At 41.4% G+C, this 63248-nt stretch overlaps 2 long non-coding RNA genes across 2 annotated transcripts; both read right to left on the bottom strand.

The window, feature by feature from the left end:
- Positions 1–5462: 5462 nt before the first annotated feature.
- Positions 5463–9601, bottom strand: LOC135579054 (uncharacterized). The gene is made up of 2 exons (XR_010471362.1): positions 9471–9601; positions 5463–5733 (listed from the first exon to the last, which is right to left on the bottom strand). It is a non-coding gene; the product is annotated as an uncharacterized LOC135579054 (long non-coding RNA).
- Positions 9602–20382: 10781 nt separating this feature from the next.
- Positions 20383–29731, bottom strand: LOC135579053 (uncharacterized). Its single transcript, XR_010471361.1, has 3 exons — positions 29593–29731; positions 25590–25673; positions 20383–23829 (listed from the first exon to the last, which is right to left on the bottom strand). It is a non-coding gene; the product is annotated as an uncharacterized LOC135579053 (long non-coding RNA).
- Between the last annotated feature and the right edge of the window lie 33517 nt (positions 29732–63248).

The following is a 63248-nucleotide window of genomic DNA, read 5'->3' as shown; positions in this document are numbered from 1 at the left end:
GCTTTGAACAAGATCAAGAGTAGCTTCTGAAAAATATGGCCATGAAAAGAATGCACACAAATAGTAATTATTACTCTGTAGCTGCTCAAGCTATAATACCCTCCGTGGCCAGAAGCAAGCAGGTAGGCAGGGGACAGGGTGGGGCTGGGAGTAGGTGGAGGCTGAACTTTGTTGTCTGTGCATCATAGCAGAGCATTGCAGATTGCCCTCCTGATCAGCATAACAAGGGAGGTCCATCATGCCTGCTCTTCTCTGAGGTATTATGGGCCAGATCCACAAAAGCATTCAGGACTGCAAAGCTCCAGGCAAACTACTTGCTGGGGTGGACACCCACAGAGAGCTTGAACATAGACTTCTCCACCTGAACTGGCCACACTTTAGAGTCAGTTGGAAGAGACTACTTCATCCTTGTGTTCACCTCCGACATTGGTCTGTTGAAGTACACCTTACAAGTGCTTATTTCTTGCCACTACTAGTAGGGAGCAGAATAACCAGCCCAGGAGCGAACACTATAGCCATCTATCTAAAGTTTAGAAAGACGAATCCCACTTATGTACTTCAGTGCTTGTGTGGATCTGGAGTTCCAGGTTCTGCTGTCCTCCTGGGCCTTGTAGCTAAAAGCTATTTTTTTTTCTGGATATATAGCATAGAAAAGTCATGAAGTCCTTACTAATTCTTTTCTTTTTTTTTTTTTTTTTTTTTTTAAGCTTCCTAGTGCCTCCAAGCTACAGAGAAGGCAGTCATTCTTTCCATGTTAGGGTGAAAAATGAATAAAATAATCTGTCTGTCATAACAACATGAAAGCATTTCCTGAATTACAGCCTTGGCTTCTGAATGATGGTGCTTGGCTGAAATGAGTCAGTGCAAGTGGGAAAGCACCTTGCCAAAAAAACAAGGAGGAACCTGGCAGTCTAGAGCAGTTGCTAGATAAGAGCTGTTTCCCCTGTATTCAGATCACCTTAGTATTGAAAGAAGTTGAGCAAATGCTCGCCCAGAGTCAGTCAGTGAAAAAGAGTCTGTGTCCTGCACGAATGTGCTACCTTATTCTGCTCCTGAGACTGAATGAGGTGGGCTTTGACTAAGGCTTTCAGCAGAAGGCATTGGAAATGAACTAGGGTTGTCAGGAAAGCTCATTGATTTTGCAGCACCCATCCAAGTTGTACATTATAGTTTGGAGGAAGAGCACTCACTTTTCAGAAAATAATTTTTCAATGTACTGCCCATGTTTGTGCTTTTGTGCAAGTGATAATGGTTTCATGAACACCTTATGTGATCAGCATTTAGCAATACCTGGGAAGCTGGCAATTCTGACTAGATTTTACAGATACCAACTTTTTTTTTTTTCCATTAATACTTTTTTTCCTTTTTGTTTATGTTCCTAGATTGATTTCCAATAGTTAAAGTTTAAACAATAAAGGCAACCTTAGTTTTCAAGTCTGCAAATAGGACAGACAATGTATGCAACCTCCTCATTGATTGACTCTTCTGTTTTTATAGATTCACCCTCTTGAAAGAATCATTAAACACCAGAGAAAATGATTTGTTGCCATTGATTACATGACATACTGCTCTGACATACACAATTTTTATATCTAAGTTATTAATTATGTTGTTAATGTAATTTGCAGACCACAAGATAAATCATTCAGCTTCTGACTGGGTATTACTGGATACGTTGCATATATAAATACATCTTTGGGTGGGAAGAGAACTGTTACCAAGAATAATAGATTAGAAGGCTACTAGTTTGCCTTATAAATCATTATGAGCTAAGGAAAACTTCCTCTGCTCATTTATTTTATTATGCCGAGTTTCTCAATGTCTCTGTTGTTTATGTACTATAGTGATACTCATAATCACTTCATTTCAATACAGAAGAAAGTCTTGCAATTTTTCTGTTCATACTCTATCCTCATTCTCTGAAGAATTTCACAGTTTAGGGTTAATAAGCTATAGGACATAGAAAGCCAAGCTTAATTTGTGTCTTCCCAAAGGCTTCACTAAACATTTTTTTCCCCTCTTCTGGTGGTAGATGCATTGCCCTAGCTTAATTCTCTGTAACTTTCTTTTCCCGGCAATGATTGCCAAGAAATTAATTATGACAGCCGCTGTTGTGAATGCATGCAGTGGTAGTCTGCTGCCACTAGTGACAGACTCATGAGCTTCAAAGTGGAGGTCTCTGCATTTGTACCAACAAATCGTTTTTAAAAGTTCCTCCTGTTTTGTACTTCATTTCAACAGGTCTAGCTCTTTCCTTAGTTTCAGAAGGATTTAGCAGCAACTATTCAGCAGTTACCCTGGGAGCACACTGGAGATTATGCATGCTTGCCTGACATTTGACAGATGCCCTTAGAAGGCTGAGTTTCCTTTTCATAGAGGCCAGGGGGTTGAGGAGGGTGGAGGGCTATACACATTTTTGAAGTGAGTGACATATGTTTAAATGTCAAGGTGGTCTTACTGAATCGCTAAGCACAACCCTTGTACATTGAAATAGAGACTAGGTGGGAAATGTCCTTTTTAGTTAGAGCTAAGAATTCACATCTTTTAATATTCTTGAACCCAGAGATGACATAGTCCTTCATTTGGAAGAGGAGCTGAATGCTGAAGATTAAATTTTGTTGCTAGTATATGCTAAGATTCCTTTGAAAGTCTCTCCACACATGAATAGTGAATAAAACATGTATTTTAACAGGTACTGCCAAAAGTGTGGAACTCAAGGAAGTAAACTTTCTCCCCTCCTTGCTCAGCCCCGTCCACACGGTGGTTGACATTGAGTGTTGGCACAGGAATGATGAGCAGATCCACAACTACAGCTAGGTTATGGGTTGAGTGTAAAGAAGATGAGTACTCAACGCTTAAAAGAATGGAAAATTCTACAGCCTGAGGTGAGTCCAAACCCTTTGGTTGTTTGCTTTGGCACCTTTCTTGGTTTAGGAAACATTCAGCATCTCAATAACAGGTCTTGAAACAAAGGACTTCAACATCATGTTTGGAATTTTTTAGGGCACCACAGTCATTCCCAAATTGAAAGAGTGAGGTGGCCTCAAAGAAGGGAGGTGCTTCAGATTTTGGAGCTGGCCATACGTCCTGCAGGAGTCCTGCCTGCAGAAGGAGCCACACACACTCACCTCTTCCCTTTCCTTCGCCCTGGGGCTTAGCAAAAGGAAAGTCCTGTTCTCAAACTGCATGCAAGTCTATCTTCAAGCATGTCTTCAAATCCCTGGGGCAGATGACCAGGGAACTGAAGTCAGAAATATGCTCCTACTCATTTCAGCAGGTAAAAATTGGAGGCCCTGAAAGTTAGCAAGTCGTTTTGGAGAATAACTGGCTTAAATGTAACCATTACTGGGTCTCCAATCCCTTTTAAAAACAACATAAAAATTCCTGTCATCAGTGTGGATGCAGGTTTGAACCTTTACAGGAGACATTACATCTGTTTTTAATTGATTCCTTATTTTGAGGTATTGTATATTAATTTCAGGCTCCTGTGGAGCTATCAGTAACAGTCAGAGTAAGGAATGGTGCAGGCAGCCCTGGTTCAAAGTTCAGCGCCCAGCAGTCTCTATCAATCTCAGACTTTATTTGTCCCGAGAAGATATCGCCAATTATGTCACGGTAGCTGGAGACAGATAGATATCTCCTTGGGAGGAAAATAAATAAACCCACCATCATTTTGACTTGTCATCTAAATTGAATTTGAACTCACCTCTCTAGAGAAACACGTCCACTGCATTAAACAACTAGAGGAATTAATGCTCTCATTGATCCTGCTCGTCATTACAGATGTGTATGCATCTGCATCCGACTTCTCCATCGGAGGGAGTCGAGCCCTGGTCCTGGAGGGGCAGAGTGTGCTGGTCCCTCCAGCTGTGCAAAACGAGGCCAGCCCTGCTGGTGGGCTCCCAGAGCCTCTGGGTTCATACTGACGTAAATAAGGAGAAGCAGAGGCTGGGGCACGGATGAGATGCAGAGGCAATTTCCCCTTATTAGTCTCAAAGTCTCCTCTTAAACACAAGCAGAAAGACGAAAATGAAAACAGTGTCAGCTAATGTTGATGAACGAGTTTAAAATTTATGTTATAAAATATATATAAGCAAGCTTACGGTTCACTATACATTTGTATGACACAAAGTTTCTAAGAAGAGTATCTATAATACGGAAGCAGTCCCTCTCTATCAGATCATAACTGCATGTCTCACAGAGGCTACAGCCATAGCATAGTGAAAGCTACAGTCACATATTCATTGGTTGCATCTGGACTGCCCTACTCAGACATTCTGAAATTAAGGACCTTAATTGACACACATTGTATCTACTGCCAGAAGAGGTTGTGTAGTTTTTGTTTTGTTTTGTGGGGTTTTTGTCAGTTTGGGTTTGGGTTTTGTGTGTTTGGTTGTTTGTTTTTTTTTCCTGGAAATTTTGTTTAAAAATCATTTGAAGATAGAGGATGAAGCACACAAAACTTGAAGGAGATCACATTTTTATTGTTGATGCTTCAAAATGTTAGAAGATTTTTTAAAAGTCTTTATGATTAGCTGACTAATCATATATATAGACATATAAAAGACTTAGCTCCTGAAGACTACTTTTTGCTGTTTTGTTTTGTTCCCGTTATATAGAATACCAGATTTTTTAAAGAGGATTAAAATAGACATTGATTAAAATGTATGAAAAAATTTGTTCCAGAACACTGAGAGCAACCTTTTTACTATATCAGTTTATACACACAAATTGACTTTCTGACTGATAAGGAGGGCAGGAGGTAGACGAGCAGGGAGGAAGGAACAGCATCCTAGGAGTGATGACAAAAGGTGCTGGAAGGATCCCAGATTATCAGCACAATGTAGGGAGGGGGTAGAGGACAGCATGCAAATGTCCTTTCCTGTGTGCAGCTTGTGTGAGGGCCCTGATGGATGTGGGGAATGAGGCTAAGCAAACACAATACTGACAAGCTGTAAAAGGGGGAGGTAGGTCATCAAAAAAACCCAGGAGACTGAGGAAGACAGACTCTAGTTTAAGTCCATCTTAATACTGGTTAAATTGTTTATTCCTGCTCTTTCTCCTTATTAGACTATTTCAGATCTTCACTCTGAGGCTGGAAAACTTACTTTGAAAGTTCAGGGGAAATCTATTCACAGGCTATTTTCTAATCCACCTTGAATTATAGCTAAGAAATTAAATCAGCCTCCAAACCTCCTACAGCCACCTCTTCTTCCCTCACCATGCACTTCTCATCGAGGAAGTGGCAAGGCAAATATGGTGTTGTCTGTTAATAAAATGCACATAGATAAAAGACATAAAATTAACATAACGCAAGCTTAGAAAATCACAAATTCTATTCAGTCTTCTGTTCTAGCAGCCTCCCTGCCAGTTATTAATTTGACCTTTACAAATGTTCTTTGTAGTATGTCACATGGTTGTAAATCAGCAATGCCTTCAAAACTTCACACAAATCTCAAAAATATAGTGTAAATTCTTTTAATGTAAAGTCAAGCATTCAAAAGCTGGTGATGCAGTTTATAACGTATTGGTCTCCATAGCATAGTTTTGCCTAAGGTTGAGTAGCAAGCATGGAGTGAAGCTGAAGGAGGACCCAGTTTACATGACCTGTAAGTTCCTTGGCTCCAGAGACACCTCTTTCTTCTTGCCACATGTTGCAAGGCTCACTTTCATTCCTGATTTCTAACCTCAAGCTTGTCTGAAGTAACATTTCTAAATTTCAGGTCTTCAAAACTGCAAGTAAAAAGACAAGAAGGAGAGGGTACTTCGAAGAATTGTGTAGCCCACGGTTTCTAGACTTTCCCATCCACAAGATGGACTATTAATATTTTAGCTAACAGAGTAACTGGTAGAAGTAATGTCTTCTTCTTTATCACCCATGCAGACATACAGAAATAATAGAAGAAAAACACTGGTTGATAGTATAATGGTTTATGCCATCTACTATCTGCTAGGCCGTAGATGAGCCCTGCAGACACTATCTGTGAGTGCTATTCATGGCTTGGTGGGTGAGTTCAGTCTAGGGGATACAGGCAAAACTGATGCTCATTTGGCACGTTCGTGCTGAAAAGCAGTGATATAGACCAGCTGACCCTTGGGTGTGACAAAACAGAGAAAAAAATGTAGTTTCTGTTCCTTGTAGTCTGATGTTAACTAGGACACGAACACGAACAACTTACCGCAGTTTAATCACTTGCTGCCTCTCAAGTGAGCCACGGTAAATAGGATGGCACGTACTCTCAGCCTGCAGCAGGGCTGAAGTAGGGTATTCCTGGGAAAACCTCAGCAAAAGCAGGACACCTAAAATCAGTCTGGGTCCTTAGTGCTGCCCTCAGACAACCCTTTTTAGCACAAGGAAAGACTCTGCTGAGTCCCCAGGATCCACACAACAAATGCAGCTTCTCTTTTCACCTTGCAAAACACTCCTGGCATGTGCGTTGTCCTCTTTGTGCTTTTTTTTTTTTGTGCCTAAATCTAATGATCCAGAGTATTTATGCACCTAAAGTTGTAGATAAGCATCAACATGCCTCTCTAAATCTGCCCAGATACTGTCACCAGTTTTCTGAACCGCAGACACCTTTGCCAATGCATTATCCCATTCGTCTTCCTTTAAAAAATGTTACAAAGCAGTTAACAGCTCCATGAGGAACTGTTGACATTGCTAATGTTTACGGATTAGAAAATGTTAATTCTCTGCAAATTATACTTAATTACTGTTGTCGGATAATAATTATTTTTTGTTAATAGAGCCTTAAATCTTTGAAAGCCTTAAATACTATATATCTCATTATGTTACACAGTACAAAACCAGTGAAACCCTTTCATTAATTCATTAATGATTAGTTGGAAAAGCAATGTGACAGATTATTATACATGCTACCAAGTACTATTAGTACACTGATATACACAGCTTAATTTAGAACTTCTATATTAGAGTTTTAGTTCTTCAACCATGGAAATTGAGTAGAAAATTACTATGAAGATAAATTTTCATTTGATATTTTTCCTTCAACCACATTTTCTACCATGTGCTCATTCTTTTTTACAATTCAAACAATAGGAAAAAAAAAATTAATGTCTAAAGATGGAGAACTACTTTTGTTTTTAAAGCTAGGTATGATTTAGTTAATGGACTTCCAGTCAGGCACTACATCAAAATCAGCAGTGCTGTACCTTTTGAAACTGGGAAACCCTCTCTCAACCCCATTGAGAGACTAGGCAGAACCGCTTAAGCAACTAAATCAAGCCTTTACTTCTGGACTTCTGCACTTTCCCAGTGCACAAATGCCACGAAAATCAGGCTAAAATGTTCATGAAAGGACTAAAAGGTTCATGAAAGGAAGCTGATGAACATCATCTTATTAGAGAGAGAAAGAAAGAACCAGAGAGACAATATGAGTCCTGTTGTCTACGCACTCTTGTCTCAAGTGGAGACAAGGGGTACACCCAGTATGTAACTTGTGCTAATACAGCAGTCTGGGATATGTTGGGCAAGTAGCACACTAAAAGCTCCTTGATCACCCCAAAAGCTCCTTTAACACCCCAGTGGCTCTGCTCTGCAGATCTACACCTCAGGCATAGACAGCAGCTTGTTTGGGTAGGAAAGCTGGGACCACGCAATGGGTGGTGAGCACTCGCTGAGCCAGGCTCTGTTCTGGTACCCCCATGCAAACAACCAGTCCATTCAGGTCATTGAGTCTAACTGAACTGATATTATCACTATGTATGAACAGCAGGTGACTGCAGAAAAAGATGCACGTATTTCTGCCTGAATGCACTCTTGAAGCAAAACCGAGCCAAGACTAAAGTCACATGCATTGATGCTTCATTTTTCTGAACTCTGAAAAAAAAAAAAAAGAGTCCAACTATACGAGAAATTGTCTTTAAATGAAGGCTCTGGAAATGTCTGTTGGTAAAGAAGATGTTTTGCAGAAGATCCTGCAGTAACTTCTGTTTTGTGGACAAGACTCTTTTTCTTCTCCTAAGGTGGAAGGAGAAATGCAGACCTCAACTCCTCTGCTTAAACAGAATATTATAGGAAAACCCATTGGGGCAACCCTTGGAGGATACCTGTCAGCGATCAGGCATTTTCTTCCTTTCCTATCCCTGCGTAGTGTTGGGCGGTCTTCCGTGGCTGCAGGACTCAGTTGTACCTACACTAAATAGAGAGCTCGAACTTTCCAGAAAATCTTTGTCAAAATACAGGCTTTCTGTTCCACTAGAAAGTCCAACCTCTTGAAATGTGCTTTGATCACATTGCAATATCAAGTCACGGAGCTATTATTACACTTGGGCCAATTAAAATTTGAAAAATTAAAACTTCACAACAATTTATTCAAATATTTTCTAATGTTGCATTCAACTTTTTAATGTTAAGTTTTAGTACAGAAAAGATGAAATCAGAACTCGGTAGTTTAAACAAGTTGAAGTCAAAGTTTCAACACTTTCACATAGGAAACACTGTTGATATTGAATGCCTGCAAAAATGTTGCAATTTCCTTGAGTCTACTGCCCAGCAGAAAGGTCTCCCATCAGAAATGTTTTGCATTCATGAAGTTATTCACAGCAAACAGTTTCACATGCTCTAATGAGCTGTATGTGAAGACAGAAGACATGCACTTAACCAACAATGTGTTTTCTCCACCCCGTACTCAATAGAATGCAAAACAAATTCCATTATTAGCTTCATTTACATCTTTTGGGGACAGTAATATACAGTAAACATTATTAGTGCTTTACATTGACATCTGTCTGTGGAAGAGGGACTCAGAAGTTAGTCTTACCACAGGGTATAAATTATCACCCAGATTGCGGCTGGGAACACCAGGAGTGGGGATGTCCCTGCAGGCCAGCCAGTCTTTGAGAATCTTTTCTAATGCTCATTGTAAATCCTGAAGATGTACAGAAAACTTCAGTTTCTGTGATGCTTTATAAACCACAGCAATACATTTAACACATTAGTAAAGGAGAAAAAAAGCCAAACAAACCCTAGGAACAATCCAGTTCCTGTCATCTCTCTTGATTTTTCACTTAGTATACTTCTTTATGGATTAAAAAACTTTTTTCTTCTTCTTCTTGTAAAGAGTGTTCATTGAAGCTTGGCCAATAGATGGTATCACTCTTTCCAAAGTCTATGCTATGGGAGGCCTATGGAAGCATATCTGCTCAAGGCATTCATGCAAATTATTACTTACTGCCCTATATGCTCATAAATTAATAGCTTCTCTGTGGATGAAAAACAGAAATTAGACAACCATTAAGGTTGAACAATGTATAAAGAATATTAAATATTAATATACGAAATGAAAAAATATTGCAAGAGATATGAATAGATACGCCAGGAGCATAACAAGCCAAACCTAGGAATGTAAATAATAAAAACATGTTTTCAGCTAGATATTCTGGATGGTTTAGTATTCAAATTAAAGTTTGTTTTCCCATTCAACAAAAACAAAACAAAAAGTATTTACCGTTGTTGCCTTATTTGCATGAGAGTTCATTTTCCTCCTGTGAACAGAAACAGATCTTTAAGCAGAGGCGAAGCAGGATGGAAAGGCCACTTTCTCATCAGTGTGTTTTTCAAGGAGCATTTCAGTGAGGTGTGGATGGCAGCTCTGCGAGTTCAAGAGCAAGAATACCCCTTACAATTTTAAGTGTTATTTGAATGAATAATTGCGAAGCTAGCTTGTGCATTTTAATGACTTGTGTCAGCAGCAACTATAAAATTGAAATGGAAATTGGATGAAGAGTTTACTTAATAGTAGGATAAGGTTGCCTGTTGCTAAAGCACTGCGGCTGACTGCGTGTGTCACTTGTCTCTGGCAGTGATGACTCTTGTCAGAGCCCCATCAGAGCTACAGAACCTATTATTTCACATGGTGCAGCAGCTGTAAAAAAATCGTGTTAAAAGGACCTGATGTGCGGATCCAAGTTCATTTTTGAAAACCATTACACTTCAGCCAGCTTCAGCTCAATTCTACTAATTCTGAACTAAATACTACCGTTTTGTGTCACCGTGAGAATTATTGTAAAAGCATTCTCTGTGGATTTTGACCTTGATCATAGATTGCTTCAACCAGATCAGTCCTTGATTCAGCTTCCTGTTAGGTCCTTTGGAGTGACAAGTGCACCCGTTATAAATACACATTTAGAGAAACATTGGGTGGAGCATGCCCTTGCGCCCATAGACTCAATTTTATACAATTTCATTTAGCCATTATGATGTTCATTTCCAAGAGGTCAGGCTGGACTATACGACAGGGTACTTTCCAAGAACTCTAGATCCACTCATCCCCATGCCCTCAGTGCGAATCCTACCAAGATACAACAGTACCCCACTTTAAATTCTGTAAACATAATAGTATGGCCTTCGCTTTAGTTAGAGTACTGAATCTGGGCTGTTCCCATGCTGTGGGCTGTTTTGTGGGATTCACAGGAATGAGAAACCAGTAAGAAAGGAATCTGGTATATTTGGAGGAGGCAGAAATTGTTCCTCGGGCTAGTCCCAAAACAGTCTAATGAACACAGATATCCGAGAGTTTCAGATGCAGATACTTGGTTTAATCAATACATGCACACTCTCTCACTTGTTCAAACGGAGCTTACCTGATAGGACACCCTGGCTCAGAAAATGATTAATTGCTAAAGCTTTTGATTAATATCTATCATGGAAAAAATCCCAACGTACATCTTAGGAAGGCAAGCTCTCAGTTCTGCTTGCAGTTTGAAAAAATCTGCAGCCTGACTACATTTTAATGCTGGTAGGGAAAATGTTTCAAATTGACTGCTATATTTTTATAAAACACAGTAAGTGCACAAGGCAAAGTACCAAACCTTCTGAAGGCACATGAGAGTAAAGTCTAGGTGTCATAGTGCGTGGGGCTGTGTCCAATTTAGAGAAAATCCAAAATAACATTGCGCAAGTGTACTATCAGTGATAAGGTCAATCAGGTTCAGCTCTAAAGGAGGTGGCATCTGTTACCTACCTCATGTTTTAGTAAATAGTCTGTTTTTTATGTGACAAGTGCAAACACAGATACAAATTAATGGAAAAAGAAAAGCCCCAATTGTCCATTTGTGTCACATTGCAAACTGCTGGGTGAAAAACAGCCCAGCATTATTTAATCATCCTGTTTTCCCGTTCCTTTTTCACTCATTACATTCATTACTGGTCACAAAAGACTGCTCACAAAACAGCTAGTGATTTTAATTTAATGCATCCTTTCTAAAACCTGCAGGGAAATTAAAGGAGGGAGCAACCTGGAGAGGGCTGGGGAGCAGGAGGGGGAAATGGGGTTTGGCACATCTGAAGCTTTAAATGCTAATAGTCAAATATTTCCCAAATAGATCTGAGCTGACCCTAGACACATTGGGAGGGCTTAACTCATTAGTTTGCAAATTGAGTCAAATTGACACCAGGAGTTTCCTTGCAGTGCCTTTAAATCTCTGATGGAGGCTGGTTAGTGACCTCTCAATCTGACAGGCCAACAGTTGCCAAACCATCTCAGTATCACAAAATCCAATAAAACAAACTACCCAGGCAGATCACCAGGGGCTGATGCAGGGGTTTTTTTTCACCACATTATGCAAAATGTTGTTGTTGCCACCTCCACCTAAATTTACAGGCACCATTGGTTTACAAAGAGATAACTAAATAAGAGAGCAGTAACCAACAAATCTAATCAGGACTGGGTGTAATATTTGGGAAGCATGACAATATTTGGCTGAGGTCATAGAAAGCTCATGGAGCACAGCTCACCTGGGGGGCATTGCTCCAGGAAACGGCAGCCTTCCTAATTGTTCCATGCTGGCCAGTACAGGGGCTTTCTTGGTAGATTTTGCTCTTTCAAGTCCTGTTTCTCCATCTGCTTAAATCAATAGAAAGGCTCCCACCGACTCTAGCAGGGTGAGAAGAGACAAAAATGCACTGTGAGGAAGGCTGAAAGGGGCAGCGCTGGCATGACCATGACAGAATCACAGAACAGTTGGGGTTGGAAGGGACCTCTGGAGACCACCTAGTCCAACCCACCTGCTAAAGCAGGTTCACCCAGACCAGATCACACAGGCATGTGTCCCAGTGGGTTTTGAATGTCTCCAGAGAACGAAACTCCACAACCTCTCTGGGCAGCCTGTTCCAGTGCTCTGGCACCCTCACAATAAAGAAGTTTCTCCTCATGTTTAGGTGGAACCTCCTGTGCTTCAGTCTGTGCCCGTTGCCCCTCATCCTGTTGTTGAGCACCACTGAAAGGAGTCTGGTCCCATCCCCTTGACACCCACCCTTGAGATATTTATAAGCATAAATGTCAGGACAGGGTGCAGCTCTGCAGCCAGAGGAGCAGGCTTATCTCCCAATCAAGGTGTTCACACCGAGGTCTCTGTCTGGGAGATGGGTGCCGATGCTGGCAGAACCTGGGAAGCTATTGCTCTGCCCAGACAGAGGTGCCCACTTTCCCCTGAGCTCCCTCCACCCAGGTCTCCGGCAGCTGACACGGGAGCCTCGGCGCCCAGCTCACCCCAGGCTCCCGCATGCTCCGCTGTCTGAACCCAGACATGCAAGGTGGCAGCACGCAGCTTTCAGCTTCACCAGCCCTTTCTGACAACTATTTGCTTCCTCTTCTAGCAGCAGCTGCCTGCTTCTGCCTAGAAATGATGCAGGAAGAAAAGCCTTGCTCTCACAGAAGAGCTCCAAAAGACCTTGATGGCTCTGCTGTTGAACAGCGGGGAAAAGTCTTGGTGACTCACTTCTACAGAAAGTTGTCAAGGATGCATCACAACAACAGTGCAAGATTTCTAGTTAGTTTTCAGAAATAATAGCACAGCAACATGGGAAAAAAAATATTACAAAAGTTTGAAAGGGCTGTTTAAATATGAGTTTAATAAGGCAGATTTGTCTAAAGCACACAGAGTAAAAGTCCTCCAGCACACTACTGTATATTACTTTCCTTAAGATGCAGTCCAAAGTCTATTGGTCTTGACTTCCAAGTGACTTGGCTTGGAAATCAGTCTCAGTGCTTATTTTTCTTTTTTTTTTTCATATTCAAAGTGTGGTTCTGGTGTTTTACTCAAGGCTGTCCAAAAGATTTCATCTGTATTCTCACACCTTCTACTCCCTTCTGCCAGAAACGTGTCTGCTTTGATGCCCTAGTCAAGTAACTCATGAGTTACCAGTTAAATGCTCACTTGTAACCATAATCAAGGAATGAAGGCAAACAGCCTTGGGACATCAATGAAGCCATGCAGTTCTTTTGACAGACCATATCCTAAAGTACAGCCTGTTGAACACAAAAGAGAAAAATATGTCCTTCAGAAATATTCCTCTGCATCCTAGTGCTGAGGATATGGATTCAGGAACTAATTACTGCTGGCTAGCTAAAGTGTCAATGTGCCTCACAGCTGGCTTGTTTTAGTTGCTCCTCACAGCAAATTCTCTCTCTCTAGGCTGGTTGTTTGACCCTTGTTTACTTGCTGAGGAGGAAACTCTCCCGTGTGTATCCCACAGTAAGAAATGGTGTACAAGCAGTTACTGCACGGCAGCTGGTTTTACGCTAAGTTTACACCTTCTCCACCCTCCTAGTAACTTGTTTGTGTGACTATCCCATCAACTTAGAAAATCGATTTAGCAGCAAAGACAGGGATAGTGAGCTAGGCCTAATAAAGGACTTCAGCACTTCTATACCTAAGTGTCTGGCCAATGTGGAGACTAAAGCCCAGTCCAAAATCTCTGCTCAGTGTCTCCATCACATCCAAAGCGGGTACCATGGTTTGTCCTGGTGGTAGCTCGGTATTGCCTTGTGGGTGACTGCAAATCATTCCTCCAGTGCTGTAGCATGAACTGTGTCACCTTTAGCTTGATTGTTTACCCAGCAAAATAATTCTGCAATGCAATCTGGTTTTGTTATCCTGGTTGGAGTTCCTGTTTTCCTGTAAAATTGTATTTCTATAAATAACTGGACACAATTTGCCTTTGGGGTTGTGGGGGGAGGGAGAAGGGAGAGAAGGCCGTAGGAAAGAGATGTTGAACACTTCAGTCTGCTCTGCATCATCGCTTACTTGCTCTCCTTTGTCTTTTGCTGATGGGTGTTATATTATTCTCCTTTTATTTCTCTTGTGTTGAAGAACCTTTTTTGCTTGCCTCTAATGTCCCTTGCTAATTGAAATGTATTTTGTGACTTAGCTTTTTTGATTCTATCTCTGTCATATAACTCTCAGTTTGGTGGGAGAATTTTAACAAGGGGGTTTCCAAGAGGCTTTGCAGCTTCTCTGCCAATGCAGCAAACCATTGTGTTGTAAACACATCCAGGGCTGCCTGACGATTGCGGGTTATTGTGTTCCTCATACTAATTACCCTCTATAGGGAGAAGAGTGTGCAGAAATATTGTGAAAACCTTGTCTTCCTCCAGCTTTTTGTTCCATTCTCACATCCTCAGTGTCTAGCTTTTTGCCACTCCTCAGCATCTCACACATTGCATGGTCCTTTTTGTCTGCCTCCTCTTTTGCAATGAATGTGGCGTCTGTTTTCTTAACCTCCCGTCCCCGCTGAAACACCTGAGGCATCCTCTCATACTTGTTGCTCTTTTCTGCTTTGCTTCGATTGCTCCGATGCCTGTCTTGTAAAACAACACCTGGTATAAACACACCATTTCAGGTGTGGTCTTATGCTTTTCCAGCCGCTGCATGGCAAGAACTTTATTTCCAAGTTCAAAACTGCTCAGCTCTCAACTTGGATCATGTTCAAAAGTGCAGCAGCTCCGTCAGGATCCTCATCCTGGTCATCCAAGAAAAGTCCTCCTGTCCATGCAAACACTCTCAGTCTCCATTTGCTGCAGCAAGGTACCTTTTGTGCACGCTTATTTCTGTTTGCTTCTTTAGACTCTAGGCATTTTTTAGATAAGAACTATTCACTTGATCTTTCTGCAATAGCATCCCTCACATTATGGCTGCTGCTGTAAGATGTAATAATAATTGTTAATCTGCTGAGTGCCTCAGATAGAAGAGCTGCCTTGCATGGCTGAGAGAAGCTCTCTCGGTGTTTGAAAACCCACATCTCCACATGGATAAAATGAAACCTGCAGGAATAAGCTTTTGTAAGAGCATTTAAAATGTTAGACCTCTGAGATAAATCAAGGCCCCGGCCTCTCTTTTTGACATAACCCCCTGTTAATTTGACAAAAGAGTAACCCATATCAAGGACACCAAATTAAACCCCATCTAGTTTAAAAAATAAATGGGGCTCCTTCAGGCCCTGGGAGCATCCCCCAGCCCACAGGTACATCAACATGCCTGACTCATGGCTAGATGTCATGCCAGGTGAGACCTGGTCATTTCTCCCCATTTTACTCTCCTCCTTTCCCTTTTCCCAGCGCCACAAAAAGCCAGTGCAGCCAGGGTGAGTTGATGTCTGGAGCCTTCATTTAAAGCAAGATGAACATGAACGCCCCCACTGTGGAGGACATTTTTGACTCTCTGGCCCAGATCGTGGGGTTTGGGAGCCTATGGGTTTGCTTTCTGCTTTGCTGGAGAGAGGAAAAGTTGTCAAGAGTTTGAATGGTGAAGTTTGGTTCACAGCCATTATTATCTTCACCAGGTGAAATGTCCCACTGAGGTAAAACATCCCGCTGAATGATGAGAGGGGTACCTGATTTTTAATTGGTTTTACATGCAGAAGAATGGAAAGTGTGAATATAACATGCAGGAACAGCTTCTGTATTTCATTATTTGTGGCAGGTATTTTAAAATCAAGAAAACTTTAAAAAAAAATCTGCACACAGTTAACATCTGTTATCCCTTTTCTAATCCTTTAAATCCCTTAATTTACTCCCAAGTTGCTTAAACTATTATCAACCTCTTTTTAGGGCCCTACATCTTAATCACAAGTATATGACAAATATTTGATGATATAGTATGTATTTGGCAAATACTTAGGACTCAAATGATAATACTAAAATAGAGGTTTCATATGATTACAGAGACTAAGGGATTAGGAATTAGATTTAAATGGGTCCAAGGGGCAAATTCAAAGACTTCAAACATCTTTTTTAAAAACAAGATGCCATGGTTTGAAAAAAAAGATTTCTAAAATGAATTTGCTGATGATCTCTCCTCCAGAAAAATTCTATCACTTCATCAAGCTTATTTATTTATTTAAGCTGCCTTTGAAGCTCTTTTATTTCAAGGGGGGAAAAAAAATTAGTTCAACTGCATACATTACACAAGGGGAAAAATGTAAACCCATGTAAAACCTCAGTGGGAACTTTCTCTTTTTCTGTTTCATGAGGGTTAGACATTTCCCCAGAGCTGTTTTTGAGTTTTGTGGTTAATTGAGCCTCCAGGTAAATCCTTGTGAGAGGGACTGAAGTGCTGAGAAATGACAAATAATGACAAGGTGGGGGGTTGCTATCCAGACTGAGGCTTCGGGAGCATCCAGTGGAGTATCCACATTGAGGATCCTCTTGGCAGTGATCAGTGTTGATGGAGGTCCCATGCTCAGTGTGGTTGTCCACACATGGGTGGGCAGTGCCATCCAAAGTGTCTGGCATGTCTAACATGTGCCGACAACACTGGCAAGTGCGTGGGACCTCAGGCAGAGCTGTGACCTGGTACAGCTTTGGTTGGCCAGCTGGTGCCAGGCTAGAGTGATGGACTTGACCTCCCCTTGGCAGGCCTCACCAGGCTGCAGCACCGTGCTGATGTGGCCATATCACCACCATTTCCAGAGCTGCCCTTCATGGAGCTGGCTTCAGCACCCCTGCACCTTGCTGAAGGGTGCACTATGGGCTCACCAAAAGAGGGAATCACTGTTCCAGGCCAGAATAACTCCTTCTTATCTCCCTTTTGCCTAGGATGAGATACGGTTGGGTCTGAATTTGTGGGATGCTCATTATCTCTGAGAGCTGCTGACCACTTTTAAGATCAGGTTCTTTGACAGTTTTAAGCTTCCATTCAATTTTTTTTTCAATCTTAAATTAGATTTTGGCTAGTTTTGCACCTGAAGTTGGCTTGCTGGAGGTTCAGATGAACAATTGTGCCAAAAAAAAGGAGGGGAAAGGAATGTATAGCCCAGGATGGGGAGGGAGGGTGGATCACCTCATCCTGAGCCACCTTGCAGCAGCACTCCCTGAGAATGAGAGATGCAAAACATCCTTCATAGAGTCTTTAGCATAATGGATGCTGGAGACTGAAAGCATGAATTCTACTCTTCCCTGGTGAGACCACATCTGGAATATTGTGTCCAGTTCTGGACCCCTCAGTTCCAGAAGGACAGAGAACTGCTGGAGAGGGTCCAGCGTAGAGCAACAAAGATGATGAAGGGAGTGGAACATCTCCCTTATGAGGAAAGGCTGAGGGAGCTGGGGCTCTTTAGCTTGGAGAAGAGGAGACTGAGGGGTGACCTTATTAACGTTTACAAATACATAAAGGGTGAGTGTCACGAGGATGGAGCCAGGCTCTTCTCGGTGACAAACAATGATAGGACAAGGGGTAATGGGTTCAAACTGGAACACAGGAGGTTCCACTTGAATATGAGAAGAAACTTCTTCCCAGTGAGGGTGCCAGAGCACTGGAACAGGCTGCCCAGGGGGGTTGTGGAGTCTCCTACTCTGGAGACATTCAAAATCCTCCTGGACACATTTCTGTGCAGCCTCATCTAGGTGTTCCTGCTCCAGCAGGAGGATTGGACTAGATGATCTTTTGAGGTCCTTTCCAATCCCTAATAATCTGTGATTCTGTGAATTTTTCTTCTGTTTGTTTTGTTTATGACCCTGGTGCTCAAAGTAAGCCCTTAACCCAACACACCAAGCTGTGGTGTAAGGTCCGCTGTTCCTCTCCTATAAAAGACACCAATTAAGAAGAATGTGCTAGGAAAACCTGCTGGGACACAGGGCAGAGAGCACCACTGCTTTATTCCTTCGGAAGGATGGTTAATGGCTGAACAGGAGCAAACCCCATGTCTTCAGGGACCTGTGCACAGGTTGGAATGGGAGGCAGGAGGCCAAAAGTGGAGGACTCACACTGGAGATGCTAAGCATGCAGGTGGTGTGCTGGGCCTCAGCACCAATGCCTACTCTTCCTCCCAGCTGTGTGTTTCGCTGTGTGTTTCACTCTGTCACCAGTAGCTCCAAAGCAGTATCAGCGAGTGGTCCTCATGGATCCCAGGCTCGTGGGAAATCCTGCAGGAAGGGCAGGCGGGTCCAAGGAGAGGGATTAGCACATCACGCAGTACAGTACATTTCCAGGTGGATTTCTGCTTGGACAGGGGACTAGAGGGGGTATGGTCGGTGCCCTTGACCCAGCTCTTCCTACAATTCTATTTTCCATGCCAAAAGCCTGGAAATGTAGTCCTCACTTGAAGGGATTTATGTACTGGGTGGCTACTGCTCATCAGGACTTTTAGTTTTGTTGTTTTTTTTTTTTCCAATCCTTTTCTGCTTTGATCTCCTTGCACAAAACCTTGAAATGAAGAGTTGTCACATAATACTGAGAACACAAGAAATACCACTGTCTGTAGTTGAAATAGCACTTAGTACAACAGTCATCTGAAAGAGTATATTTAAATTACATTTTTTCAGCTTTGAAACTTCTGTCTTACAAAAGGGGAAAAACAGTCTTTGCTGGTTGTATGATCTGAGTGGGAAAGCTAGGAACCTATGGATTCAAGAGGCTCTTTTGTTAATGCTTTGGCTGATGCTTAGAATAATATAAAACAAGAAAGATCTCACAAGCAAAAGACAGGCTTCGGCTTTCATTCCTGCTCACGCATCTTCCATCGTCTCCAAACAAACTCAGCTGAGGTGTCTTGGGCTACTATAAACTTCAGAGGCAAAGTTTAAGAAACAAGCTGAATTCAAAAGAGTTTGTGTTGTCAGCTAAAAGAGTAAAAAAAAATGTTATCATCTGTTTAAGCACTGCTGACTAATGTATATTCAAAAGCAAATCAACACAGTTGCACCCACTCTTCAAGCATCAAGGAAACCAGATGAGACCAGTGTCTCAGAGATACGGTGTCAAAAGATTTTTATTTTTTTTAGACAGTGGATGGAAGGGAAGAATTGCATTAAAATGTAATGTTTGTCAATGGCAGTGATAAAAAAAGAAAACTTCCCCAGTCATTGCTGGCTGCCGCATGCAGCAATCTGAATACATTGGTAATGTGAGGGACTGATTAGTCCTGTAAGGCTGCCTACAGGTTAGCAGGCCTCATTTCAAATCTCTGACAGCAATATGTGTCGTTTCATGCTTCATCCTCATTCCCCATGTTCAACACAAACCGGGGTCACTCTATATATGGAAATCACTGTCTTCAGGGCAAAAAAATTAAAAAAGGTGAGATTGCCGCTTTAACCTCACTGGCCTCAGAAAATATGTTTTAGTCTGATACATTATACTAGTAGGAATTATTTATCAAGAAGATACAAGCTCGATATTTCAGAAATAATGAGATGTTCTGGTTTTGCAGCTGAAATTTTATGGTCCAGAGAGCATCAGCTATGAATCCAGAGAATAAAGTAAACTCGCAATGAATGATACACAGTATGCAGCTGAAGTAAAATGGCTGTGCGAAGGGTAATATGGAAGTTATAACACAGCGCAATGCTCACTATGTCTAAAGCGTCTTTGTTGCCAGAGACAGATGTTTGGAAGACAGTTCAAGCACAAGATGCTCGCAGCATTTATTGAGGGAAGTTTTGCCCAGGAAAGGAATTGCCCCATGAGAAACTTTAGTTGGTAACCCTCAAATCCTGTAGCTTATACAACATACTGAAGAACTCACAACAAGGTAATTTGATAGCAATGTTCAAGCACTTGGTGTGGAGAAATTACTTAGGCTAGAGGTTCTCTCCCAGTATGGGGGTGGATTTTCACTCATACCTTCATTTTGCTAGAGCAAAAGCAGGTGTATAAAGCTGTGTCATTTTACACCATGTTTTCCTGGCAAATATCCATGATTTGATTTGGTGAGGGATCTATGTCTGAGCTCAATATACTTTTGTCTGACTTTGTTTAGTTTGCTTTCTTGGCTGGTCAAACAAGCTGAGCAAGGAACTTCCATTTTATCTTTCATTAGTCTTAGGTTAGGGTTCAGCAGAAAAATTTAAATGTCTGACACAGAATTGGTTACTGCATTAATACTGTTGTCCAAAGTAATTAATGCATTTGACAATGCTTGTGGGGATTATAAACTCCGCATAATCTAATGTGCACAGGAGCACAGCCATGAGGAGCCATAGTCAGTCCTTGTATCTGCTCACATCCCCACAAGGCCAAATTGCAGGTGCTTTGTAGCTACCACAGGTAGCTGGGCTCAGACGCTCTAGTAGTGCCAGAGTCCTGTCCTTTCACCCAGCCCTCTCACACACCTGCTTCCCTTTCTACAGGCTGGGTGGCAGTTTATAATATCTTTTTTAGTGTTTTACAACCTGTAATAAATAATTTTTTTTTAAAAAAAAGGACAGTTAAGTTTCATAGGATGAGACCTACCACTGTTCAAGTAATTTTTTATCAGACAGTGCCAGGAAGCTTACTTGAAAAATGAGAAGGGGTATCGCCACAGGTATCATACCAAAAGCTAAGATCATTGCAATCTGCAGCCTTAGAAACAGTGAGTGACTCCTCTGTTCCTTTTCCCATTTCAGGCGGTTCAATATAATTTCCAAGCAGCTCTTGGATGCACCAAAAGGCTGTTACTTCCCGTGGAGATGGGAGAATGCGAGTCTGTAAGCACCTGGGACCATCTCAACCCCCATCAATTTTGGACTACTGAGTCCACACTGTGTGCTGGTGAATACCCGGGAGTAGTGCTACCCATGCAGCATGTCCCATTCCCCACAGCAGGGTTTGCCTCATGGACCTCGGGTGAGATTCACCACTGGCATCTGGAGAGAGGATAGTGAGGAGAGGATGGTGACCATCAATGCTGCATAAAACTCTGGCTTTATCTAGATTGTTATCATCAGCTACCAAAATGATAAAGTTTAGTAAGGGGGAACTAACTAAGAAAGGAACAGTAAACCAAACACTCTATGTTGTTTGTGCTGCAAAATATGTCCAGCCTCTCCATTTTAACTAGTCTTATCCCCCAAGAAAGCAGGGTCATGGTACAGCACTGACAAGGAGCTGGCACTCAGTCATGTAGAAGCAATGGTGTCACTTTGGGCACTGTGAAGTGTCCCACTTGGCCTCCAGCTGTGTCTCCAGAAGAGCGTGGGTCTCTCTTTAGTCCTGTGCTGTCTCCTCCAGCCCATGCAGAAATGTGGGATATCCAATGTATTTCATTGCCACTGAAACTATCACCAGAGAGTGCGTGTCTGGTATGCCTAACCCTCTTTTATTTTCAGGCCTTTTCATTCAACATAAATATTTAGGGGCTCTTAAGTCTATGCAAAGTTCATCAGACTGCACACAACAGACCCAGGCCAATGTAAATGTGACATGGTATTGTAACTGTCTATTTACAGCCCATGTCCTGCACAGATCTGTGCTAGTGCTACAGCTGCCCACATCCAGACTGTTCCTGTGTGTGTTCCCAGCCTGTGGAAGACCTGGAAGCATCCATTTCTGTACTTCTGTCTTTGGACCAACTCAACATCTACAATGTCTTGAATTCAGGTTCCTCTTCATAAGGAAATCAGAGCAGTCAGGTCTGGATGCACAGTGGCAGCTTCTCTAAGAGGGTACAAGGTGTTGGAGTTGACACCTTTCAAAAATTGAGCCATTTTTAAAGTTTAGTCGCACTACATGTGTCACCAGAGGAACACAGCTCCTTGGAACTGTTCTGGAAGATCTTCTCAAATATGTAGAGGTTAGACTTGGGAAATACTAATTAATAAAAAGAAAAAGCAGAGCTTGGAATAATGACAAATTATTCTACAGTATAATTCAAAGTTACTTCATGTTTTTGTGTGACCTAATCCAGGGTAAAATATAGGTCAAGAAGTGCATTTCCACTTTGTTACCACCTCCAATGCACTCAAAGCAAGCAGCAATGTAAATCTTAGGTGACTACTGAAACTCTAACTAAGTCTATAAGGTGGATTCAGGACACAATTTTGAATACAATTAAGATTAAGAACCCGTATCTCTTCTCACTCAATGGCTGTGATGAGCTCTGGTTTATTCTGTGTAAATTAATGGGTTGAATATTAGGCCAATATCATTCAACATGGGGTAGTTTATCACAGAGAACAAGCCACTATGCACCTCTGAATCACGGCAATGCACAGAATCACCCACCAGCTGCTCTAGTTCAAGAATGAGATTTTGTTACTTCTCAGGCTTTCATACCAATGACTTCTTTGAAGAACAGATGTTCTTCTCAAAGAAGGATTTCAGGTCTTTGGGTAACTTGGGCCTGAAAGACCTGGTAAAAAGTAGCCTAACGTGATGATAATAAAGCATCTATTGTCCCAGACCTGCCTCTGGATTTCTTATTTCTAAATGTGTATCCTCAGTGCAGAGGTGGAACCACTTCCTGAGTAAACTAATGTAAATCAGGCACTCGGTCTCTGCATCACCTGTGATTGTAGATGCAACTGGGATGCTGGGAGTGAAGTGAAGGACTGAGATTAAGTATTTAAAATAGATATCTCTGTTTCAGATTTATCTTGCCTCATTTTAAGCAACCAACAGTTCACTCAAGTCAGAAACCCAAATGCCATGGCTTTTTTATGCAAAGGAGAGGAGGAGGCTTCCAGAGAGGAGCTTCAACCTGTTCAGCATCTTAGCCTGGCTATCTTCACTTGGTAGGTGACCTTTGGTGATGTGAGCGTGGGTCCCCTCCTCTCTGAACAGACTGACAACGACTGACTGATGGCAATGTCTGTCTGCTTTACCCAAGTACTCTGCTCATTGTTCAAACCGCTCCAGCATCAAGCAATGCTGAGGTGATTCCACCTGTAAGTATGAATGGAACAACTCCATGGCTCTGAAAAGAAATTGCTTAATATTACAGTCACGTGCTTGTCGAGCTACAGTTGACGGCAATGTTCGTTTTGCTGCTAAATATGCTAGGATTTGGCCCTACTAGTTGATATAAACAAGCACAAAGTTGATTTTGACACGGAAACATGAAGAAAAAAGAAAAACAGTGTACAAAATTGTGTCAAGAAGAAGGAAAGGAATTCATCTCAATGTGATTGAATGCTGTTTCCGAGTTGTTCGTTGTTCTTTGAGTCAGACTTGTGTATTAGTTCATATCACTGATTTTCCTTCTTTTTTACATTTTCTTCTTATTTTGAGTCCAGATTCTGTGCAACATTTCTGCAGAAAAAATGTGTTTGTGAAATGTTGATTTTCTGCAATTAGTTTCTGATTTTTGAAATTTGTCCTTCACTCCAAGGCTTTCGAGCCTCCATCAAGCAGCATTTTTGAGAGACTATGGGGGAAAAAATCCTTACAAAACAAAAACAGTATTTTCAGAATTCCACTCTACTGCTTTCAGACTATTTCCATCAACCCTCTTATTCATTTTGATTTATTTCCATCCATAAGCAGACTAACGCTTTTCTATGCTTTTATTGTTCTTCAAGAATAGGCCTTCTATTGGAGAAAAATAATGTCTCTACGACCACCACTTTGCTCAATGCAGATCTTCATTAATCTGCAGCCACAGTACAGGCTTTTAGCAGCAAGCACTTTTGATGGGAATTGAATTTGATACTGCATTATGGTTGTAGGGCTTCTCACAATAGACTGTGTTCTTTTCTGTGTCTGTGCACAATCAGAGAGACCCAATTAAATAATTTGGTGCAATAATGGAGAACAAAAGAGTATGAGGGCTTAAAGTGAGGGCTTCAGCATTTGTATTCTCCCTTTTCTGTATCATGTTAATTAATTTGCCTGAAAACCAAAAGAAAGAACATAATGTGAAAAGCATAGCTCATCTACAACATGGAGGCACTTTAAATGCAGATACCATACCAAATCAACATGTAACAAAGGAACATTCTTTGCATTTTCTGAAGAAAAAAAAATAATAAAGTTGCCAGCTAATGTGGAGTGGTCCTGGTTGTGGGCACTAGAAATAACAGCTATTTGGCGGGGGGAGGTGGGGCGAAACAAGTATTAAGGATGGGATAATACTTTGTGCTCCTGTGACAACATCTACAAATAAATACACAGCTTTGAAGCCTAATTGGTGGCTGGAAAATGACTGGACTCAGCAGAGACAGAGATCTCAATATTTTGGGGCATTTAATATTTTTTTTTTAATCTTCCGGGCTTGATTCTATTCTATTCTTTCCATAAAATAGCTCAAAGCAGACATTTCAAGAGAAGACCAGCCCCTGCTCCTCTGATTTAGAAACTCCAACAGTATTGCAACGGGCACGAGGGCAGTCTCTGCTCCACTGTCACTCCAGCCTGCAACTGAGTTTATCCAGCAGAAAAGATGCATTAACCCCCTACTGAAATAAATACGATGGTCATGCAGCCCTCATTCGCCCCTTGGAGCCTGGAAGTTGAGGTCAGCAAGCTGAGATTATTTGCAGCTCAGATGACAGAAGCGGCACTGTACTCTGCAGTGCTGTCTCCTCCGTAGTCCCTCTCTAAATTGAACCACTGACATCTGTAAAACTGCAAGTTACACATTTTTTCTGTTATAAATAATTTAAGCTCTTAATTGTTTGAAGTCCTAAAAATGCAAACCCAAGGATTATTCCATTGTCTCTTGTTCATTAGCAAGTAGAAAAAGAATATTTTCAGAGCTGTGATCCAATTGCATTCATTATTATTACCTGTTAAATACTACTTTCGAGATATTAGGGAGAACAATTTACCTAAAGGTTATGAATCTTATTTCACAGTATATTAGTAAAAAGCTTTGCATCTGGGTAAAAATACGACCACAAATTGGGACTTCGATTTGGTTTAGAAATCGTATTTTTTTTTAAACAGAAAGATATACATCTTGGCTAGCTACAACTACCTTCATTCTAGCTGGAGAAGCTAGAAAGCTCCATGGCATCAGCCCTATTGTATCCTCCCAGCTCCACAAAAAGCCGCTTAGTTTTGGGTTTGAGATATACAGCAGCATCATAACTGCAGCTGTCAGGCTACCTGCATGTCACACATCCTATTAGAAGTACTGAAAATGATCATCACATCACCTCTCATCAAGGTGTATTACATACCTTTGCTGCTACACTGCCTTACTTCCCAGCAGAGAGGTCTTTTTACATCAACATTCCTCCTGAATATTACTTGTGTTGACAAGTTACTTGAATGAAATCTAGGTGGGAGGATCTGGAGGTATCACAAATAGCTGAGATATTTGTGGCTTTTAATCACCGAAATTATCTGTGCGTTTCCAAACAACCTTTTTTTTTTTTTTTTTCCAGAAGATTGGAGACTTATCTTCCTCCCTTCTCCTTAAACTCATTAAATATATCACAACAACAGTGTGCTGCTTTGTTAATCACCATTCGTTCTCCAGATCAACCTTTCCAGGAAACACCACCACCAGCAGTACTGGATCAACGACAGCCCAGGAGGCTGCAGCCCTTCTTATCAGCCTATTTGGTAATTCGTGTGAGCTATCATGACGAGTGCTGTTCATTTCGGTAGGTCTTTAGCCCATAATTAAAATATATGAGGCTTACAGTTGTTATGTTTCTACTTCCATCATGGGGACATGAAAACAGAATGTCCTCCTTGGAGCTTAGCAAGCTACTTCTGATCCAACACTGAAAAAAAAAAAAAAAAAAAGGCATTTCTTCATATTCTCAGTTAATTCAGTCTAAAAGTGTCACACTTATTCAGCAGCAGTTAAAATAGGCTGTGATGAGAGCATGACAATTTCCAGCTAAACTAGAGGATAATTAGAAATGCCCCGTAGCAGGCAAGTCAGTGCTTCAATTTATTTGCTGTTTATTACCAAGTCCCTGCCCCTTGGGTGTAATGACTGTAAAGCAGCACCTGCAGCTTCCTAGTGTTTGATTTAGTGCTGTAAATGGTGCTCAGAGAGTAGATTAAGCTGGAATGTGATCAAACCTTATTTGCAATCCGATTATACAAACTGCTCCTTGCACTGACCAGATTGAAGTAATTTCCCTATAGAAACGTTACACTCACTTTGGTGTAAAAATGATTAACATTTGCTGACTGTAGGTCAGCCTTTCACTTCCAGTGTAATTCTTTATCAGGCAGGATGCCCATCTTTTTTCTTGTGCTTGCCACGTTTTCTATTGCGCGGTATTTAACCAATGGATATAATCAACCCCTTTTTTTTCAGGTCTTGTTGATGAATGATTGTAATAAATAAGCACTCCAGCATAAGCAGATTAAACCATTTTTTTCTCCGTTTGATTGTTCAGCAGTATTGACATGCTTAATGATCTAACAGAGAACAGCTACGGAATGAAGGAATTTCCATATTTTACTGAAAACGGCTATTGAGGTATTTATAAATAAAATCTCAGTACACATGCGGTACTTTAACTTCAGCATTGGGTGGGATTACTGGGCACCAACATCAGTCCAAGAACTAACCTACATGTCTTTCAAAAAAGTGCCCAAATACTCACTGGCACCACTAATCCTTTCACTCTTAAATAATCAGTAACATAAGGCTTCTTGATTCTCAGTAGCCTTCTTTTTTTTTTTTTTTTGCACCGTATCAGGAATTCTGGATGTGAAAACTGTTTCTCAGACAATTAGCCTCTGGTAATGAAATGCAACTAAATATATTCTGCACACTGAAAGCAAACACTTGGCTCTCCACATATTTCTGTGACAATCGAAGAAATATTTTAGCCTGAAATGCATTATCAAGCCTGACTCAAATACCAGCAATAACATGTTTTGTTGTATAACATTTTAAAGCTGATTTTCCACAGACATTTTAGCTGTAACCCTTTAGTGACCACTGTCCTGAAGGTTTCACAGATGGCCACATTCACACCCAGTCTCCTGAGCTGAGAGAATTTGACTCCTGCCCCAGTCAACAGCCTTCAGAAGGAGATTCCTGGAGTGGTTTGCAATACACACCAGGTATGGTGGTGCAGGCACTGTCCAAGAATCCCAAATACACTGTGCAATCTTACAGTGTCAAATAGCCGTGATGGCCTGGTGACAGCCAGCAATCCGCTTCTGTTCGGCTCCTGTGCAAAGGCTGCACTGAAGCAGCACTGTGTCTGTCCCAGCACAGCTCGGAGGGGCCACGCAGGGGTTTCTCTGACATATATATCTTCTGGCTGGTTTGGTTTTTTTTTATGATACCTGAAAAATTAGAATTAAGTCATGCCAGAAATATCCATTTAACTTTGGCATTTTTAAGCTTCCTGTACAACAAGTATTGAGGAAATTAACATCTGCAAGACAGCGGGCTGAGTTATGACTTTATTTATGTGCTTTTAATTTTACTCCCTGCTTGGAAGGAGAGAAAATTTGGTCCTGATGGATCCCTTTGTCAAAGTCAATTCTATCCCAAACCCACTGGAAAGAAGTTGGATCCTTCCACTCATTGAACAGGGCATCAGATAAGCCCATTGTCCTGCAAACAGAAGTGCTTTTTTTCACCTTGTGTTCTAAAGATTTCAGCAATCACCTATAACAGAATGCAAGAGCTGAGTTTCATGAGAACAACTGGTCACAACAAAACAATTTGTAATACAACTTTTTTTTTTGTTTTATGGCAGCAATTAACCATCTTTTGGACAGAGCCACAGACATACAATGACAGGAGCATGCTGTATAGGTGTATGGGGTTGCTACATCAAGTACTTGGTTCATAAAGATAGCTCTCATCGTAAAGCTGAGGAGAAGCATTTTGATAGCCCCGATTGCTCAGTGTTTCACAAATTAAGCTCCTTTCCTCCTGGCCCTGTGCAATGTCAGAAAGAAATAACAAACAGTTGCTCTTGCACCCTTACAGGGGAAAAAACAGAGACCCAATGACACCCAGATTCCCCAAGCCTGATTGAATGGGAAGGAAAGGTAAGGCTTGTCTGTATAAGAAAGATGGGGACAGACATTTTAGCAGGACCTGTTGTGACAAGACAGAGGGTAGTGGTTTTAAACTGAAGGAGGGGAGATTCAGACTAGACATGAAGACATTTTTTAAAATGAGGTTGGTGAAGCACTGTCCCAGGTTGCCCAGAGAGGTGGTAGATGCCCCATCCCTGGAGACATTCCAGGCCAGGCTGGACGGGGCTCTAAGCAACCTGATCTAGTTGAAGATGTCCCTGCTCATTGCAGGGGATTGGACTAGATGAACTTTGAAGGTCCCTTCCAACCCAAACTATTCTATGGTTCTGCAATTCTATGAAAGCAGGACCAAGGTGACAGGGCTCTTACACAGAGCAGCACAACAGAACCTACGTCAGGGTAAGCAGAAGACAGCTCAGTCTTTAAGTTTTGTAGCAACAATGCGGAGCTGCATGACATACAAGTTCTTGTATCTCGAACAGATTGGAAAAATGCATTTTAAAAGACTCCTGCAGAGCATTCACAGGTTGAATTACTCCCTAAGCATAGGAGATATATTTTCTGCTTTTACTGTTTCTTTATATTAACTCTTTGTCCAACCTTTTGTTTCAGTTCATAAAACAATAGCGCTTTTTTTCTCTCTCTTTTTTTTTCTTTTTCTTTTTTTTTTTTTTTTAGCTGCAATTCATTCACCATTCTGAGTTAATATTGATGGGATGTTTAGACCATATTTGAAAATTATCGTGCTGGGAGCTGTTTGATGTCAATGAGAATTTGTATGCCTGTGTGGGGATGGGAGTCCAATCACCTGGATGCAGCAGTTTTCACTCAGGGAAAATGAGACTTCTGTTTCAGTGGGAATAGGTCTGAAAAAGGGTCTCAGAAATTGTCCCAAATTCTGGAAAACTATTATTTTTTTAAGTGAGAAAAGGGGAAGGTTCTTTGGGAATGTAAAGTTTTCCTGTGTTTGACATTTATTATGGAAAAAACCTCATGCACAAGTAGCATGGCAATCTAGATTGGCACATTAAATTTTCCTGCTGTGTTTTTTCCCTGTGTTGTGCCAGCTGTCTCCCAACATCCTGCCCTTGCAGTCTTTTTCTACGTGTTTTGTCTTTATTTATTCAGGCCAGCAAAAAAGATTTTGCAGTGCTAACAACAATCCCTAGAGCCTGGTCATGGCTGAGGAAAAGCTTGTCTTTTATTGGTACCCACCCTTCTGAGGGGATTCAGGAAAGCCTCTGGAGGCTGTGCAGGAGGAAAGGAGCTGCTTTTCCCAGGGGATTGCCCCTTCCATCACCCTCTCCCTTGTTCCAGCAGCCAGCAAGGGTGGAAAGGGAAGCAACAGCATAATAGCCCCTGCAATGATTTCAAATAAGGCAATGGTCTGTTGTTTGGAATACACCGAGTTATATGTTCAACAGGATAGTTATTTGTACACCAGTTGTCATTACGTCTGTGGTCATTATCTCTCCCTTGCCTCTGTTTTTGCCAAGCTAATCAGAGGTTGCCCTGTGTTTACAGTGGAGCACCTGGCGAGTGCTCAAGTATTTAAATACTTGAGATAATAGAAGACAAATGTCCTGGTGAAGGTTTTCAGGTGTGGCTGGAGATTGAGGAGACATAGGCTTGGTCTGGGGATGTGCTAGTGTTCTGTCTTCCAAAAGCTGGTCCTACCTGCAGCTATTCATATTGGGTGCCTTGAAATAGTTTGGCAGACTGAATTAGATCTTACTTTGATAAATCAAAGGTTGGTATTAGTCAGGTTACCATGAGCACCACTAGGCTTTACTGTCCCTGATGCGACCCCCATTCCCATGCCCATTGTGATGCAATGGCTGGCTGCGGAGGTCCCTGCAGCACCCTGGTCCTCACCCTCCCTCATGGGGCAGCTCTAAAACTTGTGCTGTTTCAGACTGGCCATGCTACCCTGGGGCAGTCCTCACCAGCTCCCAAACCATGCTGTACGTTTTGGGATGCACAAAATGCAGAATGGTTCTCATGATGTCAGAGCAGGAGTTGGGCACTGCCAAATTAATTTTTGATTTTTGCTTAAGCCTGATTTGGACCCAGATGGCCAGAGTTTTAAAATATAATTAAAATGAATATCACATACATTGGAAATATACTCTGAGTGTCTTACATGCATTGAGGTCAATGTTATTTGACTGAGAAGTTCACTGGCTGTATTTTAACACTTGTCCTTCCCTCTCATGGCCGACATTTTGGATATTCACAGTTAAAAATGGCCATGGCTGATGATTATTCACCTGATCCCATGATAAAAATTAAAGCACTTTAGTTCAGTGTGACAGCAATGTCACAACCTCTCAGAACTTAAAAGCTGCAATCCCTCTGCAGTTTTGTATCAGCCCCCTTCATTAGTGCTGCCCTCATTTGAGTCCAAGGGCTGGTTGAGAAGTGGTTATCAGATGCTAAAAAAGCATTTGGAATTGTGGCCTGGTATTGCAGAGAGATCTGTAGAGGTTTGATCTCACTGCAAAATCCAAGGGAGGCACTGAGAGAATGAAAAGTCACCTTGTAATTCACCAACTAACCCAGATGATCTGGCCCTCTGCATCTACTCGTAGCATCATTATACTAAAGCCTCTCCTACCCTCCCATGGAAAAAGCAGGGATGTGGTAGTGATCCTTGGAAGGTGTTTGCTTTTGCTTTTCTTTAAGTCCAGGACTGAGCTTTCCAGCTCTGTGAACCCCAGAACCTAGAGGAAGAGGAAACACCTGCTCTGGGGTGCAGATGGACCTCTGAGGAAGGCTGACGTACTTCTTCCTCCCTTCTTCCTCCCTTCTTCCTCCCTTCTTCCCAGGGTGAGCCCAGGCTGATACACACACTCAGCAGTGCAGAATGCAGAAAATATTAATCTTCAAGGAAATAAATTATTGTAGAAATGTCATTAGCTCAGCACTATCAGCAGCTAATTGTTGGCCTCATTAGGCAACATCATTAATACTCAGGGATGACTGGGATATCCTGCAGAACAAAATAGGTGGCTTGATGTAGAAGTCTGATGTAAAATGCAATGGCGGGACTACGGGGGATTATTCATGAGAATTTCTGCTGCCAGCTCGGAGATTTCTGTTTGGAAGAAAGTGAGGAGGGACTTGGGTACATCAGCTGGTCAGAGCTTCAAAGATGAGATGCCAGTTGTGAAACAGCCAAGAAAAAAGGCAGGAAAAAGAAGCAAAAAAGTGACCACAAAACAAACAATAACCACCACCAAACAAAAGAACACAAAAAAACAACTAAAAAAAAAACAAACTCAAGGGCACCCGACAAGGTATTGCCAGTAAATGCAGGGACATACTAAATCCAGAACAGTAAAAGAGCAAGGAAAGTGGTGCCAAATCGGGATAAATAACCCCATGATGCTGCAGCTGCTGCCTTCCCTGCCATGCAGGCAGTGGGGCTGCTGATTGCCTGGCCAGGGACAGAGGGGCTGGGGAGAGGGGGCAACCAGTGGGCAGAAATGAGTACAAAGCTCCTCAGATGACTGGGAAAACGAAGACCCTCTTTTAAAATAAGATATTACAAGCTCTTTTCTTGCTCAGCCTGGCAAAACAAAGCTGAGGTGGGATGCAGCTGCTCTCTATACACTAGGGGAGTAATGCACAGGGCAGGAGAAGAATGATTTGAAGGACGTTTGCACAAGACTAAATCGGGCTGAGCTGTTCCTTGCCAAGTTTCAGCGGAAAGTCAGAGGATTCTGAGAATTGTGAAGTTCTGGAATAGTAATTTGATGTGGCAAAATGAGCCACTCTTTAGGAAGGAGCAGAAAAGTTTCAGGAAATGTGAAGTGACACTTACGGCAGCGGAAGCGGGGGCTTTGTAGCCCTTTCTTTTCTGCCCTGAAATGCGTTAGCCCAAACACACACTGGTGAGCACCTTGAGGGTTCTTGCCCAAGAAGAACAGCAGTAGGTGCCTGGCAGAGATGAGATGCGGTATTCCACAAGGGCTAGAGACAAAGTATGGAAGGAGGAGTGGAGTTTCTTAAGTTGCTTGGTTTTCTTCATGTTTTTTTCAGCAAGGTCGTCTCTGCACAGTAGCTGAAATGTTGAGGCTTAAATAAACAGTGTGCAATATTGTGGATTTCCATGCTGCAAACTCAAGTGAAGCAACCAACATTAACATAGAACAGTTTGGGTTAGAAGGGACCTTCCAAGGTCATCTACTCCAATCCCCCTGCAATGCACAGGGACATCTTCAACTAGATCAGGTTGCTCAGATTCCCGTCCTGCCTAGCCTTGAATATCTCCAGGGACAGGGCATCTACAACCTCTCTGGACAACCTAATTTTACCATCCTTATCAGAAAAATTTCTTAATCATATCTAGCCTGAATCTCCCCTCTTTTGGTTTAACTAATGCTTCAGAGTACTAGAAAGCCTTTGTAACTGAGGCAGACACGAACTACAGGCTTACGGATGTTTCCACTACCTAACTGTTCTTCTGCACTGCCGAAGTCCTGTCCCAGCACGCACAGCACAGAAGTGGGGAAGCACGGACTGGGAACAGCCTGTTCTTCCCATGTGGTAGTCAGCAATCTGGAGGCGCTTCCCAGGATGACACAGTGTTAACGAGCTCAGAGTGAAAGACAGGTGGTACGGTCATAAATAATAAAAACAAAAAAGGGTGGAGCACAAGATTCATTTGTAGTAGCTACAATGCTAAATTATTACTTGCCCATCCCACTTAAGGTATTAAATGTGAAATAAATCACTTTGAGAGAACACTTCAAAAAACACATATTTTGACCTCATCCAGGCAAGTTTATATAAACTATTGCAACCCCTGTCCTGAGGAGTTTGCAGGCTAAGAAACTGCTGTTAAAACCAACTAGTTATTATGAATATCATCAGTAAATTTATCAATAGCATTAATGCAGGTTGTCTGATCTCTAACCTATTACACTTGAAGATGTCACTGCAGCCCTGTAAGGGCTCTATCAAAAGCTCAGCTTTAAACAGCTTTTAATGTGATCTCAGTATGGTTTCAATAACTACCATTGTATGTTTTTCCCGTTAGAACACTGAAATGGCTTCATGGTGGAAAAGACATGGAGTACCCCACCCATCCCAAGAAAGGGGCTATCTCTGATAATGTGGGTGGTAACAAGCCAGTGCCAGCTCTTGTACTACCCAGAAGGATGTTATCTTGTGGCAGGTTTCAGAATGTGAAGCATTTCATGGATTTCACCAAAAATTGTTATAGCTGTCCAAGTTATTGCTCTACTTTCTCAATTTGAGCAACTCTCAGAACTCTCATTCCTAATGGCCATCCCAGTCTTATGCATGGCAAGTAGCTCATCTTGTCCATCAATATCCAGGACAAAACACAAGGACAGTGAACATTTTTGGTGTGACATAATGTATGTAGGTGTTTGACAAGAATCAATTTTCAGGACACACTTGAGAGAGGAGGGGGGTAGAAGGGCACTGCAAACACGATTCTGGTAACAGACACAGTGATGTCTGTAGAAGAAAGCAATAAAGGGACTAGCAAGACTGGCATTGCTGGGATGAAGGGCACAAAGAGGAATATGGCAGGGGGAAAAAAGCCTGAGATACAGGAAGATCAACATGTAAAGTTTCCACTCAGTTTTGTTAGAAGTTGGGGTTAAGGGAAAAGGCTTGGTGAAGGGTATGAAATGATCTGTCCAAAGAGAGAGTTTTGGTTTTTTTAAACAGCAGCAGTGCTAGGATAGAACTGGAGGTTGTAATGTAGGTGTCAAAGAGTAATGCAGAAAATATGAGCGATTTTAAAGCTGTGGATAGATACCTTGGCTATTGGAAAGAATCTTAAGTGTACTGTTGAAAAGAGAAACAATTGAACATGAAGACAGTGTAAGTATGACAGGAGGCAGAGAGTGAAAATGAAGGATGTCTCCATGGCTCTGTGTCTGAATAAAGAAACAGAAGGGGGGATATTTTCAACAAAAAGGGAACAAGGGGTGTAGTGGGAAAAAAGATTGCAAGTCGCAGTTTGTCACATTAACTGTGAACTGTTGTGCAATACAGGCTGGTGTTTCAGCATGGGAGACTAAAAAGAGAGAAGGTTCTTGCATCCTTAGTGGTGCCTGAATCCATGAAAATGGAAAGAGTCTCTCAGCGTGCTATCTTTGGGATGCAACAAGGAATCTTGCAAACACCACTGGCTGTACTGACTAAAGGTGGGATTCAGCTGCCTAAATTTAGGAAATTGAAGAAGCCTTCATCCAGCTGCCTCTCCCAGTATCCAGTAATCCTAGTCATATCTGCCAACACTATGAAGATATCTATCTCAAATACCTTGTGGCAGGCTCAAAGGACACTAGACATTTATGCCTCTGCAGTGACATCTCAGTCATGATCTCCTATGACTGCAATGGAGACAAGAAATACCCAGCTCACATTAGAGATCAACATTGTAGACTTTTAAATTTGAATGCCTGTGATCTGGAGCTGAATTTCACTTTTGATAGTTATAGTTAGTTGAGATGAAGGGGCCACCTTCTATATGTAGAACTGTAAAGATGATTGCCTTCAAATCTTCTTTAAAAATGTGAAATTGGATGAAAAAGAATAAATGTTTCTCTTTTTTTTTCTTTTTCTTTTTTTTTTATTCAAGAAAAACAGAGCCCAGCTTGGGATTGGATTGATGTTTGGCCAACCTGTTCCCTTTCATCTCTAACTCATAATATTGTTATCTGAAACCAACTATAATGTATGCTTTTCAAATTCTGATTTATGAATTTCATGGTTTGAAGCAAGTATGAAAACTCTGGCATGTACACATAAATGAGCTACTATAAGATTTGTGGTCTGCAGGGCTATTTGTTAAAGGATTGTTGATTTCAGCACAATTCCTATTTGATAGGTGTCTAGAGTATAAATGTTAAGTAGCAACTTGATTGTTTTAGCTCTCCTGGTGAACTGATTCAGGTGATGCCTCAGTTACCTTCAGCTTTCACTGCCTGTGATGAAGACAGCTGACTGAATCTAGATAAGGACATATCTTCTTGCCCTCTGTTGTCACAGACACGCTCTGTGCCGTTACAAGTGACAGAAAAAGGGAGCACCCAAAGTACCTTCCACTGATCAAATGCAGTGCCCAATATTTGCAATAAAATGGCTTACTGCAGAACGTTGCTGGCTGCTTACTCAGACCCCTGAGCATTGACAATACTATCTATGGTCCATCAGCATTTCCTTGTTTCTCCTCTGAACTGTCTATCTGCTTACAAGCAAGCCTGAGAGAAGGCAAGAAGGGAATAAAACATGGAAAACAGGAACAAGGAAGGTGATAAAAAAAATACAGGAATGTAGGACAGGTAGGGACCTATCAGTCGCCTTAGTCATCTGGTATCTCAAGCACACAGGCTGCATCATCTATTTAATAAGCTCACAGAGCTCCATCTCAAGTGTTGTTAGCATTTTGCCCACCCTCTTCCAAATAAAAGGTTGATCCAAATCCTCTGCCTTCTGACAGCAGAGAACCCCCTTTCTCAGGCAAAGTTTACCCACCGCCAGTTATTACTATTTGTTCTTTTGCCAACATTCTCTTCAGGTGAAGCAACTCTGCTCTGTAAATAAGTCAGAGGGGTAAACATCAACAGTGGAGATCAATCGCATCTTACCATAAGCAGCTAATGAAGCCAGCCTCTTCTAGATCCTTATATGAGAACAGATTCACTTTTCCTACTAAGGATTCTCTGACTGTGTGGGATTGAATTTTCATAATTGCTATGCCTAAAACTGTACATTCAAAATGAGATGTTACCAAAGTCCTGTACAGTGATACAGGTACTTTTTTTTCCCCCCGTTGTTGGTAATACCTTGTCCTATCCAACACGGCTGGTGGGTGAATTGGAATCAGAATACACAGACAACCTAAGATTAAGAAAACCTGTAGCTTATATCATCTCCAAGTCTTACTTTTAGGGGGTTCTACAAAAGTGAGATTTTTAAGTGTGGACCCTGTAAAGGATCTCTTTTTTTGCCTTATTTTGACTGTCTTACTCCTGGATGTGCTTCCATTACCACGTCCCATGAAGCACCCATAATTTAGCTGAAAGGAGTTTACACGCAATCTGGTGAAGACCCAACTACGAAAGCAGATGAGACACATTATGAAACACACCTGCTGTATCACCAGCAAATGTTTCTGAAACTGAAGAGTCATCTGCTTTACACCAGTGAAAGACAGGATAAATTACAAGAAAAGTTGCTGTCTTACTAGAGACCTATAAATGTTACAGATAAATATTCTTTCCTTACTCCACACTTGACTCAGATTAGCAATTATTAAAAAAAACTGAGGCAGTCCTTCATATAAGTGGACATTAGAACAGTGTCTCTTAAGTGCAGTCCTGTCATTTCACACCTTCTCAATGAGTGACCCTTAAAACTCTAGTGAAAATCCCAATATATATAGACAGGCCATGGACTTGAGGTACAATCAAAGCAAAGTTACAGAAATCTGTTATGCAAAGAGGCAAATTATGTCTTTCTGCTTCTCAGTAGCAACATCTTGAACTAAAAGGGAAAGATAACCCAGTTAAAAATATATATACTTCAGCAAAGCAGAGGGTAGCACAACTACCCTTTGTAATAAAGCACATTTTACAGACGTTCGTCATTCACCATTAAAGACTAGAAGAAATATGCTTATGGGTTTTTTCTGTATCAAGAGACACACATTTCTTCATTTACAAATATACAGATCATCAACACAACAAGTCACTTACTTTTCACTCTTGTTGGTGAGGCTGCTCTGGATATCACTGCATTCTCCCAAGCTCTGTACGTGAAATTAGGGTGTTAAAGGACTTTACACAAATACATTTGGAAGAACAGCTAGATTTTGTCAAGATGCAGATATATGTAAGAAAGATTTTAATGCTCTTAAGGATCACAATCCTCAGTAAATAGAAACTTAGGGAAATTCTGACTAAAAGAGATAGTTTGGGCCAGCAAAACCTGTAACGCTGCTATTCACAAATAGGTGTCTCACTCCAATTATCTTGCTGCCTGTCCTTAATATCAGAATTGTTTTACCTTCATCTATGATGATATCATATCAAAGACAAGTGGAGTGAATAGGCCAACCTATCTTTTTATTAAGAGGGTGTGTAATAAATCAAATGGAATTTCCTCGCTAAATAATGAGCATAAGGGAATATGTTAGACCATACTTACAAATAGCTGCAGGTCACCTTTAATATGGGCATATATGGACTTTTCATGCTCCTTTTTATAACAGTAAAATTTTCCTGACATAACTTATTTGTACTGAAAACATGGCAGAAACACAATGGCACAGCTGGCCTGGCTCTAAATGAAACATATATTAAAAAAAAAAAAATACCTGTCACCGATCATATAACACTAACAAAAACCCATTGCAGCAGTACAATCATCCTACCTGCATTGTTACACACAGGAGTCATTGGGCTTCACATACAGTTTGTATCAGAGCTGCACGCAGGCTCCAGGGCCACGTTCCTGCACCTCCTGGGGCTCTCTACTGTTGCTGCAGCGTTTCTACATGAGCCCGACGGCTTTGTAAAGGGGGATCAGCTGAGCTTCCCCTACACACTCATCATGTGTAAAAGTTAATGACCCCCTTCCAATGTCATTTTCACAGCCAGGCATGTGCTGGTAGATACAAAAGTGATGGAAAAAGCCAGCAGTTATGACCCGGAGTAGCCCCTAACCCTCCCTGGCCCATAAGGAACAACCTACTAATGGCAATATTGTAGTTTTTTCCCTCCGTTAGCTTCAGCTTTCTCTTTTTTAATTCCTTGTGGCTCAGAAAAAAATTACTGAGAGTCCTGAGCTGGGGGGCTGTCGCTCTGACCTCCACAATTCCCAAATACAGAAAATATGGATCCATAAAGAGAAGGTAAATTATAATATAGTTTTGAGTGACAAACAATTCCCACAGATCTTTAAAAAAAAGGGGGGAACAATCACAAACCAGGAGGAGGGAGTAACTTTTATAATCTGCTGTTCAATAAAAGAGAATGCTCCCTGGGAGACATACATTAGCCAGCCTTGATAAACGTTCTACACTCTTTCCAGCTGGGAAGGTGTTCATTTTCAATGGATAAAAAAAGTTTCACCTCCCTGTATTTAGTTATATACTGTAATGAGAAGTTAATTATTTGTCTTCTCAGTGTCTCCTTTTTTTAATGCAGATATATGTTTTCTGGTAAATTTGCATGAGAGTACAGAAATGGATTCTACCTAACACAAGTTGTCAAACTGCAGTCCATGAACATAAAAAATACTTTCTCCTGGAGTATGCACGTTATGTTCCTAATTGGCAAAATGTTTGTCCTGTGACACTTTATTAGTAAATATCTGAGCACCTCCATATGAAATTCCAGCTCCTTTGTGGTTTGCCTCCGCAGTTAACCTCTAAAAAGGTAGATTAGATTATGCTTCCTACAGGTTTCATTTAAACTAAAGGAATAATGTTTTAGGACAGAGTATAGAGGAAGAGAGATAGAGGAATTTAGCTGCACTATGGCTGAATATGGAGTAGTTTGACTTTCATGAAACGAATAGCCACCATTCAGGCACAGATTTCATGGTACAATTCAGGTTAGGTGACATCTCACCAGTTTTTCTGAGTGTTACAAACCCTTGACTGTGGCATCCTAAAGTATTCATATTTCTCCCTTTCCAAACACCGATAGCACCATCATTTAGCACAGTAGCAGGCAATCCAAAATTGTCACACTGGGTCTGCCCCAAGCTTCACCCTGTCTAGCAGCACATCTCTGACAACAGCACTCAAAACCCCAAAGACTTGTACAAATCCCCAGTGGGCAAATACAGAATAAAGCCCCTTGCATTAAGTCTCATTCCCTCCTTTAATAGTTAGAGATTGGCTTAAGACCCAAAGCGTGACATTTAAGTTAATTAAGCATTAAAAAATTGGAAATGCAAGCTCTGAATATTCTTTGTATTTCTTGGAGAACACCCAGCGCAGAGACACGTGGAGTGGGCTGATCCCAGGGCCACTCACATGAGGGAAGGTCCTTCCTTTTGCTGCCCATGGGCTCAGGATCAGCTTTGACAGTAGCGTTTTGGAAATATAGAGCAGGATCCAGGCCAGTGTGCAAGGAAGGGGGACAGACTGCCCGTGACACGCTGCCTCTGTGTGTGTGCTTGTGAGAGTGCCTCTGTTTAGAGGTGTGTTGTAAGTGTGAATTAATGCAGCTGACCAATGATTTAAGGAGCCATAAGTGATGGAAAAGGGAAATTTATTAGTATGTACATATTCAAATCCCTTCTCTTGGTTGGATTTATAATCAGAAGTGCCTGGACAACTACTGTGGTTTCATTCATCTATGCAAGGTATTTACAGTATATTTATGGTAGCCATTTATAGTTCATGAGCTTTTTTTCTTTGCAAACTCTAATTTAATAACTTATATCCTCAGTTGCTTTCACACACAGTGTGCTTACTGAACTAAAGCCTTCTATTTCCTTCTGAATAGAAACCACTCCTGCCCAGACCTTGTGCGGCTAGGGATTTGAGTGCAGTAGACAATTTCAAAGACTGCTCTTTCTATTTAACAATCAGTGCATTAGGCTAAAATATTCACACAGATGCACTAGCAATTGAAAGGGTGTGCGGTGTAGTGACAAGGTCCTTCTGTTACCTGGAACTGTAGAATGATGAATGAGCATTAATGGAATATTCTTTTGGCCTTTAGGTTTACCTTGATCTTCTCACAGAATGCAAATTGACATTATACCCACATTTCTATAGTATTTATTACTGTGGTCATGATGTGAGGGCTTTTTTCAATATGAATAGTGTAAAAGGGGAAACATATTACTGCAAAGAGGCATTATTGTGCTGGGAATGTATAAACAGCTGAGAAGAATAGAGCGACATGCTCATAATGGAAACTGAAAGCTCTTCATTTTGTCTTGATTGTCTACCCTTCCTTTTTAAACAACCTTCCTTTTTCCTAGCTATCAATACAAAGTTCTTTTTGGTAAAATGAAGTGCATTCATGCTGCCTGAAAGAAGCTTTTAAAGTTGATCTGTGCCCACACAAAAGAGAGGCAGTGTTTGAGCACATCAAGTTGAGGAAGCAAACTTGGTCAATGTTCATTACTCACGGCTTGACACTCTGAGCCTCCGTATCATTTTGTAAAGAATCAGATAAACTTTCCTTGTGATAAACAACTGAAATAATTTTTCTTAGCTGTCAAGTCCTTTTCTCCTATTTCCAACCTGTTCTCACACTCTTCCCAGCTCGTAAAAGCAACTGAGCACAGCTCTTTGGACTGATAAATGGGCTCCTTTCAATTGGTGGCAGGCTTCAGGAAAAAGAGATAATCCTGGATAATGTGGACACAGTTTTCATTTCATGTCACCCAATTAAACTGCAATTATCCGGAGTGCAACAGCAGAAAAACTGGAAAGAATGGTTGGAGAATGAGGAGCCCTGGCTCCCTGGGACTCTTTATACTACACACATTAGCCTAGATTTGTTCTATTCTGATAATAAAGTGCCAGTCTAAGCACTTAGCAGCACACAGTGAGAGGCAGACCAGCTGCAACCTGTAGCTCAGAATGAAATACTATTGCGAGTGCTCTGGGAAATATCAGTTCGATCCAGAGTAACTTTCTGGGAGATTATTTGCATCAGGAATCCAAAGCCCTGTGCCGCGGTTAATTACATCCAGAGCAATATGGTCAGGTGGTGTTCTGAACAATGTGGCGAGGTTCATATTACAGGTAAAACAAGGACAAAAAAAGCCTTTTCTTAACATGACTCACAGTAGCACTGCAAGCCAAAATAAAGCAGATATCAACCATTTTATTATGAAGGCAAACTGCACTAATATATCTTATCTCTTCAGCATTTTGGCTGAGATCTAGGGCAGGATGAATTTAATATGTTAATATGTCTTATTAAGTTACCGCTCTTGGAGTAAAATAAACGGGATAATCTAACAGATCTGTTTTATCTCTAATTACCACGATCCTGGTAAACTGCAATTAAATAAACAGATGGAGGTTTTAAGCTTGTGGCCTGGTACATGGTAACATTTTAGTAATTGAAATGCACGTATTTGTTATTATCGCTCTATTTCATTTACCCAGTACTGTGAGTGTACAGCAGATGTGCTGTAGGCATGGGGTCTAAGTATGAGGGTGACATCTAAAGTGTCTCCTACAACTAAAAATCTTTGTTCCTGGAAGACCCTACCCTTTGCCCTATTTTTTTTTTTTTTATTTAATTTACTTCTACATGAAGGACCAAGCAGGGCTACCCCAGGCTGTGAAGCAAGTTAGCCAATTCCCTTTCCTGAGAGGTAAGATGGGCTTTAGGGTGTTACATTACAACACGTTATGAACATACAGAGAACCTCTTTTTCTTGGGGTCCCTTCATGCACTGGGAAGCAGAAGCAAAATAGAGAACCATCGTCTTCGGTGGTAAAACCTGAGGGTGTCCCCATGCGTGGTGTCTTAGCAAAGTCCCACACAGGGGCCATCAACCTTGGAACAGTTAATCAGATGCATCTGCCCTATATGACAGTGCAAAGAGGGCAACAAGGGGACAGAAATTCCTAGGTCAGATTCAGAGTTCTCCACCAAGACTGTGGGAGCCTCTTAGGTGTCGCTTGAGCCTTCATGTTTTTGTGTAAGCTGATATCAGGTGATAAACTATTTTTGCAATATTTTTTGCTAGCAAGTCACGTAACAGAAAAATGTGACTCTTTTGCAGGGAGGACAAAGCAAAATCTAAAAGTATCTAAATTATCTAAAATGTAGTGATGAAATGCATGATTCCTGAATGAAGCTCAACTATTTCAAAAGCAGGTAGTTTTCAGACTGAAAACATTCTATTTTACCTGTATTTTTCAGTTTGGGCCTATATCCAGGTATTTATCAAATGGAAAAATGCATTTCCCCATCCCACCTGGGAAAACCCCAGGTGCAGAAAGATCTGGATTCTTCAGAGATGTTAATAAAATTGGGATTTCCCTGTTTCCAAAATAATACCATGCCTCCCACGCTCTTTATTCCATCCTTTCACATTCCTACCTGAAGCAGGTTCTGGGCTGCTTTGAAGATTGCTTTTCTGTTTAAAACTTGAAAGGTACCTTGTTCCTTGTGGAGCCTATTTAAGTAGCAAAAAGCTGCGCCTTGATGTGAGCTGGAGCTGCAGAGTGGAAAGAAGAGCTGCAGCAGGGGTATGGACACTGACATCCGCAGCTGGTGTTGAAGGAGCAGTTCAGTTCCTCTGCGAAACTGAGGGATTTATACAGAGAAATACAATTTAAAGTGTGGCAACTTTCTTTTAACTATTTTCTCACTTCGAAGAACGTGCAGCTGCCCTACAAGGAAAGGATATCAAGAGTCCTAACTGATAGTTTACTGGCAGCAGTAGAGGTAACATGGTTTTAATGAATAAATGCATTTTCCTTTTGGAAGCTCCCTCTCAGCGACAAGGTCGGTTCACTGGGCTTGTTCATGCTGGAGGAGACTGAGGTGAGACCTCATGGCAGCTGCTGCTTCCCCACCAGGGGAGGAGGAGGGGCAGGTGCTGATCTCTTCTCTCTGGTGACCAATGACAGAACCCCTGGGAATGGCAGGAAGATGTGCCAGGGGAGGTTTAGGTTGGACATTAGGAAAAGGTTCTTCCCCCAGAGGGTGGTGCAGCACTGGAACAGGCTCCCCAGGGAGGTGTCACAGCCCCCGGCCTGACAGTGTTCAAGCAGAGACTGGACAAGCCCTCAGACACATGGTGTGAACTGTGGGGTTGTCCTGTGCAGGGACAGGAGTTGGACTCGTTGATCCTTGTGGGTCCCTTCTAAATCAGGACATTCTATGATTCTGTGATTTGCCCCTCTGAGAAGCTGAGTTAGAAGCTGACACCCCTTTCCAAAGCCAGTCCTAACATTTAAAAGATGAGCAGAACTGAGGAAGCAAGTGGAACCTACCAGAGGTGCCAAAGACTGATATGCATATGCAGGTAAAGAAAGGTGATCATATTTGATTTAGGGAACAAAGGCTGGGCAACAAAGCAAAATAAATCAATCTCTGAAGGTTTTAGGAAGAAGGTCAAGTGCTTGAGCAATGTTAATCACTTGTCATGCCTGAGATCTGTCCTGACGAGAATAGCAAGACATTGATCTTACTAAGTGACACTAATCTATGTAAAAACAGAAATTAGGTCCTGTGTATAACACAGTATAGTACATTAGTCTGTTAGCAGAGGGCACAGAGTGTACAGAGTGTATTAACATCATGCACTAACAATGTATAGTGCAATGTAACGGAGAATGATGCTGCACAGTTGTTACACTGATTATGCGAGGCAGCGTGAACACATTAAAAGAAGATTCCTTCCCAAGTAGATCTGCAGTCCAAATAGGCAAGGGAGACAAACTCATGCACAACACCTTGACTTGCCAGGAACAGAACCTGGGCTTTCCAGCTCTTAGCTCAGTTGCCTCCCAGGAACTAGACAGTGCAGGGTAGGAGATCTGCATATCAGTCACATAACTGTTTTATCATCTATTTTCTTATCTTGGAAATACAATAAGAATGTAAGAATATTCAAGCCAGATGTTGACCTCATTTACAGCTAGGGAGAATGGGGAGTCACACCTTCATAAATGTCTCTATTTCCTCATTTCTTTCTCCAAAGAGAAATGTTATCATGTACTAATCTTCAGGAGAGGTTACTAGATGACATTTGTAAATCCCTTTAAAAATATATGTCTCTTCTCTTCTCTTCTCTTCTCTTCTCTTCTCTTCTCTTCTCTTCTCTTCTCTTCTCTTCTCTTCTCTTCTCTTCTCTTCTCTTCTCTTCTCTTCTCTTCTCTTCTCTTCTCTTCTCTTCTCTTCTCTTCTCTTCTCTTCTCCTCTATTCTATTCTATTCTATTCTATTCTATTCTATTCTATTCTATTCTATTCTATTCTATTCTATTCTATTCTATTCTATTCTATTCGTATGTATATATGATGCTTTAAAACATCATTATGAATTATTTTTTTTATTCCAGTGTGGAAAAGGCACAATCACACATTATAAGAGACTGGATTTTAAAGGACTGTAATCTCCATGGATCCTTTTCTCCATTTCTACCTATTTGCGACATGTTAGGAAAAAACAGCAACTCTGAGGTGGTTGCAATTTAACTTCTGGTCTTCTGTACCCTGTGAAGTTGTTCAGGGAGGAGAAATACTAACTCCTGAGGATGTGTTACAGCTTTACCAAAATATCAATGTGTACTTTTCATAAGAGCTTCGTTAGCTGATGGCATTTTACTTGGCTACCAGCAGTCATTGTTTCCATCAGAAAGGCACAAGTGTCAGATAATTTCACCCCCTGCTTTCTCTTGGGTTGCACAGTGGCCAGAAATAGGAATTAAGAGACGCCCCCCCAAACCAAGCAGAGAGGCCAGGGCTCTGAATGGAGCAGCTCTGTCTGAATCTCATGCTAATGAGATGAGGAAGGGAGGAAATGTTGAACTCCAACCCAGGGCTGAGAGCAGCCTCTCCCCAGCCTCTGCGGAGGGCAAGGCCAGCTGGGGCCAGCGAGGATCCCCAGCCACGCAGGGGATAAGGATGCTACTCAGCTGGCAGGAAAAGGAGCAAGACTTGTGCTTATCTTAATAGCTCCTTTTGTTCGGGAATCACAGTAGCAGCCCTTATTTGCAAACTTGAATTAAGTATAATGCACTCTGAGCTCTTGCACAGGTGCTAGGCGCTAGTGGTTTTTCTCCCTGCCTGCACAATGACTGCTTTTTTTTTTTTTTCCCTCTTTTTTTCTTTCCAGGGCTGCAGGAAGGAACTGGAAAGACTCATTCAGACAAAAAGTGCTGGCTGCACATTCGGGCAAAGCGCTGACTGGCTTTTGTTGGTGTGTATGTGGTGCCATCCATGAGCCTGGCAATGATGACCTGGAAGGTGATCTGACAATGCATGTTTCTTTTGGAGAACGTGTCAACTATTGTAAAAGCTCGTACATTCGTAATGAGACTAACAGGTTCCAACACATAATTGCCTGGCAGTCTCTCTTGATAGTTGGGTAGATAAAGAGTGTATTTTCTTCCCTTCCTTCAAAAACTTAACAAGAGAGGCAAAAACAAGGCCTTGAGCATCTGCAGGGATGAAGTAAAACAAGAGTAAATCACTACAGTAAAAGGGAGAACTTAAGTAGACACACTCTCCTTGAGCCATTTTTCTGAGAAGGTAAGCCCAGTAAGGAGCTGTCTTAGTGAATTTGAATGTGTTTATACTACCTCGATGCAACTTTACTGACTTGCTTTCTTTGAGAATCTGGCATTGGACTGTTTCAATCTTCAGCAAAGGCAGCAAAGGTTCCCTGCCAAATATGATGTTTTCTATCTCTCTTTTTTTTTTTTTCTTTTTTTTTTCTTTCTTTTTCTCCAGTTTTGGTTTACAGCTTGCCCAAATCCACAAGAGAAGGTGGTTGATGTTGCCATAATGTGGCCATTGGATGTAATACTGTCCAGTTCATGGGTAACATTCTTTTCTTCCTAAAGATCTGCTGCCCTCCAAGTTCAGTAGCTGCTGAGGACCTGTAAACTTAGTAAGCTGGATATCTGAGAATGAAGAAAGGCTTATGAGATGCCTTTAAAGTACTTTACTAAGTAAAGTACTAAGATGCTAAAGTCTAAGATGCTTGTGGATTAACAGTATGAGGAACCTTAGAGTATGTGGCTTTTTAATATACTGCTGCTTCTGCACAGGCTTTTTCTATCTGTCTGTGTTAACTTCTGCTGCAACTTGGGAGACAGAGCAGTCCGTCACATGTGGTTCAGGACAAAGTTAATTAGCTCATCATTAGAAAGCTTGAAACTAAATCTACCCTCATACGTTAAAATATATTTCCTCTTGTTAAGATTTCTAGAAAGCTAGAAAGAAGCTTGGAGCAAAAGAAATCCTCACATCTTTTTCCAACAAATAAGGAAGAAGGATCGAGTATATTTTTAAGCCTTTTGCTGTCTGCTTTCTTATGATTAGTAACCTTCTTCTGGTGTAAGATGTTTCTGTCTTTGTGTATCAGGTTGTCATTGTAGTAACAATTCTCAAACATTTCTGTTGTGATAAATTCAGACACCCTTGATCGATACTGAGCACCTGTTGTGCTACAAGCATACATTAATGCATTTGCTGGTGTTATCCACTATGGATTATACATATTTTACTTAATTATTTAAAATTACACTGTTACTATGCACTTGTAATATGGATTATTGAAAGACTAATTTTTTTCCTCTATGGAACCGTTAATGAGAAGCTCATTTCCATTAATTTTTTTTCCATTGGATTTTGCTCCTTGAAAAAACGTCAACAAGCTAACAATTTTCTTATTAGAGAAACCAGAAAGCCAAACACATTTCCTCATTCTTAATGTAAATGTGGGAGGTAATAGAGTGATTCATAACTTTTCCATACCAAATTATAATATTTAGTGACAAGAAATGTAACCAAAATTAACTCTGTTAAATCAAAGTATTTGGGGAAAGTGGGAGATATTTTTCCCATTTTCTTTGCAAGAAAGATGGGAATGTAAAGTATTCAGTGAAATGACCCATGGTGGCTTTAGTCCATAGCTTATCATTTTTTACTCTCTCAGCATCTAGAAGACCAAGTTTAAATTTCTTTCACGCTTAAAGATTTGAGAGAACACCTTTCACAAGGATACCTCAGTACTTCAATTTATGAAATACAGAGTAGGTTAATTACTCTCTCCCGTAGATCCCTTCTTCAAAATCATTTAAATAATTATATGAGAACTGGGGCAAGACATGGATCCCCAGTGGCCTCTCTTCACCTGAGCTAGGAGGCACTCTGGGCGGGATCTCCCTTCCAACTCCCACCACAGTTACTCAGCTGGAAAGAAGCTTAACCAGTCACAGAATGTGTGGGTAAGGAGGACTCTATGATGGGTGAATTAGTGGGGATCAGGGAATCAAAAAATCAATAGCTTTTACAGCCTTAATTAGGATCCTGTTATGATGCTGGAGCGTAGAGGACTGTCTACCATTGGATTTTACATTCGTCTGACCTCACAAACCCAGAGACCACAGTGATGTATTATTCTGCCTTTAGCACCGAACTGACTGGTGGCCCAGCAAAGCATCCATCCTGCCCGGTACCTGCACCAGGCGCTGGCACCATAGGCAGCAGCAGCTGCAGGACACTCTGCACATAGCTGTGGTATATATGGGAATGAATGGTAACTAGGGTTGCTGCTGCTGTTTTTATTTTGGCTAGTTGGCAGGCATCTCGCTATTCTTTAGCTTTTGAATTAGGATGATGTAAGAGGCCCAAGCTCTATGCTAAACACTCCTCTACAAGGTTTATCAGAAAAGGCTGTCAGTCTTGAGAGAGTTACTCAGAATCGCAGAGAATTAGGAACAAATTTTGTGAGTCACCAGCAAGTTCATGTGCTGAAGAAGTGATTTAGTGACTAACCCTCTGTGACTCTAGGTGACGGGTTTACTGTAGGCAGACCACACTTTGTCTGTGGGAAGGCAACTGGGCATCTACTTTGTGTGTGCACCCATGAAAGCCATCTAATGCACACCCACAGCCATGCACAGCCCTGGTTTCCAGGCTGTCTGTCCCAGGAGGCTCTAGTGCCACTTGTTGAATCCATATGCTTGAGCTGTCAGGCAGATGCATCCCCATATGACCCCAGCTTTTTGTAAAGCAGCAGTAGGAAGCTGGTTTGGGTGAGTGTATCAGAAACAGAGCAGCTGAAGTGCTGGTTGTTGTTAACATACCATGCTGAAAACATGCATTGCCTCGTCCTTGAGCCCTCCAAGATACCAGGTCTGTCACGGTTGTTGATAACTCCCTTTCTCTGAGGTCATTCCCTGGGTCTCACACTGACTTCCTTCATGACTTCAGTTGCTAAGTGGCTGCATCATTTCCTGAAACAGTTTTGATAATTCATGCAGGGCCAAATTTGAAGCACCTTAAGATCAGTAAAAGTCTTTCCTGGAGAAGAGAAGGCTCCAGGGAGACCTTATTGTGGCCTTTCTGTACTTAGAAGGGGCCTATAAGAAAGATGTGGACAGACTTTTTAGTAGGGCCTGTTGCAACAGGACAAGGGCTAATGGTTTTAAACTAAAGGGGGGGAGATTTAGGCTAGGCATGAAGAAGAAATTTTTTACAATGAAAGCAGTAACACTTGCACAGGATACCTAGAGAGGTGGTAGATGCCCCATCCCTGGAGACATTCCAGGCCAGGCTGGACGGGGCTATGAGCAACCTGATCTAGTTGCAGATGTCCCTGCTCATTGCAGGGGGGTTGGACTAGATGACCTCTGAAGGTCCTTTCCAACCCAAACTATTCTATAATTCTATGATTCCGCCACCACTGGTTGCTGAGACAGGAGTGGTCTCTCCCCCATTACAGAGGTCTCACCTCCTACTCCCAAGAGTGGCTCTAATGAGCTTGTGCCACATCCCTGAGCCTCGAGCTGAGTCCTGTTTCAGCCCAGCCTTGTCAGAGCACTGCTTAATTTTGTTTGTCCCAGACTTCCAGTTGTCTCACGTGGGAGCGCTGGCTGTCAGCTCTGCTCCCCTGTTGTTTGCTGCTGGTGTGCAGGGCTGAGCGCTGCAGATGGAGCTCCTCAGGAGATAATGATGTGCTGAACAGTGCCTTGTAGCTGATACCCTCTTGAACTCTGACACCTGACACTGGACACCTTCAGCTGTAAGAGTCAAGGGTTGAGCAAGTAAGCAAATTCTGGATAGATACTGATTTAGCTCAAAATATCTGTGAATAGCAACACTGATGCATTTGTCACAGGTAGTTTTACTTTTACTGATTTTCACATAAATATTAGAGAAAATGGTATTTTTATGGTTATACAATTCTTAGGAAAAGTATTTTGAACTTTGCCAGTCTGAGCCTCTGGCCCATTTCTCTTAGAGGTGGGAGGAGAAGCAGGTAATTAAAATACTTGTATCACAGTTTGTCACAACTGTAGTTGACAAAACAGACAAAAACACCAGTTCTTGTTTATCTTTTGGGCAAGGGCTCCCTGTGTGCCACTGTCCTGCCTGAGAATGTGTATTAAAGTAGCCATCAATGCTCCAAGGCAGAGAGACTTGGAACGTGAGCCCTGCTCGAGTGGCATCGTGTGTTTGTGCTCTCTCTCCCCCGGCTGGCCCTCCCCGTTCGCTCGTCAGCCCACTGCCCTTTCGTGACACGAACCCCACGGTTGGGAAGGCGCTGGGTATTGTTATCCCTGCTCCCTACAGTAGATTGGCAGCCAGGAGTGCTGGGGAATGACAGGTCCCATAATGCACCCTCATCGCGAAGATGGAGAGCGTCACCTCTGTAACATTCCCAGCTTTCATTAGCCTGAATGCAATTGTGCTAGGTTTAATTTTTGGAGTGTTTGCAGTTTTTCCAGCAAATAGCTGTTTGAACACAGTGTCCCCATTATATCACCACAGTCAAAGAGAGGAAAGATAAAGGCATTGTGCAAAGTTTCTGTGGCTTTGCAGACAAGGATTTATGTACTGGAGAACTCTCATCTGGCAGTCAATTTGCCTTTGTCTTTCAAAGTAGTGGAAGTATCAAGGGAGTATGCCCAAGAGTTTTATTTGCTATTTACCAGATTACTGAAGATCTTTAGATCTGTTGTGAAGAAAAATGCTTTCAAAATGATTTTGCAAACTTCTGCTGAGGCTGAGGGGAGAGGCAAGTGAAACCCTTGAAATGTTGCTCTTTGAACTGCTAGAGGGGCACATGATTGAGGAAAGGACTTGAGACTGTGCAGTTTCATGAGTTTAAAATGTGGTCTGTCGTAAGGGTTTGCCCAGCAGAGAGAAAAAGGAAAAATGCATCCATCATTATCTGCTTTAGAGGGGCAACCATGTTAGTGAAACAGTTCTCTCTGGAAAATTATAGTCCCTGATGAACATATATAAGGACAAACTGAGTTTAAAAAAAAATCAACATTTTCTAAACAGGCAAAGGTGAGATTCATTTATAGCTCCCACTTAGTTTACAGTTCAGTTTACAACAAGCAAGAAGCATTGCATTAAATGGGATCGGTCCTGGCTAACATTTTCCCCCTCAGTCTTCCCCTAATATTTAATTCTGACTGACACAGCTAAAATTGTAGTGAAAGCAGAGCCTGTAAAACCGAGCTTTATTGTTTGAAAGCAGAACCAAATGGTATTCATCTAACACTCCCGAAAGTGGGTGAGAGCTGAGGGGAAAGCTGCTTACAAAAATGTGTAATTTAGCATTAAAATCAACTACTGTACTGAAGAGCCTGCATTATAAATACCTTGGCCACTATAGATGATCCTGGAATTTGTGGAATGATTATCTTTGCTAACATGATAATTAACTGAAATATGTCATAAAACAAAAGGATTCACATGGTGTTGCAGAAAGAAATCAGAACAGAACCTGTTGAGGAAAAAAAAAAGGCCTTTATACCAGAATAAAATATGGCCCACTGATTTAGGGTTATCAATAGGGACCAGTAAATACACTGGAATGCCTAACTAGCTTGAAACCCTACCAGTGCCTGAAGCCAACGTTTACAAAGTTCCAAAAAAAATACCTACCTGAATGCCTGGTATCCATAAAGTTCTTGTAATTTCTGATTCCAGGTAAAATATTATGTGAAAGGCCATTTCTGTAGCTAGCCTTGATAAATCCAAGAGCTGTGAGGCATCTTCTTGAGCAATGCTTATCTCTCATGGAAGATGTGAGACTAACCTTCTGCTGTGTTTTCGTTATCTTGTTTCAGGGAAAGTTTCGCATCTATTCTTTCACAGATGTAGGTGGTGTCTGTGTTCATTTCTGAAGAGCTGGTTTCTGGCCAGACTGCTTAGCTAGCCTCAGGCCCTAATCCACAGTGCAGAATACGACCCCTTTTAAGATACAGTTGTAAAGATTTTCCTTTGGCCAAGTGGGCATTCCTTAATGTAATGTGAACCTTTCTCCTCGTAGCACCAGTGAGGAACAGCCCAATGTCTGCTCCAGAAAAGAGCAATGGTGCTGCTGAGAGGAATACATTTTTGATCCACCTCAGGCCCCATTTCAGCCAGACATGAAGCAGCCACCACAAAGACAGGCCAAAGGCCAGTATTGTGCTGGTGCCACCATTATTTCAGTCATACACACTGTGCTGACAATTGTTTCTATAGGCCTAAGAGATCCTTTCTCCTGGGAAAGCGATGGACAGGAGGCCATTGTCCTCCATCTGCTGCCTTATCATTTCCCTCTGTGTCTGGGAGGGCTCTGCTATAGCATCTAGAGTGGTTTCAACTGGATCAGTACAACAGTCACTGAACCAATCTACAGGCATCTACAAAACGTAAGCGGGAGGTCTAAGAGGGACAAAGAAACAAAACAAGCCCTCTGTTTAAAGTACTGATTTGAGGCTCAGGAGATGTGGGAGATCCATTCCTACCTGGGTGACAGATCTTCATAGTTGATTTAGCCTCGGCATTACATCATCTCCCTGTGGGTCTTTCTCTGTCCTCTGCTCATGTTGCCCCTTTGTTTTCTCTGTTTAGGATATATGTGCCATGGGGCACTGATTATGTCTCCCTTTGTGGTTGAACAGGGCTTGGTGCTGTGGTAGATCACTCTGGATATTCCCAGTAATAGCAAATAATAAACACAACTGTGAAAGGTAATTTGGCATCTGATTTTGAAGCGAGAGACATGTAATAGATATTCTAAAAATAACTCATCTTCTTTATAAACTTTGCAATATCACTAGTAACAACTTTCTTCTTCCAGAGCACACCCTCAGTTCTCTTCAGCACTGCACTCTCAGGACATTCTTATAATAATGGCAATAACTTGTCACTGCTATGAAAGAAGTTGCAATTATTGGCATTTTGTCATGTATTTTGGACCAAAATTTTAAATACCCACCATCAGGGATGATTTATCTCTCTGGTGTACTAATTGGTACTATAGAACTATCAACTGGGCCTTGGTTGCCCACGTTTCTGTCTGGAAAATGTGTTTTGGCAAAATTAAACTGAGGATTTATAGTATAGACATGTTTACAAAGACCTAGATCTATATATGACACTAAACCTGTATTTCTCATTCCAAAAATTCATAATAAAAAGTATTAAATTAATCCACTGTAAATACTGGGTTTAAAACTATTTGAGTTTGGCTGTAATACAAGGAAAGGTATTTCAGGGAACTTACATATATAGCCATACATACACACATGCATGCATGAATACATAAAAAGCACTTTCTGTGATGGGTTCAGAAATCCAAGGAATATTACACAGATGAAGAGGCTGATTGACTCTTTCTAGACCAACTCGAAAGCAGCTTGGATTTCTTCCTCCTCCTCTCCTCTCCTCTCCTCTCCTCTCCTCTCCTCTCCTCTCCTCTCCTCTCCTCTCCTCTCCTCTCCTCTCCTCTCCTCTCCTCTCCTCTCCTCTCCTCTCCTCTCCTCTCCTCTCCTCTCCTCTCCTCTCCTCTCCTCTCCTCTCCTCTCCTCTCCTCTCCTCTCCTCTCCTCTCCTCTCCTCTCTAGAAAAAATGTCAAATAAGTGTTTCAAGAAGCTCTGTAGTAAACTTCAGCTATTAATCTGTGTCCTCTCTGGACTTAACCAAGGTTGAACATATCTTATACAATTGGATCATTTTAAGACCTTACACCCTGTTGTATCCAAATGGAAGCCCCTATATCAGGCCCGAAAGGGAACAGAGTACAAGGCTTATGGTTAACTTTCAGCATGTATGTGAATGCTTTGCTGAATAGGGCTTTGCCCAAGCATGTACATTTCTGAACCAAGGGCTCAATCCCATCTGTTTAATGGATCTTTAGATAAAAGCAGGACAAACAACAGAGGCATCCATTGACCCTTCTCCCAAGACCTTGAAAAAAAACTGATTATCTAGGTAAGAACAAGGTTTATTTCACTAGAGTCAAAAGCAAAGCTTACAAAAGCCTGTGTAACATATGTCCATGGCACTAAAAACACAGCAATGTCAGTGCCTGGCCTTGACCCTCATAAGATCAAACCTTGCATATATGGATCTGGCTAAGCATGGAACCAGCATATTTGTGACTTGATCTCAATTTACTGTCATTCATTTTGTACAGTTGTGAGTCCTCACAACTTCTACAGCCTTTTCCCCAACCCTTTCTTTGGGGGGAGGGAGGTGGGGATGAGGTTTTTGTTTGTTTGTTTTGTGGGGGGTTTTGTTTGTTGCGGGTTTTTGGTTGGTTGGGGGGGTGGTTTTGTTTTGTTGGGGTTTGTTGGTTTGTTTGTTTGGGGGTTTGTTGGGTTTTTGTTTGCTTGGGGTTGGTTGGTTGGTTTGGTTTGTTTTTAATGTTAGGATTTGTTATTTGGTTTATGTCTCAGCTCTAGCTCTTTGGGACATACCTGTGCTGTCCTCTTAACTATTTGGTGTACCGTACCGCCAAGTCTGGGCTACATTTCCCAGCAGGGAGGTCTGGTGCTGCTGCAGTGCAAACAGCAAGTACCAGCTCTGTGTTATGAATTACTCGTCACTTCCAGTGACTGTCCCAGTCAGTAACAATGAAGGGTCTGACCTCCACAGCCAGAGTGGAGTGCAACTGGAAGTGGAGTCCTTTTGTGGTTACTTTTGCAAGGGTTATGCCACAGAAATAAAAGCCCAGCTGCAGAGCACATCTAGGGGTGTCAGAAAGTGACATTCCCTTTCCTGCTTCTCTGTGGATCTGTAGAGGGAGCATAAACCAACTTCTCCATTTTCACAGAGCTCTTTTCAGATCCCACATAGCCAAACCCATGTTTGGTGAGGGGGAAACGAGCCAGATCTTTTTCTAAACGGAAAATCACCATCCTGCTCTCCATGCATATGAGGATGTGAGTGAAGGTATCAATCTGCTCCTCACGATTAGCTCATCCTGATAAACATGCAACATGGAGACCTGAGCAACAAACTTCTTGGGGTCTTTAGCAGTAGTCAGCAAGGAGGAAAAGACAAATGTCTTGCTGCTTGAGATCCTGAGGAGCTTTACCTTGGGAGAGAAGGAAGATGAACATGCTACCTCTCAGGTTTGCCTTCCTTGAAAGGAAAAATATGTGGTGTGAGTTGGGGGAGCAGCCAGATCTGGAAGGCCATATGCTGGTTTTGGCTCACTGAAGAAAGCCAGCATCTGGTTCAGCTCTGCTTCAGAGTTAAAATTTCTTAAATTGAGCCAAATATTTAAATAATATTAGTAATTTTATTTCCTGAATATTAACTATGGAATATGGTGAAATGACTGCTGTACCTGCAATAAAATGCTTTTAGGGCCTGTGAGCTGCTCAGTCTCTCTGTTAGCATTTACACAGTCACGCAAGCCAACTATTCACCTCATGGCACACCATTTCAACTATACATTGACTGCTTAATTAAAAGTACTGTTTTTAAAAGACTAGTAGGTTTGGGTTTGGGTTTTTGTAGTAACTAAAAGCTGAGTGCTAAGAAGTAATAAAAATTTATGAAATGCACACACCAACTCAATAAAATATTAGTTAAAAATTCATGACACAGTATGTCGTTTTGTGTCAGGATGCACACAAACACTGTTCAGAGCTATAGGAGTGGGGGAGAAAAAACTCTAACATACTTTGTGGTGCCAATGCTCGATGCCAATTTCCACTAATTATCTGGCATTCTCTTTTTCGAGTGGGTGGGAGCTTTGTGAAACCTTTTCAGGCTTCTCTCACATTGGTGAACACCCTAAGTTTCAAGCTACCTGAATTTCTCCGAAGGGTGTGGTAGCTGTGTGATATTTGGAAGGCGAATAGAAGACCCAGTGGGATCCTGGTGTTTATCTCACAGAGGGCATCTCAGGCAATTGCCTGCTCCAGAACGTCTTCAAGATCCCCTTTCACTCTGCAGTGCCAGAATGTTGTGGTTAGCTTAAGTGATCCTGGTAATGGGAGCAGGTCTCAAAGCAGTTTACTTCAGAACAAGGAAGTTTTGTGATTTTGCTGTTTACAAATGAGAAACTGAGATGCGCACAGGTCAGGGCATAGATGTTTAAATAAAGATTTATTAAAAAAAAAAAAAAAAATTCAATGGCTAGGTTGATTATTTTCCGACTTTTCCAAATCACCCATGGTGACAGTCTGATGGCAGACATTTCACCCACAAGAGATCATCCTAAGCACAGGGCCATTGATGGCAGCAACAGAAGATGGAAAAGGGAAGTTTCTGCCAGGTTTGCTTCCAGAGAGGATTGTCCTGGATAAAGCCTCCAGCTTCAGAAATAATGTCCCACAGCAGAAGCCCCTGGGGAGCCAGGTGTCTCTTTCTGGCTGGGAAGAAAAGCCCTCACAGAGCAGCAGTTCTGCCATACCTTCCTCCTGAAAATTTCCCACTGACAAGCTCTGGCAGTGCTCTTCTCAATTTTCTGGCTTCTCTGATTCCCATTCATAGGTTCCTCGTTCTCCTTATGTATTACACAGTCAACTCCCAGTTACTCGTGGGTGGTTTATCCAGGTGGCTGATAAACCATGGATGTTTGGATGCAGAACCAGCTCAGATCTAGCCAAGCTTAATAACTCTTATGTAGTGTTGCTCTGTTGCTGCTTGGGCCAGCTGGGATTCAGGAGAGGAGACATCACCTCTGTACCAGGAAGAATCCAACCTAAGGTAGCTGAATGTGCACAGAGCCAGCTGGACTCACCCTGCCTTGTCTTTTCTGACTTAGGGACAGCGGGGATGCAAGAAGAAAGATACACAAACCCTCCTGCAAGGAGACAGCATCATGCCTGAGCCAAGCTGCTCGGCCGGATGGTCCAAGAGAATTCCTGAGGAGTTACAGAGATGTCTTGGCACTGGGATCTCAGTACTTTTTGCTGTGCCTGTGCTGATTTTGTTCACCATGCCCCACTTTAGGCACCTATATTTGCAAATCCTGCCTGACTTGTCCATGGTTGCAGAGCAAATCAGTGGCACAGCCCAAATTCAGGCCTTCGGGTAAAATGGGTGAGAATCTCCCACACTATCTGGGAGCTCTGTGGGGCTCCCCATAGAATGCACTAGTGTGGGATTCAGTTGGAAGCATTGCTGTTATTGCTGCTATACTGTCAATGTGATTTGAAATTTTTAGGAAAAAAAAGTATTTTTTAACTGTCATTTACTCTCTGTTTTCTGATTTCCTATATTTTATTTCTCTTTCAAGAACCAGAAATTTGCATGGATCCTAAAGCAAAATACCAATTTAAAATATCAGACTCAGACATGCAGGCCAGAACAGATGCTGAAAACTCATAAAGCAATTGCATCTGGATACATTTAATATTATGTCCTCACATTTTTAAGCTCAGGTTTTACGCTTGTCAGCAGATTACTTATTTCCCAAATGTGGTATTTCTGGATTGGACCTGACAGTCATGGCACAGTGCATGAAATCTACTTTGGGAGCATGGGATGCTCAAACCATGTGACCCACAAGTTAGCCTCATGGGATGATATAAGAAAAAAAATATGCACAAAATGCAGGTATTTCACATTACATAGCCAGGGAAAGTTAGGTCTGTTTTTATCAATGAGTCTCTGGTCTACCTTCTGGATGGTTTAGAAATTTTCTATTTCATCTCGATGCCCAATGGTGACCTCAGTGTTTTCAAGAAGAACAGAACAAATAGCTGATAGAAAAAGGAGTTAAAGTAGCCTTACTGAACAAATAAATTGGCAAGTGTATCTAATAATTGCATGGCTTCAGCATTTTTCTGCGATAAATGAGTAAACTTTAAATGTATCTCTGAGATGTACTATCACAGGCATTGCCATGGGCAAGTTTTATCCAATGATGAAACAGCAAGGCCTTGTGAGATAAAGATGATAGAAGGGGTACTATCAGGTGGCAGCTGGGTAATTACAACTCTCTATTTGGGCTCTGTAGTGATGCTGCATGTGATAAGTGGAGAATAATGAAGAAAAAGGAGTAGTGATAATACAGGAGCTAAATGGTAGAAAATAGCCTATCATAGCCCACAGCCTTCTGAGTGCCTATGGGGACTTTGAACTATCTTCTTCAGTTTTTAACCACAGAAAAAATACTCTCTCTTTCTTCTTCCTTTGCTAAATTTATGTCTGGTGGGACAAAAGGGAAAACTGAAAGGAAATCAAGGGTATGTGAAGAGAATATGACCTTTGCAAATAACACTGAAGGTCACTGTGTAATTATTCTAAAATAAAAGTATCCTGTAATCTTGTCTATACCCACAAAAGATGTAAGACCATTTTTTAATGTGATTCTGAACAATTTTGTTGGGCATCATGGTTTACGAAAGGTCAGCTAAAGTATTTCTAATTATATCTTCCCTAGCTCTTTGCTCAGAAGAACACAAACGCCATTTGTTATGATAGAGTCAAACAGATTAAAGTGAAAGGCTGTCAAAAGACAAACTCATCACACGTAAACAAAAATACTGCTTCCTGACTGAGGATCAGCTTTTGTAGCTTTTTGAAAAAATATAGGAGGGGAGAATACCCCGGAGCTGGTAACCAAAATTTCAACCCCAGTTTGTGGGGTTTTTTTATTTTTTTCCCTACAGATAGTAATATCCACTATAGCTCCTGGTGAGCTCGGCACCATTTGCCATATATCTAGGTGACTCTCTTGGTGCTTTTTTTTTAATCCCCTAGGTAAGACAACAGTTCCATGGCACTTCTTTCACTTGGGAGTCTGATACCTAAATGCCAGTTAGGCTGGATGTGATACAGCATGGGTGTGTGCATGTATGTATTTACACATGGGGGAGCTGCACATAAAGTATCTGCTGCTTAAAGATGAGCCATAAATTGTTTCATTTTTTTTTTTTTAATTAATACTTAGCTAAACAGCTACAGTAAGTAATGTACTGTGCATCGTTCATGCATGTTCCTATCTTCTTAGGACACCGGCTCTGCATTACCACGGACCTGAGGTAATGGGGCACCTCACAGCACAGAAGGTGCAGTAACACCAGTACACTGACGGGATGCAGAGTGAGCCTCTGAGGAACAGAAGGTTTCAAAATGAGACATTTCTTGGCATAGCAAATTGTGATGTTTATTGAGCTAAACATTAGGGGAGCCAGTAGTGAAACCAAGGAAATTTGATATAGTGCCTGGATTTGGGAGGCTTGTAGCTTGTTAGCAAAACTGAGAAAATGCTACTCAATTTTAGAGGAAAAAAAGTGAACTGAACTCTTGTTCTCATCATGACAAAACCTGACTCAAAGTACGACAAAAGCATTAAAGCGTTACAGAAATGAATGACATGTAATAAAATATTTACAACTGAGCAAAATGTGGCTGAAATGGCACAACTCTTAAACAAGGAAATTCACACTTACATAAAAAAAAAGCTTTTTAAAATGTATAACTGATTGTGACTGTTTCTATTTTGTGATTTAATTTTAATGTCTACTCCAAATTTTTGAAAATTCAATTAATTACTATGTTTGGTGAGGCCCCGAGATGACTCACACCAAGTCCAACTCTTCCTCTGATTTAAAATAAAGGTCCTGGTAAAAAATAAATATGTACCACAAATCAGAAGCTCACGGTGGAAAGAATTATTAAGTCATCTCAGTCAGCAAGTGTAGTTTCTCATTATTGACTGACTCCTACTCCCCTGGAGTAATGGAGCTATGTCATTGACCCACAAGGCCTTATTTATGTACAGGCCACTTTGTGCTTTGGCCATGTAAGCAAAACACAATTTTTACTATATGGCTGTGAAGTGATACCCACATGGTGAGATTCTGTAGGACAGGACTCATCTCACCTGCCTTTACACACCCAAAAACTGGACACCTGAGTTAGCTGCCCCGTTTCTTTTTTCAGTCAACTGGGAGAAACTGGCACCTTCAGAAAGAAAATTATGCGGCCTGCATCAGACATCCACCTTAAGGAGGGATTAATTACCCTCTGGAAATACCTATTTCTCCTGGCTGAATATGAAGGAACCCTGGGGTGACTGGCTTAGACATTCAACTTTTAGATGACTGAAGACAGGTAAAATGAATTGCATCTTGACTTTAAAGGAGATTTGTATCCAGTGAGATCAAGACAGTTCTCTATATTTGGACATTTCTTCAATTTTAAATCATGCTAAGTGCTTCCCAAACCACAGTGATGAATAACCTTGTTGTCATTCATCTCAGCCAGTCTGGTTTGCGTTTCACTCATCTTTGGCTATATAAAGCTTACACAGAGCTTTTCAGGTGGCTGTGATGAGTTAGGCAGTCCCCTCCTCCTTCTCCTAAACCCCATGCTCCACTGGCCATTTGTGTGGTCACTTTGTGAAGCAGACCAGGATACTGACCTGGCTGAAAAATGAGTAGGGGAAAAAAACATCGTTCTCTGTTCTGGCTGAAATGACCGTACAAACAACTATGTTGGGAAAATTGAAGAAACACCATAAGAGCAGCATCATGGCTAGAGGCAGCTTGTAGGCAGCCTCTGTTATATGTCTTTCCGTTCTGCCATCCATTTTTCTGGATTCAATTAAAATCCTTATCAAGACTTCACCATCTTGCCTGGATCCCTGTAATTTTCTCCTCTTCACCCACACTGCTTTTCCTCACTTGTCTACCTAGCAAAAGCAGTCCCTTAAGGTGGTCTCCCTCACTCCCTCTTTAAGCAATCTACTTACTTTGAGAGGCAGCAGAAAACAACTATTGAATAAGCAAGGGCTGTTTGCCAGTCCTATGGCTCAGACAGATGTTTGTTGGCAGGGTCCATCATTTCCCAAGGCTGAAGGTCCACAACTTTTTCCTCACTCATGATGATGGCATAATAACTGTCCCCACACTCACTCTGGCTGTTTGGTCTGCTCTCCTATTGCCCTTTGGTGGCCAGATCAAGTTCACAGTTCATAAACAAGCATGTCAGCGAAGCTGAGGGAGCAAGAACTGCCTGGAAATGGGGAATGGAAACTCCTTAAATGTACATATTGACAGAAAGCATGATATCTGGCTCTGAAAATCCAGAGTTTTAAAGGAAGAACTGCCCCAATAGATTGAGGCTTGTATTGGTTAGGGAAATTTTTTCATTTTGGGTAACCAGTTTTGAGGCTTAACATCAAATTGGCCCCTGATGTTGCCTGCAGAAATGGTGTGCAGAGCAAAACTTTGCACTTTCTTGACCTAGCAAAAAATTAGCATTTTAACTCAAATCAAGACTGCACTTTCCAAGTGGATTTCCTGGTTGTCCTCACTTGCTGGGGTTTGGTTCACTTGGTTCACATGACACCTTGACATATATCAACTGTATTCCTGTTGGATGAACCTAACCCAGAAGATGTGCTCCAAAAGCACACATACCACGTTCCCACTGCTTATAGGCATTCAGTCCCTGGGCCTGTGCTGCAGCTAGTCTAGATTCACCATCTCTGAAATACAGAGTGTGGACATGGGATCCTCAGCACCAACTGGTTTACCCTACCAATCTACTCCTACTGGTCCAAATCACTTTGTGAATGGAGATGTATCCTGTATATTACCCACTGTGATCAAAATAGTTTCTCTCTATTTCATATTTACCCTTCTCCCATTAACCTGAAACAAAGGCAGAAACCAAATGCCACTTTTGCAAAATTAAACTGAAATCAGAACCAGGCTTTGGGGCATATGGCTAAGACCCACTAAAAAGTTTTAGCTTTGTGGCCTTGAAATGATCCTTGTCAAAAATCAATAGTGTTCTCCTGGCTATTTGCAGTCTCAGATTGCACTCTTACTCATTGATTTTCAGCACCTTAGTCCATAAAATATACATCTACTATACATTGCTTTTACACCTGCATATAGCAGTGTACAGATACAGAATCCTACACCTATACACTTGCTCTGTACTGCTTCTTCATTTCTTCTTTTCTTACCAGTCTTCTTTAACCTCCTGAAATTACAAGGCCTATACCAGTGAAATGAAGTCAGAAATTTTCATAATGTTTAAGTGTATTCACAAAGTCAGGGAATAATCTGTTCTCCACGTCCCTGGTAGATAATACAAGAATTGATGAACTTCAGTTTCTGCAAAGGGGATTTAGGATAGTAATTAGGAAAAACTTTCTAGTTAAGCCTAGTAATAGATTGCCTAAGGAGGCTGTGGGATCTCTATTACTGTCTTTTTTTTCAATAACAGGATAGACAAGTGTCTGTCAGGAATGTCATAGGTATAGTTTATCTTGCCTTGAAGGGGCAGAGGAAGTAGATGACCTCCTGATGTCCCTTCCAGCCTCTTTTTTCTGTGATCTTCTAAGGTATGCTGAATGTCTTATTTATCTCTATCAGTGCATCTCAGTATTTCAAATAAAATGTTTATCAGGACTGAGATTTGAAAATTCATAATCCTCTAAGATCACAGATCACTTGGAATTATGTGTCTTTGCTTATACATTGATATTTAACACTAGTGCAGACACTGGTGATCAACTATTGACTCTGGCTAGAATGCTGTCTATCATATTTTGCCCTATTCCAGACTCTCCTGATAAAGTGTCATCCCTATTTGTCAATCTGAAATGCCATTGAACCTGGATTTCAAACATTAGTCAATCTGAAAAACCTATTGATAACACCATTAAGACCAACTATCCTATTTATACCAGCAATTTTTGTAACCTTCCTTTTGTTCAACATAAATACTGTATCAGCCAGTGGTTCTCTAAAACGGACAGACTTAAAATATCAAACCATACCTTTCTATTAAATGCTTTAGGTGTACTGGGTGACAGGATGATTTTACACCCAAGGAAATCACACTGAAGTTGCACTGCAGAAAGAACAATGTTCATTAACAACACAAACCCCTGAAACATCAAAAACAAAACAAAACAAAAACAATGTGACTGGTTTTGTACACTGATACGGCACTGTGATACAGTGGTTTCCTTTTATCCATTTCTATGTGTTGATGCAACAGGCTATTTCCTTCCTGTTCTTCCCTCCTTCCTATTTCCTTTCTGGTTACCATTCCTTGCCTGACTCTTTGGTCTTACCTTCAGTAACACATGAGTTCGTGCCCCTGAACTCAACAGCAGTCTGGTTTGGGAGATGGTGAAAGTTGCCCAAAGCCACCTGTTGAGAATGCAACCCTCCACTGAAAATATGGAGATATATGGCACTAAAGAGCTTCTGTCCTGCACAGCGGTAACTGAGCAGTTAACCAAAAGCCAGCATCCTCATTTTGCATCCAAATTCAAGGGTCTCTCCCAAGTCAAAACTTCTGGTTATGCTATGCTGTGAGATAGAATAGGACTCAATGAGGAGAGCTGCTCTCCACATCTCTCAGAGATATCTCCTATCTTGTTTGAAAGCTGATATACCCTCAAACTGTACTGAAGCTATTTTAGTTAAGCTACAACAACTCAATTGACTAAATCCTTACTAGTGATATGTAGTTAGAGATCATCCAAAGCTGATACTGGGACTGTGGGTCTTGTCCTTAAGAAACTTTAAGATCTTTATTATTTTCTCAGAAATGTCAGTGGAAAACATAATAATACCAAAGTATGGGCAGGGACTGATTTGTCAACAATAACATCAATTAAATGTGCATCAAAACACAGTGGCCTGACAGAGATGAATGACAAAAAACTAGCTCTCCCACAAAAATGCTCATTCTTGCTGTACAACAGGCGATTATTTTGCTTAATCAGATTTTCAATTAAGCTGCCTACAGTGTCAGGAAGCCACAAAGTCATTTAATAGACAGCACTTAGAATGGGCTGAAGAGGGAATATTTAAGCTGCACTGATCCTCATGGGATTTCCCAAGCTTAGGAAATTCTCACATAAAGGACATTATGGGAAGAAAATGACTTGGATTTAGAAGGACCCAATTTGTAGTTTATTTTTTCTAGATTTGAAATTGTGAGCTGAAATCAGCATGTTATTGGCTGTTCTTGAAATGCACACTTTTACAAATACATATAGTTTCAGTGATTGTTATCTAGAAACGGATTCCCTTTATTACATTACAATGTAAATCTGAGGAAACTGGGGTTCTTCACAGAAATGTTGTTCTGTGTTGGACAAAAAGGAATAGAGGTGTCCATGCCATTACATGATAGAGAGTACTTGAATTATATGAATTTTTGAAGCACAGACATGAAAGCAAATGGACCGCCTATCAAAAAACTTGGTTTCAAGTTCCTGTCCTGCAGTAGATATTCAGTCCATGAACAAACATTCAGAGAGCAATTCAGTTTTCTAAACATAAAGCTATTTTACGTGTCCTGTTTGGTATACTGCCTCCAGCTTCAGCCAGGCAGACTGTGTGCCTCCTGTAGGTGCTGCCTGCATTTGCCAGACCCATGCAGAT

The sequence above is a fragment of the Columba livia genome, chromosome 1 (genome assembly GCF_036013475.1).
Source record: "Columba livia isolate bColLiv1 breed racing homer chromosome 1, bColLiv1.pat.W.v2, whole genome shotgun sequence".
Lineage (NCBI taxonomy): Eukaryota > Metazoa > Chordata > Aves > Columbiformes > Columbidae > Columba > Columba livia.
This window is presented reverse-complemented; position numbering and strand designations above follow the sequence as displayed.